A 64,276-nucleotide genomic window follows, 5' to 3' on the forward strand; every position below is an offset into this window, starting at 1 on the left:
AATTTATTTTTGGAAATAGCACAGTGTTGAGCCTGCTGTTTTTCTGGAGTAAACTAACGGTAGCTGCTAAACCTGACGAGGCCGATCAGGCTAACTCAGTCTGTCGTAACCGGGATGTGGGCCTCAACCTGGTGATTCTATGCTGTGATATAATATATATATATCAATTAGTGTAGAAAATTAATGTCTGTGCACTGATTTTGTTTGCCCACCTAATCATGCATCATAATATTGTTCAATGTAAGCTTAGCCTGTCGCCACATCAGGAGTAACGTCACGGCCTGGTACTGATACAGTCATCAGGATGTGGTGACAGATACTTGTGTGTATTACCATTTTCCAACTGCAGGAGTACTGTAACGATATGTAACCACATTGAAGTGTTTCTCCAAGTTGTACCCTGTAACACAATTAACCGATACAACTACATTTATTTTCTCATTTTGTCTTTATAGGACCGTGAAGCTAAGGAACCTGAGCAGCTCAGAAAGCTGTTTATTGGAGGTCTGAGCTTTGAAACCACGGAGGAGAGTTTACGGGCCCATTTTGAACAATGGGGAACGCTCACGGACTGTGTGGTATAAAGCTTTATAATATAATAAGAACACTTAATCATTACTAAATCATAGACATATCTACACACCTCTGAAGGTGTTGTCACTAATCCTATGTATGATGTTATTGTTTCTAGGTGATGAGGGACCCCAACAGCAAGCGATCAAGAGGGTTTGGCTTTGTAACGTACTCCTCTGTAGTGGAAGTCGATGATGCCATGAAAGCAAGGCCTCATAAAGTAGATGGCCGAGTTGTTGAACCCAAGAGAGCCGTCTCCAGAGAGGTAAAAAAAAAAAAAAACCCAGAGCAGAAGGCAGATACTAGATTAATGTTCATGTTTGGTGTGTGCTCAGTGATCCTTTGTGTTTCAGGACTCCAATAAACCAGGTGCCCATCTGACAGTGAAGAAGATCTTTGTTGGTGGTATCAAGGAGGATACTGAGGAGTACCACATCCGGGAGCATTTTGAAAAATATGGAAAGATTGAATGCATTGACATCATGGAGGAACGCTCCACTGGGAAGAAGAGAGGATTCTGCTTTGTCTCTTTCGATGACCATGACACTGTTGACAAAATTGTTGGTATGTGATTGTTTAGACTTCAGAGGTAACTTGGTTGTTAGGAAAAATCAAGCAGTGGTATGAAAGTACATTGTTTTTTCCCTTTTTTTTCTTTACAGCCCAGAAGTTCCACACAATCAACTTCCACAATTGTGAGGTCAGGAAAGCTCTCTCAAAGCAGGAAATGAGTGCCATATCCAGTAACAGAGGTAAGCATTCATCAAATGCAACATTAAGTTATGCTTACTCTTTTATTATTAGTACTCTTAATATTGTATGCAGCTGACTTTTTATTGCGGTATTAAGCATCTCTAAAATGACACCATTCGTTATATTAGGCCGGAGTGGAGGATCTGGAAACTTCATGGGCAGAGGTAGTAATTTTGGAGGTGGTGGCAATTTTGGCCGAGGTGAGTATTCGCGTGTCAGATGAAAGTGACTCTGGCCTTAAACGTACTTATGCAGATACATTTGATAATGATGTTCATGTGACAAACAGAGTTCCCTGCTCAAAGTTTCGCATCCACACTGAAACAGCACAGTAAAACACTTTTATGTCCTCTTTCGTTTTTCTCTTTTTACAATGTTGGAATGCAATCAAGTAGATGCCGCATGGTCATAACCATCTAGCAAAACTGGCTACTCAGCTTGGCCTGGTCAGGCTACAATTCTGGTCTCTTGGCTTAGAGCACTTGCTTTCAGTTTGGCTAAACTTTAATTGAGGTCTTATCAGACAATGGGAGCACAGAACAGTGTTGATTGAGGTTCATAAAAGTTACTTGATAACAGGGGCTAACCATAGTATCTCCGGGACTTGTAGGTTTATTCTCACGCAATTGTCGGACATACAGACAGATTTTGGTGACGGCCTATGTAGGGTCATCAGCCGAACTGACATGCAAAACAAGTGGTCACAGGCTGTGAGGTGAGAGAAGTTTGTCTTTTTTAACTTTGCCCCTATGCAGAATTATGTAGGTTGTGAAATGTTGACAGTCATATGTCAGCATTTTTAATCTACTCTGTTGTCCCATGCAACTTCAACACAAGACTGACATTGTCAAATGTATCTGCTCTACAGTACATCTTTTAAAGCTTGATTTTTGGACAAAAGCCCAGAACCATGGGAGAGATTGTTTTTCAGATGAACAGACATTAGTTTGGACATGGTCTCACTTGTGACGTAAAGAAAGCAATCACTGTTGTCATGAATAATATATTTTACACTCCTTGTTTTTTAGGTGGCTATGGCGGAGGAAGAGGTGGTTATGGAGATGATTTTGACAATGGTGAGCTGTTGTAAAATGTATCTTTCTGCAGTCTGTAAAATGTAAAAAAGTCGCATTTTAGGAGTCTCAAGTCACAAGGACCATTGATGTTAAATGGGTTTAGTGTCTTTGTTCACTGAAAATCAATTATTTTCTTTTAGTTAATACCATCCAGTTATATGAGTACATCTTTTCATGGTTTTTCACTATTAAAGGTCCAGGAGGAAATTATGGTGGTGGACCAGGTTATGGAGGAGGCCGAGGCGGCTACGGAGGTGGTGGTCCAGGGTATGGCAACCAGGGAGGTGGATTTGGTGGCAGCTGTGATGGCGGCTACGGTGGTAATGATGGAGGTAAAAAAAAATTTAATTGACTCCAGAATTCCATGTATTGAATTAAGTGCTAGATTTAACACCTGGAATCAAGCCTTGCCTTAAAATTAACACTCACATCTTCAGGTTACGGAGGGGGTGGAAATTACAATGACTTCGGAAATTATGGTGGACAACAGTCAAACTATGGTCCCATGAAGGGAAACAACTTCGGTGGTAGAAACTCGGGTGGTCCCTATGGCGGTGAGTTTTACCCTCCAGTTCAATGTGTCACAATCAGACCTCAAAATGCCACATTCAGTAACATAACATAATCATTTCTCCTGAAGAGTAACTTCAAATATTTTGTGGTGACCAATCCTATACCTCAGGTGGCTATGGCTCTGGTGGCGGCGGCGGAGGTGGCTACGGCTCGCGGCGGTATTAATTATTTCATGTTTTGGTAAGTTGCATTCAGTTCCACATCACCCTCGTAGCACAGTACAGAGTGAGCCCATGAAAGTGCAGAATAACTATTTGTTCTATCCTGTATCCATTCAACAGGCTTCAGTTCTTAGCAGGAGAGGCGAGGAGGTGAGCAAAGGAATTGTCAGGAAAGCTGCAGGTTACTTTGAGGCAGTCATCTGAAAGCATTAGAGGAACACACAAGTCAGACATTACTGCAGCAAGAAGGACTGTGTACACAAAACATGAGTGCAGATGATACCCTTCCCTAATTGTGATAGATGTTTCCCTACAAAGAATTTTTTCCTTTTGTGCGTCTGAAGTGTGTGTGTATTGTGCCTATGGTATCAGGGGTAAAAAGTGAATTGTTTTTTTTATCTAAAGTCAGTTCTTTATATCTTTATTTTTCTTTTTCTTTTTTTTTATATCGGTTAGTTTTCTGCTGGCCAATTAATCTTTTGTCTTTTAACCTGGTTTTTGTCAAATAGTATAGTTGTATCAGGCCCTCAGATGAGCTAGAATTACACTATTTTTTCTTTCTGAAGTTATTATGATTGCTCAATTGCAAGTGTCAAGTGTATTTTGCTTTTTTGTATGTGAAGCACAGTATGTAAATCATTCGTAGTACCAGTGTCAACCAATATAAGCAGTCTGGATTAGAATTAAGGGAATCCCTCACTCTTCCTGTTCCCAGCAAACCGAATTCTAGATTGTTCAAATATTTTGATTAGTAGAAAAAGACCGAATAAAATTGTGTAGTAAAGTAACATGAGGTTCAGTGCGTCATTGGTTCAGAAAAAGATTAAATGAGTTATTAATTTATCTGTTGCCTGCTCTTTGTGACTGTGAAGTTTAGAAAAATCAGCCTGTCCAGAACTTTCTCCTGAGTGAATGCAGTGTAAATATATACTGTATGTATTTACTTGTATCAGGGTCAATGACAAGGGAGTTTTGGGTAGTCCTAGGGGAAGGGCCCATACACCACATATGCCAGTGTTGAGCAAGTAGGATTATAACAGCCACAAGCACCTGCAGTTGGGCCCTCAGCGTCGCTAGTGTGGAAGATTGCAGATGACTGTCAGACAGGACGTCTTCAGCCCCAGCACAGTGGACCAGTCAGCATTTTGAGAGAGAAGGGAGAAGGCAGCATCGAGCACAACGCCCATGGAGGAAGCTTGCAGTGTCGTGCCTGGTAGTGAGCATCTATCTCTCTTTCAAGGCTAGCTAAACCCTCCAGCAGCTGGTGCTAGCGAAGAAAGACTAGTTCCTGGACACATTGGAGATCCTGTTGAGTCAGAGATACTTCAGTTTTACCAGCAAATGCTAGATTTCAGACATTAACAAGAAAAGGGAGTGAGTATTTCACAAAAGCTGACTTAAGAAGATGGAGCAGGTAAGAGTAACCACTTTGCTTGATTTACAGATGTGGAAAGAGGCATTCTCTTCTTGCTGAAAATCTGTAAAGACCTGATAACATGGAAGGTTCTGGATGGGTAAGACTTTTTCAAAATATTATCCAAGGCTGCTCATATTGTAATCTAACAGTGCATATGGTGATTATACAAGGTGGAACAGTCTTTTAAGGTAAACCGAGCAGATAACATCCAGCATTGTTCCACTTTGACTAGAATCGGCCTTTCACCACACTGCTTGGTATACCTTGAAGGCAAAATATGTTGTTTTAATGTTTTATTATCCTTTTACTCTTAGCCAATTCTGGTAATCTTCTTGATTAATTGCTTGGTTTATAAAATGTCAGAAATTAGTGAAAAATGCTGATCACAGTAACAAGCACAAGATGATCTCTTCAAATGTTTGATTTTGTCCGATCACCAATCCAAAAGCCAAACACGTTCAATTTATTATAATGTAAGCAGCAAATTTTCACTTTTGACAACCTGGGACAATCAAAGGGCTTTTTTGCTTAGAAAGTAAGTTAAAGGATCAATCATTTATCAGAGTAATTGATAAAAAACATTCTTTTGATCAACGATACAAGAAATTGTTGCCATTCTATCGTAGACCAATGCCAATTTATCACTGATGCCATGCAGTATTAAAACGTATAAAGGTCCTTGTCATTCCCTTCCATCACTCAGTGGGAGTAAGAACAATAATATCAACACCTCATGGAGAAGCAGTTCTTACTCTGAGGCATCATGATCACTGCTAAGATGGCTGCTTATAGTAAATACTGGATACTAGTGTTTCAGTCACAAAAGAGCTGGTAATCAGCACGTTGAGCCGGTTTTTAAGGCAACAGAAAACGGTAACGACTAACAGAGGTCATAAGAGGTCAGATCCTCTGCTCAAATCACAGGCATCCTCCGAAAAAATGAAATAGTAAAAAATTGTGTCAGGGAATCAACTGGAATAACTGGTCATAAGTTGAAACTGTTGGTAACAAACAGAAACATAGCATAATATATATTTAGTAATTGGCAGGCCTGTCTAGGAAGTGTTAACTGGGTAATTTTTACTGTAGCACATTTGGTTGACCCAATGAGAGTTCAAAATAAGTTCAGATGTTAAGGGAAATTTTGCAAGTTTTCCTATTTTTTAAAAAACAAAACAAAAACAAAACTCCAGATATGCTGTGAATATACCTTTGGCTTTTAAGTAGTAGTATTTGAGCATTAGAGGATGGAGCAATAATTTCATTAAATATCTTTAAACAATTTACATTTGGATTTTGAATCATTTTAACCTTTTACAATTTTATGCACATCAAAAATATTTTCAAACCCGACTGTGTACGTGTCTGTGTCAGAGGTAAAAACCCACAGAATAACTTGTTTTAAATTAGGTTTTCAGCATGTTGTATTTGAAAGGATTCATACATGCACTTTTAGGATTCCAGGCAGGTCATGTCTACGTGATCTGGAGGAGAAAACACAATGCCTGTTTATGTTTCCCAATCAATTGCAAGATAGTATTTCTACTGAGGAATGTAGAATGATGACTTCAATACACAGAATAAAGCTGTGCTTGGCAAAAGCACACTGGTGTCAATGAACCATGTTGGTTTAAGTGTAACATATGTAAATGTAAAATGTAACTTGTGTTCTTAAATAAAAACATTTTCCTTGACTTGAGTATTTAGTTTGTGAAAAGCCGTTGAAAGTAATGTGCTGTGCTGTAAATGTTTAATCTTTATTGTATAATACAAGTGTTATCAATGTCGGCAGGTTTTATTGTTTGACTTCCTTGATTTGCATACATCCTTGAGCTTGTTACCCTGCTTCCCAGTTTAATTTGACACGCACCCTCTGAAGTTTGTCGTGAGAGCAGAAAATAAGCTTGGTGATCAAAGGTAGTGTTTGTGTGTGAAAGTGCGTGTAGAGCACATACTGATTGCGTAGGGCTTTACCTTTGACTATGCTTAGCTCGTGGACCATTGTGAAGTTGTCATGCATGATTCACGCCGAGCATACTCTGCCGTAGCACAACAATTGTGCTTTTTGTTGTGTAACAAAATGAATGCAGTGGGTGTGATTTCTTTGGCGACAGGAGTTTCACAGTATTAAAAGATTTAGGTTACTGTACAAACAGGCTTGTGCTCATAAAATGCCAGCAGATTGGGAAAGAGGTTTAAGCCTGTGACACTTTTGTTTCAGTACAAGATTCCTTTTATTTGCTGCTTTTTAAGCTCTCTGGTAAAGCCTTCAAGTCAAGACCTCATTTGAACATGTGGTAAGTTATGTAATCGCTCCTTAGACTATATATCCATCTGGCATCAATCTGTTATAGGCTGTGTGGCTACAGCTCACCACACAATGTTCTCTTTTCAGAAAGCAGGAGGCCATATAGCTATAGGAATAGTTTATTGAAAAGCACAGAAGTTTTTAAAAAAAGAACCTGGGCAGCAAATCATAAAGGGAAAGTTATAAAATATGAGTGGCAATGATTGAAACAACCATTAGCATACAGAAATATGATATATACAATATATATATATACACGTACAGTAACATTTTTATCAATCTCAAAAGCATGTAATGTTTATATTTACAAACAATATTGGTTATAGAATCTGTGAGGGTATCAGAGTACAAAAGAAGTAAAATATCAAAAATATTACAACATTCGAGAGAAGTAAGCAAAAACTATACAATAGTTCTGCTGAGCTACTAATGCTTTAAAGCTGAGCGACTACAAAGTTATTGCATAGTATCACTATGTTAACGCAGTACCATATTACAAAGGAGATAAGTGGTTGTCTTCGCTCTTGAAAGTCTTTTTAATGCGAGGGACAAGGAAGATGCTGCCGTCGGTCGACTGCTGGAGGGAGTAGTCGGATGGAGAGTAGGTGTTCCCCTTCTCGTCTCTCAGCATGCTGAAGACCTCCAGGTACAAGCTGTTGAGCTGCTGCTTCATTTCCTTCAGGTCTGTGATGTTCTGGCTCTTCTCGCTCAGCAGGCGCTCTCTTTCTTCCTTCAGTGAGTCCAGCTCGCCCTCCAGACCCACTATGTTCTCCATCTTGCGTTTGCGGCAGTTCTGGGCAGCTACCTTGTTCTTGCCGCGGCGGCGTATGTCCCGGACCAGGGCCAGCTGGGCCTCGTTCAGTTGGTGCTTTGACATCATCTCATTGAAGTCATCAACAGGCAGATTTATAATCATGTCAACAGTGAAAGGGATTTTGAGGGCCTTAGCCCTCTGCTCGTCTCTGGGGAGACGCAAGTCGGAGCGTCTCTTCTGCTTGTCTTTGGTGAAGGGAGCGTTGTTGTGGCCACTCTCCTCTGATGGGTCCGTCCTGTGATGTTTGGGTTTCTTCCCCTGTTGCCGTTGTTGCTGCCCTATTGGTGCCGAATCAGAAACTGGATCATCAGGTTGGAAATTTAGCGAGAACATCTCTGAGTATTCAGACTCCGCACTTCCAGGGTTGTGGTCCATCTCGTCCATGTCTGAATCACTGTAACCAAAGGATCCATCTCCATACGCAGATTTTGCAGGTGAACTAGCATTCGGACTTGTGTTTGAAGAGATTCCTGAATCTGAGTCTGGCATTTCAGCCGTCAGATTGTGTTTGCCACTGTCAAATGTTCCACCGGGTGAGAGGCTGTAAAGGTCCATGGGTATGAAGGGAGGCTTGCTGGGGATGTCAGACACGGTGGTGCTTTCATTTCCTTCAAGGCCATGCTGACCACTGCTATCTTCCAGAATGGCAGTGGGGTAAAATATGTCACAGAAACCTTCTGCACCAAAGTTAGTATTTAGCTGAGGAGCTTTCGCCTCCATTTGGCTGAGATTGTCCGGTGGAGCCATACTAGGAACAGAGGCATCGAATGTACTGATAAATTCTGCAGGACAAACATTTAAAGTGTTTGTTTCCCCATCTGTGAGATTGGTCATGGGGTAAAAAGTGAAGTTTGGGCTCTGTACTTCAGGGCTGTTTGCAAGAGGATAAGTTGTAGTCTCCAGTGTGTCCTCCATTTGCATGTTCAGGCATTGCTAGAAGAAAAAAAGGATATAGATAAATAAAATAATATAAATATAGATATATATATATAGATAAAATAAATACAGTCAACATATCACAGTATAAGTTCCAAACAATTTTACAGATGAGATGTTAATATGTATGTGTACTGTATGCGTTGTTGTGGATGCATGCACAGTATGCACTTTTATTGTTTATGATATGACTCACAATGTGGCGACTTGAAATAGGCTTCTAGACGGACACACTTTAAAAGTTACATTCATCTCATGCAGAGCCTAAATATTATAATCCAGGATTCATATGTTGATATCAGTTCATCTTATTTCCATTTCAAACCAGATTAATCCGTTACCTTAAACAATAAAGCTTCGGTAAGTGATGTCATTTATCCGTGCAGATGTTCCAGCTGCAGCTGGTTTCCAGGACCAACTAGATATCTAGTTATTGAAATAGCTCAGAAATCACTAATACCAATCTCCCAGCTTGTTGTTTGCGGAGACGTTAACCAGCTACCTTATCTCTACAAAGCAGCTTCTATGAACTGAAACAAAATGGCACACAACCGCTGTTTCAACAACGTGTGTCTTATCAGCAGCTTGCCAGAACAACTACTGTAGTGCTACTTGATGGTTAAGGTGCATAGTATTGATAGTTTGAGGGCAAGGCAAAAGAAATGACACACAGCTCCATCCATCAACTAATGCAAATATGAGCTGCCTTAAATCAAAATTGATAAGGCAGCTACTGAAAGACTACTGTGCACTGATCTTTACCTTTCTGCCTTCAAGCAATGGTGTAACACTGCCACACCCTCTCTGAACATGTTTTCTGTGTTCCTGCTAGAGGAAGCTAGCGGCTAGCAATCATATACACTTATCATACCTTGAGCACCCACCTCCCCAATGCTCTAAAAAGTCTCAACAATGAAACCTAGTCACAGTGGAATAAGGTGTGTGCGCCCATCTCCACATATATGAGATCCCATTCTTGTAGGCCAAACAAAAAAGTGTTTGTCCTCTAATGCCGGGCTCCTGCCATTGATGCATTCTTTGGATATTTGTTCCACTACACACACCACCACGCCATTGAGGCAGTAGAATCCATGTATTATACCTGCAGCTCAGGGAGGGACAAAAGCTCCATCCAGGCCTGTTCCAAATCTGGGGACATCCTCTGTGAGGGTGGCAGTGGACCTGGGGAGAGGGTGGCCGGCGGCAGAGCTGGCTGTTCGGGCGACATCATGATGTTGCTGCTGCTGGGTAATGAAACAGCAGTTGTGTCCAGGCAAACTGTGGTGTTCTGTGAGACAAATATATGATGGTAGGACAGTTTTCAGTTACAACTCAAATGTGGTTTAAAAGCAATGCATGTGTGGTAATAATTTAGTCAATATTCTTACCTCAGTTTCCTCTACAGGAAATGTCTCTGCCAATAGCTGCAAACATTCATCAAATGACAGGGCATCACCGTTCTCCTCTGTGAAGCTGACATTCTGCAACAGAGGTTACGGTACATAATGTTAAATTTACCTCCTAGCATCATTTGTCTTGCACCATCTTTTAAAAACAGCACATGAAGTCATATTTATAGAGCTTAGGTCTCTGTAGAGCAGTTTCTGGAGCAGAATAAACCGATGCAAAACTACAGAGCCACCTGTGTTTCTGTAATTACACTGGATAAGGTGGTTCCCTAGTTACAACACAGCCGTAGCCTATCAAATGTGGTGGGAGTGGTCCACCTCTGACATGAGCAATGAAGACCATGTGCATGTACCTGTGTAACCTCCAAAGGTGTGACAGCAGACTGCAGTGGGGCGCTGGATGGCGGGCGGGGTATGTACTCTCCCGTCTCCTCATCGAGCTGTAGCTGTGCAAGCAGGGCCTTCTCCTGCTCCTGGAGCAGATGCAGCTTTTTCTCCTCCTCCTGCTCCCGCTGCCTCTGCAGCTCATGCTCTTTCTGACGGTGGTTGTAGTCAAACACCTCTCGCCTGGCTCCGAGATCAATGTCCTGCTTCCACAGTATGTCAATCAGGTCCATGTCCTGGAAAGAGAACCTCAGGTCAGTTAAGAGAGTTGTGAGCGGTAGCCATGCTGCCCTGCAGTGAGAATGTGAGCAGCATTGGAACAAGGAAGAGCGTCCCTGCTGTGAAGCGTGGCTGCTGCACCTGCCACACCCTGTCCCTCAGTATCTGTTCACTGACAACAGCACTGGCACTAATGTCAAGGGGGAGAAGCTGCATGAATAATAGATGTACTTCTCTGTTTCCCATGTTGCCACCACACACCCGCAGAAGACACGTATTCCCACTTGATACCCTTTGCAAGGGAAGTGGTCATTACCCGTCCGATTACACTGAGGTGTGAATTTGTTTGCTACATTCCAGCTCACACATAGGGCAGACTTCAGGTCATAATTTGCATAAAAGACTTCCCGAACATTCATATCATATTCTCTAGCAGTTATAACATCAGGAAGTTAATCAACATTTGGTTTAAAAAATATGAAGAAGAAGAATTTATTATTAAAAATTCTTATGACAAAACAGTAATATTTATAAAAAAGGTGGTATAATAAGACCAAATAAAATTAAGAATGTAAAACTGTAGATCCTTTGCTGGTTTGAATTACAAACTTTGTTCGCTTATTTTTTTTATTCTTTGCTTTTTCATCAAGTAAATAACCACAACCTTAACTTGACAACTACCATGAGCACAACACTACACAATTAACTGAGTCTGTGATTTCCTATTTACATATTAAGCTAAGCGTTGCCTATGATACAGAACGTTGGACACAGCCTACTGACAACTATGAGGATATTTTAATACCATTTCCTGTAGATTTCCCCTCTCAGGCTGAATGTTATTTTCCTTTTCAAACAAGAATGTGTTAAGATAAACTGTGGTGCTCTCTTCCTTGAGTCTTTTACTTATTTACAGAAGGAAACCATTTCACAAGGCCCTAGGATGTTGCATAAACCCAAGACACTGGTTCACAAGAAAATGTTAAGGCATGTGACTTGTTTGTTCCTCAGATTTGGGTATCAACACAACTTATGAGCTTGGCTTTATAATGCTTATAAGGCCAGATCATACATAGTCTGTAAAGAAGCCAAAAGGGAACTGAAGGGAAATAAAGAACAAAGCAGAACAATAAACAACAAAGAGGATGTGAAACAGAGGAGGCGAAAACACAATATAATTATGTTTTTCTTTTGATTTTTCTATTCAAGGTAAACAAAGTGCGGGGTAAACCTTCCCCAACTAATAATAATAATAGCAAACAAGTACCAATATATATTTTAAGACATTGTTGACACAGTTTTTTTCTGACTTCAGCTGTGGCACTGCAAAATAAGAACCCACTAACCCTATTTGCCTCTGTGTTGCATCAGAAGCATGACCACTGAAGGATTACACGTTACTAAGGCTGCCTACTATAAATCATACTGACGACTGAGAGGTGAGCACACAGCCAGACATTATGGCTTCTGCAGGAATGAGGAAATGCCCTAGAATGCCTATGTTGGACATCTGAACTGATTTCTTGAGGTCAACCGTGTTTTCAAAACTGAAAAACCACACACTTATCTATTAGTCACACCTCATGAGCTCATTAGACAAGTCGTATGAGTCCCTTAAAAAACAATCCCATGTCTAAAAAAGGTCTACACCTATAAATGGGAGGTTCAATTAGCCCCTTCCATTGTCTCTGATTAATTATACTGTTATATAATCAACTCACAGAACCAAGTAATTTAACTTCACAAAGAAACTGTATTAATGCCAGATAAACTGGTGTAAATGTGGGCGTGTAAGTAAGATCAGGTTATCAGTATTGTATCGGTATCATGGCTGTCATCAGACCTGGCCCTGGCACCAAAACAAGGAAACTAGCTCAGATAATTACTCAGATTTCCCAGACAGTACTCACCTCTACACAACAAACATGTCTTTAGTTCATGATAGAGACAAAAGATGCACAACAGACATACGACTTCAAATCACCAGAAAACACATAAAGACATATTTAGAAAGCAGGATGAGCAGTGACACAAAGTGTGTGTCCTTCAAGAATGGGTTGTTCATTTACCTTTCTCCAACTGAATAAAGGGGCCTCAAACGGGGAGGTGGGGGGGTGGTTGGCTGACCGACCACAGTGGTTTATTACGCCGTCTTTCATCACAATTCATCCACCCATGACCAAGAATGATGACACACAGCCACACATGTTCCTCAATTCTTTAATCTACCGCCTACCTCCACCGACCCTTCGCTTATGACAGATCCAACTAAACACTGACGATGTAAGGTCATATAGCACGAGAAATAATCCAAGTTCAACCAAGTTCAACATTTCATTCAATGTGTATGAACATATCCGGGGACACAAGTGTAGACTCAAGGTTATGTTGTTCTTTTCAAAATATACCGAGAAACAAACCGGCAGAGACAGAGGAAACAGTGCTGCCTTTAAAGAAATAATTCCCCATGCATTACAAGTTAGTCTGTATCAGATATGGATCACATGCTTGGAGGAAGGGGGAAGGAGGAGGGGTCGGAAAGGGGGGGCAGTTACGAGAAAAACCTCAAGAGGTTTTTCTGTTTACCAAACTTGTCAGGGGGAAAGAAATACTGTATTTTTTACACAACACAATCAACACAAACACTAAGATACCAGCCTGGATTTGAATAAGATTGGTTTTATTTCCTGCCGAGGAAAAACGTCACAAGTGGATGACTTGCAGAACTGAAAGCGGTACAGAGGGCGACCTCATAATCTCTGTCTAAAGAAAGCCTAACAATTTGTTTTAATGATCCTTTCTACGTTGAAAGTCTTATTTCCTACTGTATATTTCTATTATAATGTCTAATCTGCGCAATAACTAGGTTGTCACTGTGTATTAATGATGTAATTTGTTATAACAAACATTAGAAAGTTTACCTGAGGTATAAGTCTGTCTCCCTGTCAGATCGTATTCAGGAAAGTTAGCAGTCAGTGTAAGCCGCTTCATCCCCTCTAACGATCTCTTTTAAGAAACGGTGTATTTACCTGTTGACCGGGATGCATCACCTCCATTTCCATCATCATGGAGATTTGTGTCGCCGTGAAGAAACGCCTTATGGTTGATAAACGTGTGTGTTATTCCTCAAATGTCAAATTAAAATGGCGAACTGGCCCTGAGTCGATAGAGTCCGTCGCAGCAGCTGAGCTGAGGGAAATATTGCTTCCTCTAAATCTAATGATCATTACGGAAATGATGGCCCTGCCCACCGAGCTGCGGCGCCGGGATCGTCCCCCTCACTCCGGCCTATGAGGCTGGAGATGAGGACGGCGTGTACGTGCGTGTGGAGCCCGCTAGGCTGAGCAGACAGACCGGCTAAGAAAAATCTATTTTATTAAATAAAAACATTGCACAACATATTTCTATCATTTGAAAGTTACAATAACCCATAAAGCTGAGCGTACATGTGATTATGAATACATTAAATTGACAAATAAAAAAAAGTAGTTCTGGTTGTTGCTCTGTTTGAAAACCATTAAAGCCACTAAAATATTCGGCCTGCATCTTATATGAGCACCAATTTTACGTTCTATATGCTAAACCAGCTCATATGTTGCTAATGTTAAAACTCAAGCCTGTTTCCATTTTTAATTTAACTCTTGTCATTTGGAGAGTTTGGTTTGGTGTATAGCGCCCCCTGCTGGCAACCGCGGCCGGTGTGGCGCCGGAGGCCCAGGGGCCCTAATGTCCTATGAAAACCCACAGGCCACTCACTGCAACAGGGAGACACATGGACTTTGGTGAAGGGTGGAAGAAGTATTCAGAGCACCACTTTTGGCTATTGTGAAATCTCAATCTGTGCAGTAACTAATAGGCTAAGTGTAGCTGTAAAAATACATGTTGCAGAGTAAAAAGTACAATATTCCCAGAAAGAAGGCCTAGTGGTAGGAACTTGCATGACTTGTCTGATGATGTAGTACTTGTCTGAAAAGAGCCTAAGCTGGAAATACTTAAGTGAAATAGGTTACTCCAAGTGAACTACCTCAAAACCTTAGAACAGAAAATGTAATTACTTTCAAACACTGGCTTTGGTACATTTTTATTTGAATTCGTAAAGAACTAATGTTTATGAAAGAACAGTCTGTGATGACTATTCGTATCTACTTTTTGTTGTTTCCTCCTGTATTGCATTCAAGTAAAATTCTTAGGCACTTGTACTTGTGTATTTCCACTTTGTGCTACTTTCTACTACATTTCATTAAGAAATATTTTATTTTTACTCAATAGCCTACATTTATTTGACAGTTAACATATTATAACCGTTTAGTTACTTTGCAGATTAAGATTTTACAGGCAAAACATAGGATCAGTTTATCAAATGATTCAGTGCTATATTTAACTGAGGACATTTACTCAAGTACTGTACTTAAGTACAATTTTGAGGTGCTTACTCTGCTCAGATATTTCAATTTTCTGCTCTTTTACACTTTTACTCACTTACCACATTTTCGAGGGAACTATGGTATTCTTTACTAGTATTTATTAGTATTTTTATCTGTAAAGTACTACATACAACACTTGTGATCAGGTTACAAAATACACTGCATTGCTGTAGCTTAAACTACCCAACAGTACAGAAAGTATTGAAATGAGATTCACCTTTACCAGGAACAATATTATAATGCTGCTTATACATTAATGCATCAGTTATTCCAATAAAGTTTTATATAATAATAGATGGGGCTCTTAATGTGAGCATTAATAGGTACTCTTACTTTTACAGTACATTTTGTTGATACAAATTTTGCACTTTTACTTGAGTAAGGTTGTGAAAGCAGGACTTTTACTTCTAACTGAGTAATAATAAACTGTGGTATTCTTACCATTATTTCAGTATAGGGTTTGAATACTTTACCACTGGTGCTACAGATTTAACATCAGTATGTCACTGAACTTACAACATTAAAGCTACTACATTACTTTGCATACTACAATAAATCTGTTTAAACATTAATACATCAGAAATAATAATCCAGTTGTATAATATAAGCTAACACTATGATTACATATACTTTTACTTTTTATACTTTCAATACATATTGCTGATTACACTCCTACATTTTTACCAGAGTTAGCTTTGAGTGTAAGACCTTTACTTGCAATAGAGTATTTTGCATTGTGGTATTGTTGCTTTTAGGCTACTTGAGGAAAAGGTCTGAATGTTTCTTTCAACACTGGTGGATAGAACAGACATGCTGGTATAATGTGCCTTTAACTGCCACTTGTAAACTTTAAATCACCTCGCTATTAGTCAATCCAAGATTACTGTTATTTAAGTAAGTTGGGAAGGCTTCTAAAATCTTCAAAGTTAACAAAATTTGAACAATTCTGACACCTCTGCGTAAGTAAGTAGTCGGATCAAGACGTAATTAAGTGGCGTTTGAAATGTGTGAAGGTAATAAGGCAGACCTGGTCCTGGCTCTAGCACGTATCTGTAAAGAAGCTCACACTGAAGTGCAGCTCACTGTGCCACTGCGTGAAATTACACTAAAAAGCCTATTTTTTTTTCCCCCTTCATGCGCGCTCATGAACACGCGTTCACGTTTGGCAGCTCCACGTCGACATTCTTCCAGCTGCATATAGTGAACTGCACAGGACTCGGGGAAGAAAAGGTGAAAGCGGCGGTAGTCACCTTACGATAAGAGCGCTGCAAGTCCGCAGACGGACATCAACCACAGTGAAAACGGGCGTTTGCACAGTGGACCTGGCCATGGCCTGCGATGTCAATAGATCGCTTTCTGCTTTTGCATTTTATGATCCAGACTATTTGCCCCTCGTGTTGGATAGCAGCTGGTCCCCTTGCGCCTACCTACACCAGGTACAGTATGACTTCCAGAACTTACTTCTCCTTTCTCATATCACATAAATTATTGTAAGGATAATGACTGAGAGGTGGTATTACTTGTTTTATGTGATTATGCTGCACTTGGGAAGTTGCTGTCAGTTGAATGCTGTAGAAATGCAAGTGCCCTAAACTACCTTCAAACTGACAGAACTGAATACTCCTGGAGCTCAGCTGGCCTTCTGCACTTTCTTCATTGCTATCATATCCATCTGCATTGTTTAATGAATAGCTCATTCTCCAGGGCCTGTTCAGTTCACAAAGTTGTTCAAGCTCAACAGGTAGAATCAATGACACACTGGCACAAGAGTGAAATAATCCTGCTAAAGTAGGATCACCAAAACTGGAAACTTCAATCATGTCAGTCAATGCAGAGACTGGTTGATAAGTGAACTTTGCAACCCAACCAGATGGTCATGCTTACAGAGGTAAGTGAATGTATTTAAGGATCTTTTTCGGTGGGATGTATTTCAGGATCAATTATTGCACATGCTCAAATGATATCCAGCCATATAATCATTTCTGTAGAGAGCTGACAATGTGTAAAAAGACTCCATATGGCCTGCTTAACACACTGCAAGCCTGTCTGTAGGCCCAGTCTTATAGCATTCTTGGCTACTTAGCATTCCTCATTCTATAGGAGATAATTTGTTCTTGTATAATTGTACAGTACATTTTGTATTAAAGTCAAGAGCATGAATAAAGGGATAATCCAACATGGCTGTCCTGTTTTCCCTTGCTCTTTGTGCCTTACTACAGGTTAAAGGAGCACCCAGTCGTGAGGAGGATAAGGCTCTGCACAAGGACAAACCTATGAGGTGGCACTGTGGCTTTCCAAATAAAGTTCTGTGATACACTTAGACTCTAATTGCCTGCAGTCAGTGCATTACAGAACTTTGTTTTGGGAGTTAATACTTAAACCTGTGGGAAATAAATCCTCAAACATCTGGACATTTAAGTTTATAGCATGATGTGATATTTCTGTTGACAAATGACTGTTTTCACAAATAAAGTTTCTCTCTGTCTTAAGCATTTTTCACAGTCTTGTCTTTTTTTGATAATTTAACCATGACTAGTTTGTATTCTATAGTAGCAACACTGTTGCTTGACATTTATGCACTGTAACTTTGTGTTAAAACATGACTTTAGGAACATTGCTGTGTGCCATATGGAAACAGTAGTCACACTGGTTAGTTGACTGGGTGGAGGTGAGGAAGAAAGGTAAACAGAGAAGTCACATTGTTTCAGTTTACTCTCAGTTTTTACAACAACATCACAAAACTTACACATGTGGCATTTAACACTTTGATGATGGTGGTTTATTATGTGAAAACATTCATAGTCAGACATATCAAGATTTTCAAAAATGTGGCAATGGAATTAAAAAAATATTAGTTTCAAACAATAGATCTATCGTCACCTTCGGTTCAAGTTGCCAGTTTTACTTATATATACAATACACAGGGTAGACAATTAGTAAAACTAAAAACAAAATTTTGAATGACAATCCAAGCATCATTTGTAAACTTAATGCAGTCCACTTTAATATACACTTATTACCCATCATTAATCTGTTTTGTGCTCATGACTTCCTGTCCCTTTGAACATTTCAAGTGGTTATACTAGAAAAGCTGAATTCCTTGTTACTGTTTCACAACTATGCAAACTGACTGTAAATTCCTGACTCAATGAAGACTAGGTAAGCAGCCCTATATTACAAGGCATGCTGGGAAATACGTAAATGGTGCATTCAAGTGCTCCACGTTTGCTCCTTTTTCAGAATGAAATGAACATGTGTAACTATGTTTAATTCCCTGGTTTAAAAGTTAAATCAAGAAAAGTGAAAACATAGGCCTACAATAACAACACTTTTATAATTAACCATATCATGATTACAGGCAGAAGTGCAATTCCCTCACATTTGTTCTGACCTAAAACCAAACACACCAAACCCACACCTTAAACATAATTATATCAGGGATGTCACTACGGATTCTTTTTTTTTTTTTTTTTTTTTTAAATATTATTGATTAATGTGCTGATACTTTTCTCAAGTCACGAGGTGCCGTATTGCCAGGGTTAATTTTGTCTGAACTATAGTCTTAAACCCAAACATATGCTGTTTACAATCATGTAAGAAAAATACAGTTATCAAATGCTCACATTTGAGAAGCTACAACGGGGTTGACATTTAATTTTATGTTGATCACCTAATCGTATCATTTGAGTGCCCAATAGCCTTTTAACATACTGCAAATTAACCGTCTGTTATATTTACCAAACTGATAATTATCTTACAATGTATCTCTAACTCACAAACGTGGCAAAGAGGGGGGGTCCAGTCGCCAGGCATTTACCACTTTTTGGGTCATTCATGTGGACAGAGTGTGATATTTCCGACGGGCTGTGAACGCAGTGCACTTTCGCTGCGCTGACCTCTGACAGGCGCTCATGGATCCGCTCCCTCCTTTCACAAACACGGAAGCAGCATGGCGTCCAACAGCAGCGGCGGCAGCTCCGACAGGCAGCGGATCGCACAGCAAAGACTGAGGATAATTGCCGGGCATTTACAGAGACCGGTGGACGGTGACTCGGCCATCCTAGCCGCGGAGTGCAAAGCCCAGGGGAGTCAGCCAGATGCTTCCAGTGAGGAGAAGACGGTGCCGAGGAGGAGGTACAAGGCTGTGATGGAGCGGCGGACAAGAGTCCATCCTCTGTGGCTTTAGCTTGTTATTAAGTCAAACAGCAGTGGACTTCCCACTAAACAAGAACAGTCGGGTGACATACAATGACAGACTAGCTTCCCTCTCTCCTGTAAACATCGATAACGTAGGGAAACATAGCTGAAGCAGTTTTTAGTTAGCCTGCTAGCTAACGTTACAGAGTAGCCATTCATTTGCTACGGAGTGGGTGCGGCTAGGTTTACACAGTTTAATGTTGGTGTGGTCGACTTTCTCAAAGTTAGTCGGCTGTAGCTTTTTCTGCGGCTTAAAAAAGATCATCTTATTTGACATTTGGTGTTTTTCAGTGTCAGTGGAGGATATAGAAGCTTAGCACAAGTCTTATCGTTATGGCTAATCTTCTTACCCTTCTGATTCTTCAGATAAAGTCGTTGAATCTAATAGCCTGCTACTGTAGTCGTTACTATAACTGTTCCTGTTACGTACGGTCGTTACGGCAACTGTGACTATTACACGCAGCCGTTACGTACAGTTTAATTCATCAGCTTTATCACTCAGTATCTAGCCTACATGAGCTATGTGGGTTATTTCAACTGGTGGGCGTCCTCCCTATTTCAATAGACATATGTTAGTACGGCAGTCATTTAGATCTGGTCCTTGGAAGTTTTTTAGTTTTCTTAACTGCATTTCGAAATATGATACACATTAAAAAAAAACATGTAAACATGTCATTGTAACAACAGTTGGAGGAGACAGTGAAACTTCTGTTCTCTGTTGATCTGATTGGCCAGGACAAGTGGTGGTCTGACTTTCAACCTATTGGCAGCTCAGTTCCTTTTGAGGAAACACCACCACACTGTGCTGACATCTAGTGTCAGCCATACATAATAACTGTAGCTCAAAGTAAATTAGCTCAAGAGTCTGGGAATTTGGCCTTGTGAAATTCATCACGTCCTGTTCTGGTCTTTATGACACAGTGATGATATGAAAAAATATTATGTCTTGTGGCCCTGACTTTTATACCAGATGTAATGATGAACTCGAGTCATTTAGTGTTATCAGTGGAAGTTTGATATTTCAGGAAAACGACAATAGAATTGCTAATAGTTAAACAATCAGTGAGTTTGTCCAAAAACATCATAGTGTAGTGACAGAACAACAATGGGCATCTGTATAGAGCATAATTATAAAGCAATTTTTTTTTTTTTTTCCAACAGGGGCAATTCAACAGTGCAGTAAAGTTCAGGAACACACAAAGTGTTGGGCGCCCTTGTTTTTTTTTTTTTTTAACACAATCACATGCCATGATGAAATAACAAAATAACAGGTTGTTTGGAGAAGTACCAAGAGACTTCCTTGCTTTAGCCCTTGTAGATTTTTTCTGACATTCTTAGTGCCTTTCTCGCATGGTTCATGGTTTCAGGCAAAAACCCTGATTTTCTGGTTTAATGTGGCCTGAGCTCCGGTTTTAAAATTATGGCTCAGCCACTGCAGTCACCACTGATGCTTTGACAAAGTTATATCCACTTTTGCTTTCATTTAGATGACCTATATAAACTTACCAGTTTATTAGGTACACCTTGCTATACCTTAGTCCTCCAATAAATCCTACCTTCATGAAGGTTAAAATGTTACATTTTTGTGTCACAACTGTTTCAGCGAGGTGTCAATTCAGCATGGTCATTTTGGAGGCTAAGGTTTGAGCTGTTGTTGAATTGTATTCCATTTTACTGAAAGGTATTTCTACTATTTGTCGAGTGTGGTGGTACATAGTTACATTTAATTAAACATATGTGCAATTCAACATATATCATGACCTCATCTCAGCTCATAGTCAAAGACTGATTGACATTATTGACAACTTTTATCAAGTGTTTCTCTCCAAACAAGCATCATCTGTAGCAACATCATTCTACATCTTAGTGTTAAATACACACCATTACACAATTTGAGCATTACAATCACAAAATATGCTGGTAATACAGTTTTCATACAATTTCAGTTGAGTGTTAAAAGCTTGTTAAGCTATTCACACATTCACATTTATTATTGTTCATTTTCTGAGAGTCATTTTTATTCTCTTTCCTTTTTGTTATATTTAGTATTTGTCCAGTTAAATCGTGTCATGGCAGTTTTATTTATATAGCTCGAAATTACTAGTCACAAAATTTTCTTCAAAGGTTTTCACTATCTGTACAGTGCACTACACCCTCTGTCCTTGGACCCGCAATTCTGATATGGAAAGAGCAAGGGAGGAGAAAGAGGAGAGATCCCACTTCCAGGATGGACAAACATGCAGAGTCCGAGTCAAGATGCATGCAGGCTGGAAAAGAGCTCAGTTTAACCAAACAAATTCATCAAGCGCCACAGTTGTGCCTTTAAACAGAATCTTGCTAATGTCCTGAAATTGTCAGTTGGTAACAGTTGTCTGTACTCACTGACCTTGCCACACACTTTCTCCCTTTTATTGATTGATTATTAGTCAGTATGTTCTGCACCCATGACAGCATATCATTGGTGGACAGGATTCATTAAAATATGACTCAGTGTGTCACTCTCATTTCTGTTCTCACTCTTAATTTATAGGAAACTCCATTTTGGCAGGTATTAATCTTAATTATGGCTTTTACTCCACTGTGTTAGAATCCCATCCCAAGTGGCTCATGAGTTACGGTTGCTCTGTGAGTGGTGGTAGAGCTGTCTCTCTGCAGCGAGCCTAAGCACAGCACACAAGCTCCTCACAGTGTCACAGCATAGACAATGTGACATCATCTCTAGTTGTGCAGCTGGTGATTATAGTTGAATAACCCCTCAGCAGTAACAACATAGTAGCATTTGTTTGAGAAATTCCACATCTTCTTTGGATAGTAAGCTCAGCCATTTTGGGGGAACACCTTTATTAGCTACTGGCTGCATTCCAACGTGCTTGTTGCTTTCGCCAGCAAAGAACTGGTGCTAGTGTGCTATTTAAGTGGATGGCTCTCCTAAATGATTAGCTGAAGCTTCTTTGACAATGGCATACATTGGGACCTGAGTAATCAAAGTAGCCGTAGATAAGAATGCCTGTCAGCTGTCATAAATGTGAAATATTTACATGTGTTAAGGTGGAAACACCACAGGGAGAATATGTAGCTTCCCCTGTTGATGGATATGCTGTTTGAATGTGTTGCTTCTTCTTCTCCATTACCATGTCAACAAGCTGTTTTCCTGCGAGCCCTTTCAGCAGAGCGTTGTATAGTGGTGGGCTGGGCACCCAGGGAATATTGTAGGTGTGCCTGTCTGCAGGCTCCTATACTGTAAATTTGGCAACTGATAGCCAGCCCCACCTTAAATGAATCAAAAGTTTATGAATGACTGAATAAAATGAGGAAAGTTCGACATTTTCTCTCAGCAAAATGCTGTACGTCTGGGTGTTCAAATATCAGCAGGAAGTATCAGCTTATCAGGAAGGACTTTTCTTTTTTTTATCTTGTGGAAATTGCTTATGCAAACCCCATAACAGCCCAGAGGGACTGTGGTGCAAATTAAGAATTTACCAGGTCACCTCCACAAGGAATCAGCTTCACATATGTTTTTGTAACTACCTCTGATCATATTTCATGTCATGTCTTAACTTTAGTATAAGGCATATAACTTGTTAACTTAACCTGTGCCAATATTTATATTTCCACAGGCAGGAGATTATGAAATGGAATGGTTGGGGATACAGCGATTCAAGATTCCTCTTCAATAAGAAAGGTCAAGCAGAATTTACTGGCAAAAGGTACAGTATAATGTCACATCACTGCTCTTGGGTGTGCATTTCATGCTCAACTGTTTACGATTTAGAGAAATCAATCAGTACACAGCCTCTGATTTAGTTTTAGTATAGCCGTGGTGTTAAGCTTCAGCATACATACTTGCTGTATGACTTGAGGCTGGAGTTATGCCTTGAACACTTTCACAGCCCATGCTGTGAACCCAGCTTTTGAGATCAGTTGCTGTCTCCTTCCTACGCTCAAAGCAATGTGGTGCTACTGCCACCTAGTGGTTGGCATTTCAACTGTTCATTGTCATCTGAGAAGGTCACTGGTTTGGATTTTCGGCTTTCCCAAACTCTGTTGCTCATTAACAGAAACCTCTTCCCAATCTGTTCAGAAATGGAACGCATTATGTTTGTAATTACTGATGTGTCTCTGGGGAGTTGTGGGTAAACACAGTTATTCACTGAAGAAAGATTTTGTTTAAATGTCTGAGGGTGTGCAGACACACGGCAAATACTCTTCAAACTCACTGAATATAACAAAGACCAGCTCTTTCTGCACCTTCATCACCTGTCTCTCATGACAAGAGCAGAAGTAGAGATGGGTCTTGTTATTGTAATCATGACGTATGACTTTGGTAGAGGCACCCTTTCCTGTCAAATTGCAAATACGGAGGCCTGGCACAGGGTGCATGAGGATGTATTTTGAGTAATGAGTGGAGCTGAACAGGATGTTGCACAGCAAATGGCTTCCTCCTGTTGCAGCAGTTGCCACGAACTGCTCCGCTCCCTCTCAACTGAAAAGCTACCTAGGCGGCGTACAGTAACCAAGGCTGTGGCGCAGTTAAATGAATGTCAGAGGCAGTGCTCTCCTCCTCCGCGCTCACTGTGACAGAGGCTTTTTCATTATGGAGTGTGTTTCATGGTCTCTTGGACAAAGGCACACCACAGTCCCCTGATGGGCTGGTCCTAGCTGTGCCAGCAGCTCAATTATGCAAGGGATGGCGAGGGCATTCAAACGGACAGCACTGTCACCACTGCTCTGCTTGCCTAATAACCTCATTGGACTCAAACTTCACAATCTTTTCTTATTAGACACACATTTGGTTTTCAAAGTAAATAAGACCAGACAAGCATTAAAATATTTCCAGTTCAAGATTTTGACTTTCGCTGCTGGATATCACTAATACATGAGATTTAGTTGATTTATTTATTTTTTTCAAATTCATTCACATTATCTGTCTTAATCCAGGTATAGACTAAGTGGTATGATCATCCCTGGTCTGAAAGATTGGTTTGAAAGCACCTTTGGAGCCAGTCTGCAGCATAAAACCCCAGCAACAGTGAGTACATTTCATGTGTCTTCAGTGAATGGTAAAGAAGAACGCTCAGTCATGCTTCAAAACCTCAATGGCTTGTTTTGTTTCAGCCCATTCTGAATAGCAGTGCTGTACATCCTCCCACTCTTAACGAGACCTTCATTGAGGAACTGAAATCCACAGGTATTCCTTTCTCTCATGATGCAGAGGACCGGGTGTTTCGTGCCCATGGTAAGAAAAAAAGAAAAAGAAAAAAATTCACTCACATTATAACCTTTTGTCATTTGCAACCTGCATAACCCTTTATTTTTAATTTAGCAATAATGCATCTATTTGTGATGATCATATTAAAATTTCCATGGACTTAAGTTGTCTCATTCCTGTATTTTCCTTTAGGCCATTGCTTACACGAGATCTTTGCCCTCCGAGAAGGGAGATTTGGTCGTGTTCCAGATATGGTAGTATGGCCAAGTGAGTTCAGAAGCTGTGTGGTTTTTTTAATATTTTTTTTTTATTGGTCTGTTTTTCTCCTCTTGCGTAGCATCACTGATCCCCCTACTGGCTTAGGTGATTTAAAGGGTTAATCTCTGCAGAGGCAGGGATATTAATATGTATGAGTGGAGGCTTAATAAGAAGCGTCAGGGGGAGGACGGTTGACACCCAATACTCCACAGTCTGGCCCTGCACAGTACACCCATGAATTATGATTCTGAGATTGGTTTTCTGTTGTTATGGCTGGCACTATTTTATCATGCAAATGAGCGTTGACTGATGGTTGAAACTTGATTAGCAGTCTCCCAAATGGGCAGCAAATCACCAAGCAACTGTAGGCATCGTTTCCTCCACACTGGCACCAAATTTTAATTTTTCTGACCTCGCAAATACGCTCTCATTTACTGTGTGTCTAATTGATGTTTTGACCTGTAATTTGCATACCTCAATAGTCCCTCGAAGTCAAGATGTGTATTTTAAGTGGAGGTTTAGTTTGATGAACTGTAATCCGCAGGCCAAAGCTGTGTGTTTAATTGGATGGCAAAATGTACTCGCACACAAGGCATTTCTCACTGCCTCTAAAAGCACTTGAGGCCAGTCAAGCACATCCATGTAGGTGGGTATTGCTACTCTTCCCACTCGCTCACCACTCCACTGTGAATGGATGTGGGCTCCGTGATTGGCTAAACCAGGTTTGTATTGATCCAGCACATCCCACCCCAGAGAGCATAGCTTCATGCAGTCTGACTCCGCCTGAGGAAAGCCCCAGGCAAATCACAACCATCAGGCAAATCAAAATGCACCCTGCCTCTCTGCTGGTCACCCTGCTCTAATGGCTCAGACCATATAAAGTTATTTATTGTCTTCTGTATACATGTTGTGTTTTGTGCCATCCTTTATTTCCTTTGCAATGTGTCTACTCTTGTTATTATGAGAACACTTAATTTATGAATGCAATATAGCACAATAAATAGAAGCATTTCTCTTATGATGGCCTCTAATTTTTAAAGTGATATTCTGTGTCATTGCAGACTGCCACAATGATGTAGTGAAAATTGTGGAACTCGCATCCAAACATAATGTCTGTTTGATACCATATGGAGGTGAGTCATGACAGTAAAGGTTCTAATCAGCATAATAGCCTGTCATTTACTGTACATACAGGACACTAGGTGTGTATTTAAAATTGATGTACTTTATACATTAATACATTATTTATTCCCATCCCATGCTGGTGATTTTTATTTTTATTTTTTTGTTAATGAAACCAGACAATCTATGAATGAACCTGGTAAATAATGCACTGCTGCTCCCCCACCCTGTCTCCTATCATTCACTACTATTGACTATATCAGGATGGCACAGTAGCAAAAATGAATCTTATACGGTATTGCATGAATTTGTGAACTAGTTCATAAGATGATATAATTAATGAAAGTCCAGTCATACTTATGCAATTAAGACTTGAAGCCTCTTGTCATTTTAGAAAAAATGAAGCTGTGTCCTTAGGTTGAGCTCTTAGCACCGTGCAAACTGCTTTTTCAATACTCAATGCTACAGGCACATTCAGTCTGTACGCAGTAGGTGTTGAGGTTTGGTACCCAGTCCTAGATTCATCAATATCCTGCTGCCAGAGCTTATGCTAGTGCAGGATATAGAGGGTAGCAGTGTGCATGTTGTGTGTATATGGGTTTGTTAATGTTAAAAACTTGAAACCAGGAAATTATCCAGTATATTCACATAGTCCGTTTGAAGGCTTCTCCACTGTAACTCCTCTTGATATTGTTGCCTTCCTTCTCTCAGGAGGGACTAGTGTCTCCAGTGCTCTCGAGTGCCCCAAAGAGGAAACTCGCTCCATTGTCTCCCTGGATACCTCACAGATGGTATGTAAACACCTGTGTCGGTACATGTCACCGATGACAAGAAAAACTGAAAAAAAATCAAATTCAGTCTGGCAAATATAGTTTAATAAATACTACCACTGTGTTTCTGAGTCTGTGTCTGAGATACTGTTGTACTGGCTTGCATTAAGTGTTAATGCATTTTTGATCCCTCATGGTTATAAATGGAGGCTGACAAAATATGAAATCATGTGCCATTAATATTATGTAATGTAACATAACACCATGACAAGCTGTAGCCTCAAAATATAGCGCAACATTCAACACGCCCTGACACCATCTCAGCTTTTATTTAATGGTTTTTCCAAGCTGGTAATTGCAGGGCTTCTGAATTAACTTGCATTAAACTGTTTTGGTGTAACTGTCTATCTGGTCATTGAGGTCGGAAAAACAGTCTGAAGAGAGAGACTCATTGGGTGTCAGTATTCTTATTCAGAGACACCAGGGCATAAAGTGCGAGAGATAACTGAAAAAAAACAGTGAATTTAAACATGTAAACTGTTTCTGAATATCTATCTTCTTATTAGTAATATTCCTGCATTATTAATTTTAAAACCAAAAAATGTCTTGAGTGTGTATTTAGTGTGCAGTTGGAACACAATTATGATTCCTTGACATCAGCCATTAATCTTAAGGGAATACCTCTGCCCTCATCATGAACATGATAAAGTTTCATTGGTTGTAATATAAAATGGTGAATATTGTCACCAGTACAGTCTAACCCTTTGATCCTGGCGCACATAGAGGTGATATATAAGCTGTCTGGATGCTGCTAGCCTACCAGTCATTGAGTTTGGTGCCACAGACACCAGTGACCAGTGTCCTGTGTCAGGGGTCAGAGGTGAGGTGGCTCCAATGGAAGCACATGAAAGGAGCAGTGTGGTAGGAACATAAAGTTTATTACCTCTGGAGAATAATTGATGGCAGGTGTGAAATGACCTCCTGCAGGTAGGGGTAGGCCAAGTGCCCAGCGGCCCAAATAAGAGGCTAAATAAGAGTTTAACCTTGAGGAAACTGACTCTTTTCTTTGTCCCTTAGCCCCTCTGCACACATTTACCCACAGTCATGTGACCATTAGCCTGTAAGGACATACTAGTGCAAAACTTTCAGTATTGTAAGCAAACTGGCAAAGGAACTGTTTCCATGGACTGCGCTTGAAGGCAGTGTTTATGTCAAAGTCAACATAACAGATGTAGGCAGGTTTAGAGTTCAGATGACAGACATGGTGACATGCATTTCTAACATTTTCACAACTACTTTTGAACCTACATTAAATGAATGATGTGATTTCCATTCAAACAAAGGAAACAAACAACATAACAGTATTTTTTATACTGTCTGGCAGAAATCATTTATACAAAATGTTTATGACCTCCTCAGTCATAATGTTGTTTGTTGTTTGTTTTTTTAACTGCAGAACCGCATTCTGTGGATTGACGAGAAAAATTTAACTGCCCATGTGGAAGCTGGCATCGTTGGTCAGGACCTGGAGAGATTGGTGAGTACCGCTCATCCATATTCATGTTCATTACTGGAAGAGCTTACATTACTGTAAAAATGTGCCAACAGTCAAGCTGTGTGACCATTCACATGCAGGTTGTCCATGCTCAGTCACCTTGGTACTTTTCGCTCAGAAGATCGAACAGGGTTTAGGAAGGCGTTTGAGACAGGAGCAGAGTGCTGAAGGGGAGAGATTAGAGAATGAGGCGGTGGTCATGAGCAGATGGCACCATCAAGCTAATTCAGAAAAATGGAAAAGGAGTGGGTGTTTGATGTAGAGGAATGCGTGAGCTGCATCTAAAGCAGACTCCACCTCTGCATTTAGACGGGGCCATTTTGATGGAGCAGATGGGTCTGCATTATAAACTGCCTTCCAGGGGAGTGATGTGATAAAACAAGGCCTGATTTTTACTCCTGTATTGCTTCTGGTGGGGGTTGTTGATGTTCTTTAAGGTCCTTATTATTATTACTATTAAATGTTCTGACTATAAATGCAATCTTTTTCGGGGGTTGGACTGCCTTGTTGAGAATGTGTGGGTTCCTGATGACCCCGAGGAATGGTGCGTCTGATGAGGGCTACTGGGTCGCTCAAAGGATCTTTTTGCGGCTGTGGAAGCTGAATGCTCAGCAATCTCGTATCACGCTTGTATAAGACATAGATTTACATAGACATGCCGAGGTGAAGATTCTATAATTGTCATTTGAATAAAAAAAGGTTTAAATAAGTCCCCTGAAAATGTGCAGCTGTCATTTTTCACATGACATCAGTGCTCCAGTCAAGCAGTGGAATTCGACACTGTCCAAATAATGCATTGATCTCCCGTCTTAGTCTTTTCATGCTCTTTCCACTTGGTTTATTTTAGGCTGTTGTAAAAATCTATGATGCCATAAACCCTGGGTTTTAGCATTGCAGCATAATGAGAGCAGTGAAATTCAGTGGCAGAGCTGCAATTATTTTTTTCCCTTTGCTTGCTCATTCTTTTTGGATGTTATTAAAAGATTCTTGTGGGTTTACAACATCAATGTTTTCCAAACACTTTTGGCTCAGTTTTAATTGCAACAACAAATGTATGTTTGTTTGTGTTTTCCTTTTTTTTTTCGCAGCTTAATGAGAGTGGCTACTGTACAGGGCACGAGCCTGACTCCATGGAGTTCAGCTCCCTGGGGGGCTGGGTAGCAACCAGAGCATCAGGCATGAAGAAGAACATCTACGGCAACATTGAGGACTTGGTAAGCCGCCCACTCTCACCTTTATCTTCCTGCTCATGTTTGTTCCAAACAAGGGATGACAGTCAGGACATAGCAGTTACTGTGCAGTCATTAGAAAGGAAAATTATTAGCAAAAGTTTTTTGGACTTTACCCTCAACTCTGAAATGCATGGGTCACAGTATCAGTTTGGAAATGCACTGAAATACATGGCACACAATATCCAAATTATATTTTTTGTCAACATTTGTTGAACTGTGAAAGAAAAGTATACTAATGTTTGCATATTTTTATTTCTTAAAAAGTGTTTGTTGTGTTGCTGTTTTTTTTTGACTGAATAGATCATCCACGTAAAGATGGTGACCCCTCGAGGTGTCATTGAAAAGAGTTGTCAGGGCCCACGCATGTCCACGGGCCCAGATATTCACCACTTCATCATGGGCTCAGAAGGTTTGCTTCCTTTCTTATGTGATTTAAGTGCACGTGGGTAAATAGGCACGTGTGTGTTAACATGAGTTTGTGGGTCTGTAAAAACCTTTGTGATAAAACAGTAACATCAGGACGGTTCTCATGCTGTCGGGTTCTTACACATTAACCAGCTTTGGTGAAGATGTGATCTGGAGGGGTGTTAGTTAGGAACCAGCGAGTGTCCTCCCTACCCCATCTGCGGTGCCCTGTCCTTGTGAATGCCCACAGAGAATACTGCCATATGCCAGGTTTCCCCTACATAATGAGGAGGTTCAGAGACTCTTGGCATCGTTATGTTAAACAGCTGTGGATACAAACTTTATATTCGCCCTACAAAGCTCAGCAATCTGCTCCCTGACTGGGCTGGGATCATGGAAGAAGTCTCCATTTGTACTCTTTAGAACTGATTTCAGTTCCATGAGCACACCAGGATAAGATCAAAATCAAAATTTGCTATTTATTGCTGAATTACCAGTAATACATCTGCATAAATGAAAGATTTTAAAAAGTTGCATCATGACTGTTCTGGTTATACAGTATAAGCCACTCTGTGATACTAAATCTAGACCTGTGTAAACTGATCACAATCAGACCTCCTGCTTTGGCTGACACTTGTCATGTTGGCAATATTTTATATGAAGTCAGCCAGATTTATTTTTACTCTGCATGACTCAGTCAGCATACAGTTAATGATCTTATGAATTCTTTATGCCTGAATAATCTTTGCCATAAATTGTAAACACATGCAAGTACATGGGGTTATATAGAGTTCATGTAGTTTCCCTTAATCTTACTTCTCCAAAAGGAAAATTTGTAGGGCAGTGACAGCACTGAACACAGTACTGTAAATCAGGGTTCCTGTCAACACTTCCCCTCTGATGTTTAAATTACGGCCCCCTCGAGTTTTCCGATCTGATATGTATGAACTAAAAATGAAAGGGAACTTTCACATGAACATTTCTATGTGTAAAAGCATGTGAAATAATTCAAACATTATCACAGTCATCAGAACATTAAGACTTTAGATAATGTTAAGACTTTAAGAGGGTAGACATACTGTACGTTTATCAGAGTGAGGGTGAGGAAGAGTGTTAACATTCAGCTGTAAAAGCCACATTTCCAAAATAACTGCAGTATTTTTTAGGTTCTTCATCCTTAAAACAAATTCTGTCATTAAAGTAAAAACTGAAGACTTGCCTCTTTGTCAAAAGAAAAAACCTTTTCAAAGTTAAATATTTGTAAAAACAGAAATTTTATAGCTTGTACCATGGCTCCAAAAACTCCAAAACTCCAAAATGTGCAATTCAACAGACAGTCTGGTCCAAGAGTCTGAGACCACTTTTATGTGGCATGCAGAGTAAACCATCTGAAGGGGAGTTTGCCGTATGGGATTGGTGCACAAATAGAGATGGGACAGGACCACACGTCTCTGGGAGTACATGTTCTTCTGGGAGGCCTAACACCAGAGCTAAGAGGTCACACCACTGCTCGGTTTCATTAAAATTATCTATCTCCTCACCCCAGAAATCCCATCCTGCAGTCTGACAGTAGGCCACAAGAACCACAACAACAACAAAGCACCACTCTAAAACCCTCAGCTATGCTCTGCATGCTAAGTGGAATGCATCCATTTTATGAGAAATTACTGTGAAACCTTGAATTTCTCATTCACTGCACAACAACCGGGTCTCTTTATCTCTGTGACCTTGAAATAGCCTGAATGCAAAGTATTTTCTTTACCCCTGCTACAACCAGTGTAAAGGATGATTGGAATAATCAATGATAATTCCTTTGTCCTTTAAACCCCTCACAACTGTGGATGTAATGTCGCTATGTGAAGCCAACCAGTGCTAAACTAATGGACAGAGGCGGTTTTTTCATTATTAAGTGGTGGCTTCACAGTGGTCAGTGTTGTCCCCAAAGTGTTTTTTTTTGTTCAAAAGCATTTGATGTTAAAAGCAGAGAGATGTATAATTTATAAAATTTATAGGGAATGGTTCCTCTCGCCAAATACTAATCCTGTAAGAGGAGGTTGGTTTAATAGCTTCAGTCATGGCAAAAATGGCTTAAGCTGCACTCCAGCATTTCTTAGCATTGCATTCGTCCCCAGGAGAAGAGTGTTTTTCTGACCTTGCTGTTCTTATTACCTCCCTTTATTTCTCACTTGCTCACCCTCCTTTACCCTTTTGCACTAGCTCCTCCCTAGCTCTCGCTTCTCTCTCTCTCACACACACACGCTCTCACTCTCTCTCTCTCTCTCCTCTCTCTCTTACACACACACACACGCTCTCTCTCGCTCGCTCTCTCGCTCTCTCTCTCTCTCTCTCTCTCTCTCTCTCTCTCTCTCTCTCTCTCTCTCTCTCTCTCTCTGTGACTCTCTCTCTCTGCTTCTCTGACTCCTCCTCGTTTGCTCCCTCAGTGACTCCTCCTGCCTACTATCAGTAGGGAGGGGCCTGTCTAAAGCCTAATGGAGTCACATGTTTTCCACTGGACCACTAGGGAGCAGCGTGTGGCTTGTAGTGTCACATTAGAGGGCTCATTAACAGCCATAACAGGCTGAGGAAGCCTCCTAATGGACCAGCTATGTTCAGGGGAGATGCATCTCTAAATGGGCATTGTATGTAGTGATACAAAGCATTCAAGCTGGGCAAAGTCAAAAGCTTTGGTTTACACTGATAAAATTCACAAACATGAAAGTAGAGCTGTTACTAACAATTATGCTTTCTGATTCATTTTACAATTAATTGATTAATCATTGAGCCAATTGAATCTCCTAAATGACCATTACAAGTTGTTTTGTTTGACCAACAGTACAAAATCCAAATATACTTAATTTATAATGATAGAAAGCAGAAAAAAGCAGCAAATCCTCACATTTAAGAAGCTGGCATTATGTTCAATAAACCACTTAAACAATTGAAGATAATCAAAATTGCCGAACATTACTTTTCTGTCAGTTGACGTGTTGTTCCAGCACTACCTTAAATGACTCTAACACGGTGTTAGCACATCATACAGTTTGCAAATATGCAGTTTGAGAACAAAGGTATTGTGAAATTAATTGGTCCAGTAACATGAAAACTGGATTCACAAAATAATTGACTGGCTAGCAAGTAAGTTGTTGGGAATTAGGATGGGAAAGTGGTCTCAGACTTCTGGACCCAACCGTAAACTCTTCCTCATGCTGAGATGAAACAAAGTTTCACCAGTGAAAGAAAAACATTCAGCTAGGTTCCCATAGGACTTACCATTTCTTTATAATGCTCTATTTGCTCTATATGCTCTTATTAGTGATGTTGTATTGTTGTCTGTTGTTGTAAATGATGATGATTCACACAATGTCTTCCCAGACATTTGTCATTTTTAATGGAAGTGGTTATTATACTTAGGTTAGATGTTATGACACATTGCACACACATTCGTATTATCTCATTAAGATGAATGTCTGACTAGGATTCCTGCTGCTGATATTTATTGTGGCAGAAACTAGAGAATACTTTTGTTTTTTACCATGCACTTTGTGTGTGTGTCAAACATTTCCTAAATTAAAAAAGCCATAGAAAGCCAAAGCCAACATCTGGTCCATGTTGCTCTCATGTCGTCTTTTGCAGAGATTGCATCAGATTTCCTGTTTTTCTTGTCACTCAATGTAATTTCATACACTGGCTGTAGTTAAGAGAGGGAAATCTGAAGCCCTGTATCTTTCTCTTGAAAGTCAGAAAAAAAAGGTCTACATAGTGTCACAACATATAAACACAGACTTTTTTGGTTTATAATAAATAATATTAATGTTACAGATTGGAGGGAAGGCAAACGGCACTCCCTAGTTACAGCTCACTGTCAGCTTGGATACTTGTATGAGAACAGCTTTTTTTTTTTTTTTTATATCCCAAGTATTAATCACAGACACATTTGCTGTGGGAGGGAGAGTAGACACTCTGGTTTTCAGACATGCAATGTGACTCCTTCAGCGGCAGCAGCTTACGACTGACAGTTTTCAGGGTCATAAGGTCAGCCCGAGGTTTCCTTGTACCTGTATATGTGGTGCTGCTGTTGGCCTCACTGCCTTTGATAGAGCCCTGCTTTATTTCCTTGTGCTCTTAAGCTGATAAATCTTAGTTGTCCCCCAGTGTGTGGTAGAAAACCAGATCTACCAGGTGAAATGTGATACAAAGGTCAACCCAAAAACCCTTGGGACATGTACCAGAACCCTGTAAAACGGTCTTAAGTTCCGCTCTAAGAGGGGGTTAGGTCATATAAATTGTGGGAACTGATTTACTTCTTTTTGTGCAACTCAAAATCTCTCACTATGATTTTCCACAGGAACCCTGGGTGTGGTTACTGAGGTAACGATGAAGATTCGTCCCATGCCGGAGTATCAGAAATATGGCTCGGTTGTTTTCCCTAATTTTGAGCAGGGAGTTGCTTGTCTTCGAGAAGTTGCCAGACAGGTAACGTGTTAATATTTCCTTTAAAATGTTGCACTTTGTTAGTCACTGCTTTCTTCCCCTGTCTCAGCATGAGACTAAGTGCTTTTAGTGTTTGTGCCCAAACTAAGTAGTAAGTAAGTAGTAAGTACTAAGTACTAAGTAAGCACTTTCCAATCTTCACTTGATCTCTTCACTTAAAACTGTCCTGCCAACAGAAATCAGAAAAAAACAAATCAAATTGTATTTTTAAACCAACTTATTCTTTATGTTTAAACATAACTAGTCCAAACTAGACTAACTAAATTCAACACTATTGAAGCTATTATAAAAAAAATACTGTAACCAGATGTTGAGACTCTTTATTGCCCAGACCCTGCAGAACATGTTGTCTTTATATTAACAGCATCTTACAAGTGCAAAGGCATATTTTTAGTGTTTGTGTCCACCAGTAGAACATGGTGGGTTCGGTATTTTCCACTGTTGCTTAAAGACACCCAGCCCAGTTTTTGTGTGATGTCCAACATCAATATTTCTCTTCAGTTGATCAGTAAATTCACACAAGTGCAGTTCATCCTTTTTCCCCTCGCTGTTTTTTCCGTTCTCCTCCTACAACCAAAGCACCACAGGGTGATGATCCCAAAACAAAATAAAGCAAATCAAAACTTGACTGTGCCAGTTGGAACTTTTTATCAAATGCATCAACTACAGACTGTACATACAAGAAACCAAAGGCTTTAAAGCCAAAGCTCCAACAGTTGCACTGAATTTTGACACTGATAAATATTGATTAAATTTAGTCTGATATGATCTGGAAGTTTTTTCTTTTTCGTTTAACATAATTCTGCCAATTTGCAGGACCTGTGATTCAAACAAAATAATATAGACCAACTTTTTTTTTCCAGAGGTGTGCTCCAGCATCTATACGACTCATGGATAATGAGCAGTTTAAATTTGGTAAGTTTTGTTACATCATTCACATTTTAGCCCAGCCTCGGAATATCACTGCAACTAAGCTTTATAATTGACCTGGCTTTCATTTTCAGGAAGTGTTCTTTCCTTTTAGGCTCTGATGTAACCTTTGGCTTTGATCAGAGAGCTTTGCGACATGTGGCACATGGCAGGCTTTTAACCAGCAGTATAATAGTAATCATATTTATTTAGAGTTGAATATTGTTCCTCACAGTGTATATCTTTTTTTCAATATTGGGTTGATGCTTCATTGATGTACTATATACCTCTGAGAGAAGAACAATGAATGGCAATGGCACAGAATCCAATGATTTTACCTTCTGCAGCACTTAATTGGTAAATTGATTATTATTTCTGTAGCAGAATAGCTACACACACACACACACACACACACACACACACACACACACACAGATAAAAAAAGATAAAAAATGACCCTGGCCAAAATGAAGTAGTTGTTACATTGAAGTTTTATGATGTTGTTTCTTAAGGTCTAGTGGAATACATCTGCCGTTGCCAGAGATCTCTGTAAAGTTCCCCAGTCTCCAGGGATCTCATTATCTCCACTATATTTCCACTTTTCACAGAGTAGGCACTTCTTAGCATTAAGTAGGGAAGATGAAGCGACCAGGTTTTTCACTAATAACTAAAACTCATGGCTCTGTGATACCTTCTTGGGCTTATTAGTGGCTTGTCCTCACTTTTAATCATGTTGGCTGTTGAGTAAGGAGAGTTGATGTATTCACAGGTCTTTTTCAGATTGGGACTACAAGTACAATTTAGCACTGCCTGTCTTGATACACAAGATGAAAAATGAGAATGTTGTAGTAAGTAGCAGGGTGTGTTGATATGCAAAAAAAACAAGCAAACCACGGAGGGGAGAGTTAAAAGTGAAATTATGCACAGTGTAGGTGTAATTTTCTCTCTCTGGATGTTCAGTATTTAATTAACGAGTATGATAGCTGTGAGAGACCTAAAGACCTGCAATCAAATTTTGGAATGGAAACAATTAGGACACTAAGTGATGAAGAGACTTGAGCATGAAGGGAAATAAATGAACTGTTAAGTCTCGGCGACATCACCCGTGACTTCCCCGCTGTGATTGATAACCATCCCATTGGCCCCAGCCCCTCATTTTCGCTTGTCCACGGGCGCTTTTGTGCGTCCGATCAGGAATAAATCAAAAAGTGTGGGTGAGGAAGACGGATATCGCTGTGTCAACCCCACTTCCCTTCGGAAACCCTCTGATTTATAGTCGCTGTCGCTGGCAGCCACTGGCCAGTTGTAAAGTTATTCAAATGTTACCATTTGTTTTTCCTCCTTTTGTTTGAAACCCCCAAATAAATCTGACTCGCTTGCCCTCTCAGAACACTGAAGCATGCGAGCAGAAGCGGGGTGTGACTAACGTGTGAAAAATATTATCAGTTTTTCAGGCTCCCGTCTTTGTGAATAAATGGAGCTGATTTTTATCTGATATTTTCACAGGTCATGCCCTGAAGCCTCAAGTGTCTTCAATTTTCACATCTTTTTTAGACGGGTTGAAGAAATTTTACATCACCAAGGTAAAAAAAAAAATAATAATTAGAGGCAAACATCACCATTTGCTTGGTGCGAGTGTTTGTTCATGGAAAATGAATCCAACTCTTTAATCACCAGTTCAAAGGGTTCGACCCCAACCGCTTGTGTGTGGCCACCCTGCTGTTCGAGGGAGACCGTGAGAAGGTTCTGCAGCATGAGAAACAAGTTTATGACATTGCTGCAAAATTTGGGTAAGTATTTATTGCCTCAACTTCTTCCTGTATCAGAACACCCCACTTCGCAAAGATCACTTAAAGATCCTGGCCACACAAATGACAAAGCACCATTTAGCAGGATTTTGAACATGATAGGAAGCTGCCTGAGGCGTTGATGGCACCTTTTTTTAACCAGCCATTGTGTTGTAGCAGTGGAAAGGATGTAGAAGCACAGTTACACTCTTCAGATTTGGTCTTCCACTCAGTAGTTTGTCTCGGATTGATGAATCACCTGTAGATGTCCGCCTGTCAGGCCAGCTTTTATGTTAAAGTAGGTGTGGTGTGGGTGGTGATAGTGGGGCACAGCTCCCCTCAGGCAGCACAGGGCGAGGGGACACAGCCTGGAAGTGCTTTGCTGTTGTGATTGATCATGAAATGGATCAATGAAGACTTTTGGTGGAAATCAGTTACCTGTCAGCCAGAGAGGGACACTCTCTCCCTCTCAATCCTGAGCCTGTTTTCAAACCCCTCACCCCTAAAAAGCATCACAGATGGGTTCATCCTAGAATAAGTTAACCTTTGTGCCATTCAACTGGTTATAATGATCAAAAATGATTTTTATTTTTGAAGGCCGTGAAGTCATAATTTTGAACATGTTGTTTCAGTCCAGAGTTCACTGTTTCAAAAATGCTTTGTGTCGTTAACAGATATAAGCCATTTAGCCACAGCTATCTAACAAGAGGACTGATATGTGTGAATGTTATTTTTATTTTCTAAAAGCTCCGGTATCATTTCTTTTGGTTATATTTTTAGAAACTGGGAAGTTTCCTGTGTTTATTATTCATGATGCATGAATGCAACTTTTCTGTCATTGAACCATTTCTTATTTTCTTTTTCCAACTTTACTAATTAGCACTTTTCCTGTATTTCTTCTTTTGCTTTCTTATTACCAGAAGATTTTCTCATCCTAGCTTAATAAATCTTGGGTACATGGCGACATAATAATAATTTAAACCAATCTGCTTCCAGAACAGGTTTTATTGTTAATATACCTTGCATATAAATATAAATGAAATTTGACTCGCTTAAAAAGAAGCACTGATGCAAATGTTACCAGTTTACTCTTGTTGTAACCATCACCTTGTTGAATGTAACCTAAACCAGTCCAACAGGGACACACCATGGATCTCCAGTGCTCCTCACTGGGCAACATCACCCATTTCTTCCTGACTATGTATAACTGTTTGTCTTACCGTTTGGCAAAGTGCCTAGATTTGCAGGTCGCTCGAGCACTGTCCTGGTAGTAGCCAGCGATTAAATCTTAAGAAACTTGTCAGTTACATGCAACACCCTCTGCTTTATTGCATTATTTCAAATAAATCATGATCACCCATCAGATCAAGTGCCAGTGATGGATTAGTGTGGTTCTGTAAGGAATATTTTCTTGTGGTGTCTAGAAACAGGAAGAAGGGTGAAAATCAATATAGCGATTTTCTAATGAGCTTGGCCTGATTAGTTTGGGTGGTAGATGAAAATCTGATTACCCACTGCAGGTGATGGATGTGTGGCTGACCTGTGGCGATGCACAGAGCATAGCTTCATTGATCTGTACGTTGTTGGATTGACAGGCTCCCAGGCAGCTGTTGTGAGGGGGAGCGGTCAGACCAACAAAGCTAGAAGAAAAGAGCTGTTAAATATTAACCCTGTTATCTGCTTCCAGGGGCCTGGCAGCTGGAGAGGACAATGGGCAAAGGGGCTACATGTTGACCTTCGTCATCGCTTACCTCCGGGTGGGTCACTCCTTTGGCTTTTTTTCAGCCTGAGCTGATGGGCAGGTGGGGCGGCGGGGTGACGCAGTCTGACAACAGATAGGATAGTGAGCAACACAGAAAGGCTGCAAAATGTGACCTCAGGAGGTCTTTGATTTGATCTGGTCACAGTTGTTGTCAGGGTGTCTAACACTGAGGTATCTATGTCATGAGGACAGCACAGTGGCTGCAGTCAGAATGACAATAGAGAGTTGTCTTAGGTCAATTTTGTCAGAGGCTTCTTTAAGTCTTAAGAAACTGACACAAAGTGGCTTCTTGAATTAAGGTTCCAGAGCTGAACAGATACACAGTCTTCAACCTTTTCTTACTTCTACAACTGGCGGGCTTTCTGCACAGATGATGACTTGAAAGTTTGGCTTGAAAAGAGTAATTAGTTCTCTCTCACAAAATGTAACCATCTAAGCAACACGCCGCACACATTTGAGCTATGAAATTAGCTATAAACTGATATGTCACGAAGAAGTTGCCTGTTCCTCAAATGCTTCAAGAAACATAAAAACCCTCAAACCAAAAGAGCTAAAGAAACACAACTTTATATCACAACACTAGGTTGCTACAGCGCAAGTAAACCTGTTGTCTGATTACCTATATAACCTGGTTTCTTATGTGCAGGGAAACATAACTGATAGACCATTCACCTATCAGCCTTCTAACGCTAATGTTGTCTCCTGCACAGGACTTGGGGATGGACTACTATGTGATCGGGGAGTCCTTTGAAACCTCTGTGCCCTGGGACAGGTAAATACACTTATATGAGCTGTGGGCTTTCCCCTGTTAAATTTAAATAGCGGTTAACATTTTTCTTTACTCACCTCCCACACATTCAGTCCTGAGAGAGTCCTCTGTCTTCCTCCTGCTCCTGTTTCCCCTCCTCTCTTTTATTTTGTCTTTGCCTCTGTCTTTGATGTTCATCTTCATGCCTGCCTTCTCTCCCCTATTACCCAGCTCTGCGTTGGCGGAAGCTTTGCCTCCTCAGCTTACAAACCCACCGTTATTGATATATATGCGCACACACACACACACACACACACACACACACACACACACACACACACACACACACACACACACACAGACAGAGGAGAGATCCATGTGTGTGTTCGGTGTGGGGGAAATGTAATGTGAGGCACAGATTCATCTCACATCCACATGTGGTGTGTTCTGCATTTTCTACATGTTTTCATCATCTTTTTTTTTTTTTTTTTTTTACACACACACAACAAACAGGAACACACTCAGCTCCATGTCGTGTAACATGCCTGACGGGAGAGACCAAGAGATCAGGCACTGAGGCGAGCATATGTGCCTGGCTCATTACCCATCCTCCTCCCCATCCTCCACACTCCACACACGGCTGCACATGCTTAGGGCTGGCAGCCATTTCCACACCACAATGGCCATCATGTTAGTCTGTCTCGCCTCCTCCTTTTTCAAGGCCTTGTGATCTTTTTCCAAATTTTTATAATTTTGCACCTGATCCCTCCCACCCCCCACAGGTGACAATCATGTTTTAAAAGCACAAACATCAGTTTGGACTGCACGTTTAAAACCTTTCATGAGCAATGCGTGACATTACGAAGTCTAATTTTGTTTCTGTTTTGTCTGGTCCAGACTTGAGTTTTTCAATCTCACATTTACTTTATTTCCAGGGTGTTGGACATTTGCCGGAATGTAAAGGCGCGCATCGTTCGAGAGTGTAAAGAGAAAGGAGTGCAGTTTCCACCGTTATCCACATGCAGGTATTGTTTGAAAACATGAGTTTGAGCCTGAAGGTAGAGCACACACTCATAATATTCATTGGATCTCACAATGGATACCAGTGCAGATACAATCTCTTATTTTCCATACCAACACCAAAATAACTATTTTATATCAACTGTCTTTAAATAATACAAACTAGTACTGCAACTTATAATTATTTCCCTTGTATCAATTATTTTTTCCAATTGATCAATTAATCATTCAGTGTCATAAAATAGTTAGAAAATCTCTACTCTTCAGATTGCACATTTTGTCTGACCAACAGTTCAAAACCCCAAATTTTCAATTTGCTTTGATATAAAAATTGAGGAAAGCAGCAAATTATCACATTTAAGAAGCAAAAATGAAAGAAATGTTCAGCCTTTTTGCATTATTGTTTTTCTTGATTCTTTTTTTTTTTGGTAAATGGATCGATTGTTTCAGCTCTCATAAAAATATGTTTTTCTTCAAAACCCTTTTTTCTCATTCAGCAAAAGAAGCTAATGTTCTTAGATATTGTAAAGGGACATGGCCGGTGTTAATCCTTTATTTTTCTTAATGTCAACAAATCCCATGAAAAGACCAAAACCCACAATGTGTTTGTCTGTCTTTTGATACTCACAGACTTCTCTTACCTGTCTGTGGCACTCAGCCTGTTCGCTCATACTGAAGACGTAAATCAGTGTGGCTCACTGATGTGTTTTTGGAAAACCATGGATGTCTATGGCACAGAGGAATAAGATATATAAGTCTTTGGATCCACAGGAAATACTTTTTTTTTTTTTTTGCAAAGTATTGAGATTGCATACTCAGTCCTGCCCCCGACCCCCAGTGAGTTAGCAAGAGCCACACAGACAGACGGACGGACAATCTGACAGACGGCGAGCTGGTTGAGGACCGATTAGTCCTCAGCCTGATTATGCTACAGCCATTCATTTCCCGGCTGCAGTCTGTCACATGATTGATTTGTCCATTTAACCTCTTGAACAGTCAGTGTGCCAGGTGATGGGCCATGTCAAATGAACAAGGGCTCTGCACCCTGCTCCTCCACAGGGAACAAGGCCAGAGAGAGAACATTTTATTCTCAACAAAAAGATTATTACACATGTTCTTCAAGAGAAAACGCCTGAATTCAACCTGTATTTTATTTAGAAGCAGCTACATGAACAGTGGGGAGAGTTTGTTTTTTGTAAAACAACAAAACTGATCAATTTTCTGCTCCACATCAAAGTGACAGTTGAGTCATTCTCTTACCTGCAGAACAAATGTGGCTTAGATGATTCAGTAAAAGTGTTTGATGGCCATTTAATGTGCGATAATGTTATGTTATTAAAGGTGACAGTGCTTCCACTCTGCCTCCGCTTTCTGGAAACAATGAATGGAATTGAGGTCAGGGGTTCACTGTGGAAAGCCAAACCTCCCACTTCACTTTGTTTTCCAATTATGAGGGAAAAAATGCACTTATTGTATGAAAATGGAACCCCTTTACAAAACACTGCGCTTTGGGTTCATGTAAATTAGATTTTTCCAGAGAAGCATCAAGGAATCTTTTCTGTTTCCTTAAACATGACTTATGTGTGTTTTTTACAGGGTGACTCAGACGTACGACGCTGGTGCCTGTGTCTACTTTTACTTTGCCTTCAACTACAGGGGACTCAGTGATCCAGTACATGTGTATGAACAAGTGGAGGTAAGTCCACTTTCCAGCATTATGCCATGCTCCTGTCCTGTTATTACATGTGATGTAATGATATGTTGACTTTCCAGCACCCCGCAGAATGAATGTCAGAATATAGTATTATATGATATTTATATGATATATGGTTTCATTTTTTGTTTCCCAGCATGCAGCTAGAGAAGAAATCCTTGCCAATGGAGGAAGCTTGTCACATCACCATGGAGGTATTGAACTCAAAGAATTTCATACTAAAAAGTCTGTTTTTGTAAACATGTTGTGAGTACTGCTGAAAGCAGGTGCACATTATTCACAGCCAGCAGCCTGAGTTGGATGACTGTTTCATAGCATGAGCATTTATATTTGCACCTTCCCCTAAATTGTAATTTATGAAAAGAGGTTGTTGTGAGTGGCAGCGGCAGCATGGCGAGCTTTCCCGGTGTGCTCTTCCGTGCTAGCGAGCAGGCAGCCAGTCGTGCTGTAAATGTGCATTTGGTCAGAAATCTTTCATTGGTTCCTTCACGTGTCCAAAATATGTTCCTGCAGCTCAGATGAATGACTCTGACTCGGCTATTTGTTCATTTCACAAGTGACCAAATGAAACGTGAGCAGGGGAGGGGGGCGAAACAACTCTCTGGGCCCCATCAGGGCTAACCGAAATGGCTGCCTTATCTATATTGCCATCCGCCTCGCTGTTTTCATACATCACTTCAGGCTATTCATCACACCTGTCAAAAACAGTATGCAGTGAATCAGCTGCGATATTAAATCACAATTTTTCCTGAAGGCGGGGACGGGTTCAAAATTAAAAGATTGCTAATAAAAAGGAGGCGGCAGGCCGGGGTAAATGATGCAGCCGTTATCGCCGGCTGTATACTGACCTCCAAACGGTGGCCCGGCCACCCCGAGCAGCACAGGGAGGTGACAGGGGGGAGAGGAGGGGATATTGATGCAGCTCCCGTGTGCGAGGCCCACTCTGTAATTGTGATTAATAACAGTGGGGCTTGCTATCTGGGCGCAGACAGGCCGGTTTGTCTGCCCACAATCAGCGCTTGACAAATGGAGCTAGTTTCACTGGTTTTTGTGTATCAAACAAAACAGATGTAGTCAAGGATGGTGAGGTGGGAGGCCACCGGAGGAAATATACATTTTTGTGGCCCTGTGTTTACAGCAGGTCAGCACGGTGCAGCGTGGGCGTAGGTAAGGGAATCTGGGTGTGCAGAGCGCTCTACCTCTTTCTCTGCAGGACATAATACTCAGCTGGCACTCAGCTCATGTGTTGACTGCTTTCCATCTTAACAATGCTGTTGAGTTTAACTTAAGAAGGAGTCGGTTTCATCGCCTCTCCTCACTGGCCAAACCTCTGTCTGTTTGATTATTCTTTGGTTCTGGAAGCCAGAGTACCGGGAGAAATGTCCTCTTTAACTAGGTCACCTGTGTCGCAGCGGTGAAGAGTTGTTGAACATCCATCACCAGGAGAGTCATCCATCTATCAGCCCTGCACCGCGGCTGCCCAGCCCATACCTCCACCTCGGCCATATCACAGGAATGCAGGGCCACTACCTTACCCCGTCTTTCATGTCCTGACCCCCATTTGTCAGAGAAACCCGGCAAGGGTGAGAACAGCGCGTCGAAGGGGTGAAGCTCAGCTCGGCCTCCACAGTCTCCTCTCTATGAGGGCCACCCCAGGGTGCGCAGCATCTTCACCTCACCTTGTGGCTCCACAGAGTTCCAATCTCTCTAAGTCTGCCAACTGCACCTCCACACAGGTCACTGCACTCAGGAGATAGAAAAATGACCTGATTTAGTGATGTTCCCCTCGTGCCATTCGCCCTGCACTTCCCCAGGCTTTTCCACACCAGAGAAATATGCCACCTTAAGAAAAAAAAAAAGAAAGAAATCTGTCATTTAAAATAACTACCTGCACTTCTTTGCATGTCTCAGCTGCACAGACCAAGCATGGTGAGATTGATTGCAATAGCAAGCAAAAAAGAGAGAATATGACAAGATAGATGTGTAAATTATCACAGTGATGGAGGCAATGATGCAGTCCCAGCACCTTCTGTTTTCTCTCCATAGAGGAGGGAGGGATGGAGGTGGAAGACGGGGGGGAAGGACTGAGGAGGAGGAGGTGGTAGAGAGCAGGGTACTTTCTTAGTTATTGGGTAGCAGCTGATTGGGCCCTCTGTCACCATCTGGAGGTTTGTGTGGTATCAGACTCTCTGGTGACCCCGCTGTCTGCCCTGTTTTGTCAGGAGACGGGCCTCACTAGCCTCATGGCTGATCCCCATCTGGGTTTCCTGGCTGGGCTCTGATAACACGGCGCTCTAATGTGTCAGGGCGGCCCCCTCCCTCAACATGCCCTATTAACATGTTGAGGGAGGGGGGCATCTGGTACCGATGCAGAGGAAGGCGTGTGAACACTCATCACACACCTTTGTATTTTCAGACCTCTGTATCTAATCTCAAGTGATTACATTGCCAGTTGGAGGTGTTTACCCAGCGAGCAGCAGCTGTTCCAGGCTGATCTATTCTCAAATTTATCTTATAGAGTTTTGGAGTAAAGATATTGAATGTTTGCCTTAAGTTGACATGACCTCCAAAAGTTCATATTTACCCAGCTTTGATCTGACATACGGTGACTTTTACATCAGTCTTTGTATTTTCTTTATTCAGTTTAGTTTAATTTCTTAATGTAGCCTTTCATTAAGTCCCTTTGTTTTATTTAACCACCGTAAATCTTCTAATGACTAGTTATTGTTTTTATTTTTTTTCTCTGTGAGACTTTTCAACCTACAGATGCTGCAGGGGTGTTCTTGGTGACTTGGTATACAAAGGTGCATTATTGTGTAACTGCAACATCATAGTTTGATTCAGCCTGGCAACTAAAGCTGCAACTGACAGTTATTTATAAATGATGAATTAATCTATAATTGTTTAATAATCCGTTTTTTGGTCTTTTTTTAGTCTAAAAAAAATATCTAAAAATCATGAAAGACGCCCATCACAATTAAACAAGCCCATGCTAAACTTAAAGCTGATAAAAGGAGCAAATCCTCACGTTTGAAAAACTGGACCCAGGGAATCTTGGTTTAAATTGACAAAAAAGTAATTATTATCTTCTGTTGATTGACTAGTCAATTCCACTCTGCTAGGCATGGAAGGTTTAAGCTTTTAGGGAGGCCTGGGGCAAATATTGGCTGTTGGACCCCTGTTGTGGTTATTGTATCTAACAGCACTCTCTTTATGAATATACACCATGTGAGCACAGGGCCACAAAGTAAGCTAATACGGGCGGGTCTGCCTTAGTTGATATTGTACTTCAGTAGTTCGGATTGCTTAACAAATGTGCAATTAATTAAATTACCAAAAAAAACAAAACATGATATATAATAATATGCTTTGAGTCTGGGTCTTTTGGGGCCTTCCTCTTCTTCTTCTTCTTCTTCTTCTTCTTCTTCTTGAAGTCTTCATTATCAAATTAAAGAAAAATGCCAATAGAATAAATGCAATTTTCTTTGAAAGAATGATGAATTTATAACCTCAACATCTACACATCACAGCTGTGGCTCAGTTTCCTCTGCTGCGTTATTCATTCAAAAGTAAAAAAAAATGTAAAAAAGCTCACAGATTGTGCCATAACATTGTGCAGCTTTATTCGCTCTTAGAGAATCAAAGTTGCTATTTTATTTGAAGTTTTCCAACAAGAGTTTGGCTCCAGCGAGGTTTCCCAGTCCTCCGTAGTAACAAGACCTCTCGCTGGCTCCAGACTCTGCGCTAGGAACCTGTCGGGTACAGACGCTGTGGAGTATGTCGGACTGGACAGCTGGTGAAGCAATGGGCACCCTCACTAGGCTTCATGCCACAGCCACACTCGCTCCTCAGGTTGGAGGAGGGGGCTGGGGGGATTTGGAGGAGGGAGGATGAACAGCAGCTGAGAGCCAAAGTCCTGCTGAGGACAGAGGACCATTGTGTGGTGCTCCACGGTTGGCTTCGGCACCCTGTTGGCGATCAGGCCGGTGTCAGAGGGCGCAGAGCAGCGTTCAGGACAAGCAAGCACAACACCCTCGCAGGTCAGCAGGAGGAGCGCGCTCGTGTGCACAATGAGACAGAAACACACACAGAAAACGCCCCGGTGACTCTGGAGGGAGGGAATTGGAGGGGAGTGGTGGCTCAAAGAGTGAGGGAGCCGGGGACGGCCCGCTACAACCGCCAGCCGGCCTCCTCCTCTGGGAACACACAGAGCCTAATGAGTTTGATAGTCTGCTGAGCTCCATAAATCATGCCATGCAAAACATTTCTCCTCTCTGAATAAAAGCATTTATCACCCTCTGTTTATTCACTCACTCTCACAAGATTGATTGGCTCCCAGCAGCCTGCTGAGCAATCAGCCGTGCCGATTCCTCTATTTCTCCCCCTTCGGTCTTCTTCCGTGAGTTTATTTATTTATTTATTTTCCCTTCTCTGTCATTCAGTGGGGAAACTTCGGAAGGAGTGGATGAGAGAGACCGTCTCCAATGTCGGCATGGGGATGCTCAAGTCTGTCAAAGACTTTGTGGACCCCAATAACATCTTCGGCAACAGGAACCTCCTCTAATATCCCGCTCCTCTCCATCTGTATCTCACCTTTTTCTAAAAGCATCTTGTGCGTTTTGGATTAATAGATACTAAAAGTGAATTTAAAATGGACAGAGATCTTGTCTTTTTCATCATTAGTGTAATTCAGTGCCATTTACTGATTCACCCAAACCTTTTTCTTTTACATTATATTGCACTTAATATGCTGTAACAATCTTTGTCGTTCATGTTGAAGCTCATTTCTGCTGTTGTGTCGTGGCCTCAGCTTGTTGGAGCGGCAGCCACGATGCATCCTGACATGATGCAACAAAACCTTGATTTTTTTTTTTGTCATATTTGCTTTTGTTTAACCTCTTCCTAAAAATCCTTGCCAACATAGTTTACCCTTAAATTTGTTTTTATTTTTCTCATGTGTGTGTGTGGTTGTGTGTGTGTGTGTGTGTGTGTGTGTGTGTGTGTGTGTGTGTGTGTGTGTGTGTGTGTGTGTGTGTGTGTGTGGGTGTGTGGGGCACTTCTTTAGTGGTAAGTTCTAGATGAATGCGCTCTCTAAAGCCCTGTGCCTTTCTAAAGCTTTTGTCTGCCTTCCTCTTCTCCTACTGCACACTCTGGTGTACAGTGAGTCCCTTTGTGAAGCTAAACAGACTTGGACATTATGGTGTCAGTGTCTCCTGTTTGTCTTTTTCATGCCCTCATGCCTTTTGTTGTATTGACCTATTGCCATAAGAGACTTTCTCATCTACGTGTGCGTGTTCCTCTACTGACCAACTTGTTCCAATAAAAACTCCACAGCCCCACCAAAAAGTAATAACCCTTAGAATTACAGTATGATTACAAAGAGAGATAATCCTTGTGTGTTTAGTTTTTGTACTGAAATGGTTTTCCTTGCGTGGTTTGTTACTGAGAAAGTGACGTGGGAAAAAAAAGCCATCGCGTTTTTTCGATCATGCCTGCTTCAGTCTGACCGTTTTTGCAATTTAAGGCCTCTGGATCCTGGTGCTCACGTTGTACCAAAGACTCAACACATCAGACCATATAAACATTACTATAAACATCTGTCTGATTATGTAACCGCCACCTTCACATACATTCAAATCATGCACAGCTAAAGTAGATTTTTTTTTTTTAATCCACATATGCAAAGACGACCCTTCTGAGAGATATGAAATGTCGATATTTGTGACTGTTACATGTGCTAAAACTTTCTATTAAACTCTACTACATCATGTTTCCTACGTTAAAGACACTGTATTGAATTGTTTCTGCTCCATATAATTGGTTGTTCTTTGTTGTTAATTGTTATTGTATCTATATTATGTAAGAGGCTTCTGGAATGGATACTGTAATGTACTACAATTTGATACCAGACTTGTATCATTTAACTACTCGTTTTGAAGCCAAGTTTAGCTTTAAGAGAGCTGTCTGCTTTTTTTTCCTTCTGATCTGTGCTTTGCATTTTTCACATTTTCCTGGACCACCATGTCCTTTTAATTCTTAATATTCCCCCAAAGAAACAGATTCGTTTGGGATCCACTCACCATCTGATATTTAACCTTCCGTGTCAAAAATGTGTGAGAGCTTTTGAATGTTATGGACGTACCTGTTTTTTTTTTTTGTTGTTGTTATTTTCCACTTCTCTTAACAATGTAGTAACATCTAAGTACATTTTGTCAACGCTGTTTGTGCAATAAATTGAACTAAAACATCCCAGTTGATTTATCTCTGAGCTAATATGCAACACTGTTAAGAGAGCAGAAATCCCCCACCGCCCATCTCCCCGTCATATACTTTAATCCCTATTTAGGGTCAACAAGAGCCTGAGAGCTGTTTTTTTTTTTTTTTGCTCTTTCGCTACCTACACTGCACTGAGCTCAAGGTAAACCACCACAGAGGAGTTTAACAGAGCCTGTCTTTTCACTTCCTGACAGGCTTTTATTTTTCTTTTTTTTTTTTCTACACACAAGCTCATTTGGGAGTCATCTTCACCCACACAGCCACCCACACACTGGCTTGCTGACGTCACCGCCGCCTATCAACAACAGTAGAGCTCAGCCTTGGACGATGAAATTCACTGCAGCTATTACATCCCTCTGTAGCTTAATACCCAGGATTGTCTGGATGAATATATTGGGTATAAATAAGACATGAAGGATTTAGACTTGAACATATATTTATTTCTGATTAAACACTGTAACAGCCAGAGTTGTGCAATATTGATTACAGACTCGTATATTTGCAGCCAATTCCTATTCTCTTGTTAAAACGCTCCCTCTAATCTGACTACATCGTGCAGTTTTTCTCCATGACTTTAAATGTGTCTCAATGAAATGTGCTTATGCCTGTACTATTTCATTGAGAGATACAGTTTGTGTGTAGTGATTCATTTGTCCACAGGAGGTCAGCACTGCACTGGGAGAAATACTGTGTGAACTGGGAGGTAGAATCAATGGTGGAAGAGGAGTTAAGGCCCCTAAGTTAAAGTAGAACTACTGGGTAATAAAAATACTCCATTATTAGTGTTTTACTTTTATACATTGTTTCATTGGATTGTTGTTACTGATGCATTTAAGTATAAGTAGACTATTACTGTTGCAGTTGGTTCATTTTAATTGTATATAGCCTTCTGTTGGGATGTTTATCCCAGTTAATCATCTTATAAAATCATCATGTTTTGTATGTAGCATCTTAATCTGTGTAGTGGAGCCGTCAGATAGATGCAGGGGAGTGAAAAGTACAATATTTAATGTAGTGGATTACTATAAAGATTTTGATGTCAGAATAAACCACAGCACATATAGCAGCATATTTTTTATTTAAACTCTGAACAGAAACATTGCACATTTGCCTTTTCATGCCTTAGGTTTCTTTCAGTTTAGCCCGCCATAAATAAATCCAGAGTCCAAACTGGGAGAGGAAAGAAGAAATACAAGAAGCACATTACATTGCAAAAAAGACAAGTAGAAGTTGGCCACATTTGGAGACCTAATAGAAAAATAGAACAGCGATATTCATAATTCACGTAACATGATGCAATAGAATTTAAGTCATGCATTTCCGATGAGATAACGTGTTTACTGATGAAGTTCAAAATACGAGGTATTTGTTGGCTCACACGTTTGCTACATCCTTAGCAAGTGGTTGAATCTAATACTGCATAAAACATGCAATTCAAAATTCTTCTGGTTGACCTCAATTCAGCTCTTCAACTAAATACAGTAGAGAATACAGATCCATGCCACACAATGTGCACAGTCACATTTTAAACTCCAGTTAACAAAGGTACAACACAACTCATAAGGCATACCCCTACCCCCAAAAAATACTTAGAATAATAATAAAATGAAATTAATAGCTTGTGACTAAATGGGCACTTCAGTCCTACAAGTCTCCGTGTCTCAGTCTTCTAGAGATTATAAAAGCTGTTTATGTAGCATTTGTGAGCGTTCAGAAAAGGCCAAAAATTAAATTAAAGCAAAAGTTTGACATTTTAGGAAATACACTTATTCGCTTTATGGGGGAAAGTAAGATGAGAAAATATCGATCTTTTACCTGTCCCTTAAATAAAGCTACAGATAGTTAGGTGTTGTTAGCTAGTTAGCTTGTAGAACAGTTGGAGAAACCAGCCTGGCTCTGTCCAACAGACACAAAATGCGCCCACCAGCACTTCTAAAACTCACCAATTAACACACTGAATCTCGTTTGTTTAAAATGTTCAAAAACTGATGTGTAAAAATGACTATTCAGTGTTTTATGAAGGCTTGTGTCTTAAACCCTGTCTTATGTCTTATGCCAGACTGTTTCCTGGATAAAGGCAACCAGTGGAGACTGCAAGAAATTACTGGCCATGGACAAGAAATAGTCCAACACATAACCCTTTGTAAAACAGAGAGTAGTCTTTTGTTCACTTTGGTTTTGTATGGATGAAAACAAAACGAGATAAAGTGTTAAATAATGAGTTTTAGAGTTGCTAGTAGGCAGATTTAATTTCTGTTTCCCCGTTTCCAGTCTTTATGCTAAGCTAAGCTAACCGGCTCCTGGCTGTAACATGTAACAGAGAGACATTAGAGTGGGATTGATCTGATCTGACTCTTCAACAGAAAGCAAGTAAGCATATTTCCAAAACTTATGATCTGTTCCTTTAGATGTAGTTTAGTGAGGATTTATATCACTTTGCTTTATGTTTCAGCTGTCAGTGTGAAATCAGTAGATAAATGTTTTTTCTGCAGAATTTAATGTGATACCAGAACAACTTCATCAAGGCACATTGTGTGTGTGTTTGTGTGTGTGACACGTGAGACCCTGCGTTTATAAAATTGGGCAAAATAGATTTCCATATGTATATAATGTGAGTGTTTTGTGTCTAACATGGGGTCGAGACAAAACTGCAGTCATTGGTTTTACAAATTATGGCAAAAATACGTCATGGTTCAACATGGATTTCCATACTATCTAAGAATCTTGGTGAGGAGGCCATGCATTTTTCATTAGGATCTTAAAACAAGGCACAGGAAGGGAGGGAGCGGAGCACTCAATTTGCATTGCAAGCACTGTCACAGGTCCTGCTGTTCCTGCACCCCTTTTTCCTTCAGAAACTCTACAGCCACATTACAATCCAGAGCTTACAGTTTTTTTTAAACAGCACTTGTAAATAACTCAATAGCCTATGTACAAATTTACAAAAAATATCTCTGTTACCCCAGACAAAATGCGAGCAACGAGGAGGTACCGAGAGCAAAACCAACCACAGTAGAGGCAAACATTCCTCTCCAATATTCTTCATGCCTTGTTGTGCCGAAAATCTGTGCAATGCCCGAAATAGTTAGTGTTAGCTCACTGGTTGACATGTTGACACAGTGGTTTGAGTTTCCTTTCTGACATGGTGTCATCAGCTGATTTGTAGCTGCTCCGACAAGCTTGCCAAACACAGCTCTGTCAGCCTTCAGCATGGGAAGACTGAGGGGAGCAGAAAAACCTCTATGATAGCGCCGCACTCAAGTCTAAAGCTCATCTCTAGTAGCAAAAAGCGAAGAGGAGCAGAGCCCAAGAACCTCTGCATGCACTGCACTGCCTCTGTTGCAGGCTGCATTTAAGAGGGTATAAGCCTAAGAGATCAGCTCGGAGGTGGCAACAGAAGCTAACTAACAGGTTTAGATGTTGTGCCATCAGCATCGCTGCTGCAGCAGGGTGTGCTGCCGGTTTTGGCCACAGTGCAGCTACTGGTTTCTGTGCTGTCGCCACTGCATGGGCTCGCGGGCGCAGAGACACTCTGCCCACGCTGTCTCTTCTTGTTCAGTTCCTCCCATTTGGCCCTGTTAGCTTTGATCATGTCAAGCATCGGCTGGAGTTTGGGATTTAACTTGACCAGAGTCTAGAGAGAGAAAGAGGGAGAAAGTTGAGAATAAACATTTATATTTGCAAACGTCTGAAATACAGTGTTATAAACCATAATTTGATGTTTATACTGGGTTTAAATACTAAATGTGTGGGTTTAGAGTGAAGTGTTACTGGAAAAAATGAAATATAAAGGAAAAAACATCATCAGCATGAAAAGCAGCAGTCCCAGTTCATGACTCTAGTATATTACAATCACATTATGGTCACAGAGCCAAACATTTGTTTTTCTTAAAAAAAAAATAGCCTGTGATCTTTTCCCAAATAAGAGTCTCCAGTTGCAACGCTGGGAGGCTGTATTAACCACAGTGGTGCTTACAATAACAGCGCTAACTTGATTAATTAGCACTAAACACAAGCTACAACTGAGGCTATTGGGAGTGTCATTAGTTTTGCAAGTACTTAGTCATTAACCAAACTACTGAACACATTAAAAACTTGACATGATGATAGTGCTAAAGGAAATCCAAATCCAAATGATTATGGTTCCATTCAACAGCTTAGGAGATATTTCACTAAAAGCCACAAATGTCAACCTCACGGTGGCGCTAGAGGAAAGGTCAGGAGATCGCCATAAGGTCAGTAACTTTGCAATTTGAGAAGCGTTGTGTTCTTTCATCCAGATGGTTAGAGGAGACCTTGAGGATTCGGGCAATACTAGAACAGCGATAAGTGTTGGATTTTTCAAAGATTTGTGTTTTTGTTTTTTTGTTTTCTCTTTTTTTTTTTCTTTTTGAAAAAGTGATGCTCAGCTTTGTGACAAGAGGCATAAACTGGTAGGCTATATATACAGTAAACTGGGGCTAGAAAAGCAGCACATTATTCATCAAACACACTATATCGGCAAAACAAATGAAACAAAACAAAGAACACCGGACTACAATAACAGCAACATACAGCCAGTTGATAGCAGCAGTCCATTAAATGGCTGCTCATTAAAGATTAGAGGCACATGTGTGACTGAGATTAGTTGCCTTTGTCATTTTCCTGTGTTAAACTGTAACTGTGTAACTGTTGCAGTGTAGTAAAAGCTGTCATCCAACATTTTAATAAATTACCTGGGAGACAGGGGGATTTTGTTCCCTCTGTTCTGCTAACAGCGTCTTCTGTGTCTATTGGATTTCCAGGGAAGTCTGTGTAATTAGTTACTGTTTCATTAACCCTGTTTCATATGGAAATATAACATGTGGGCATGGGTCCCACATTCGAAACAATAAAATCTTTCATTTATTCACACGCATATGTAGGAGTCGAATGGCCAGCCATTGCAAAAATGATTCAAGTACTTACTGTACACCTACTCTGGGGATTGTGTATTGTATGCATGAAAGGGAAATCATATCTGTTGTAACACAACTAATCACAGCTGTGAATTAACTCAGCTTTAAATGCAGGCTGGCAATTTGCAAATGCATTAATATTCAGCGGTTGTATTCACTCATTCATATGAACAATCAAAACACTTGCTCAGATATCAAGACAACTTTCCTGTCTTTATCGAAACGCCGCTGTCTGCTCACTTTAGCTCATGGGAGGTTCATTATTTGTACTAATATCTGACTTAATAATGCATAATATTGTAATTGCTGGAATGGTCGCGCTGCTAATTATGAAGCTCTTCACCTGTGATGCCGAAGAACATTAGAGCACCACATGGATTTCCATTTCTGTGATTTGAGATGAAGTCGATGCACATTTCTGGAGTCAGACTGCTTCAGCTCTGCTTGTTTGTTGAGTGTCTGCACACATCTGGTTCATATGTGTGAGCACTGTGCAGAGATGTAGAATTGCAATGATTTGTTTTGACAATTGAATAATTGCTATGGTTAGTTTTTAGCAAAAACGTCAAACATTGTGTTGTTTAATGAGATTTTAAATCAGTGATTTGGGGGTTTTGAACTCTTGATCAAACAAAACCAACTATTTAAAAAATCAACATGGGCTTCAGGAAATTAGCATTTTTGACTATTCTCTGACATATGTTACAGTAGATTAATTAATGTATTACTATTACTTTTATTTATTGCTGTTATTACTGATATTATATTTTCAACATTTTTTCAATCATAGAACAGACAATCATACACAAAGGATGTAAGTTGGCTGTCCAGTAAGACTAAGTTATGAACAGCAACATTTACAATGTATGTAATGTAACAATGTGTTTTATGTTTATCAATCTCTGTGTTTTATGTGGTGCAGCTGTCTGTCTTGAGAGAGATTTTCACAATTAATCAGGAAAATCACATGCAGATGAAATGGTATTAATACAAGATTAATTGATAATTATTGTAAAACTTTACTTTAATCTCCCCTATTTCATGTAATAAATGCTTTATAACACATCATAATGTAGTTGGATGCAGATTTAAGGACATTTCAAGTGTTCATTAATGTACAATATTTGTCAACAATTATAACTTCTCCTGTGAAGACAAATGTATACTATTACTACTATACTATTAAAGCAGTTATTACCGCTATTATTGGGCCTGTAGCCGTATTATCATTTATCATCTGTTTATACACCAGCATGTACTTATGGATGCCCACAGGAGGAGCTACAGTTGTTAACAAACACACGCAAATTAAGATTCATGTATACATGTTACAACTACATTATAGGGTGTTATAAACCACTTTTCCTCATTAATGAAATTTTGTATACTGCTAAAGTGAAGCATTTCAAGCCCTGGTGTAAATGAGTGTGTGTTGATTGTGAAAATGTTCAATATTTGAAGCCATCATCACACTGCGATTGCATGTGTCCTACAGGCATGTAATTTTAAAGAACTACAAAAACCGAGTGCACTGATCATCTAATCTTTATGGATTTGTCTCGTCTGCAGGTTAAAAGGAGAGGATTTTTTTTTTTTTTTACAAGAGAACAATTTCCCCCGTTCTCTGCGGTATGTACCCTCTGTGGGACACTGTCATTGGTGTGTGTGCAGCATCATTATTCCACTGAGGTAGAGTCAGAGGAAGGAGAGAGAGAGATAGAGAGAGAGACTTTCATATGGTGGGGTATGAAGATGGAAGGTTATATAATGGGGGATTAAGATTCCACAAAGTAGCGAGCCACCACCAGGAGAAGGAGATCAGCGAGATCAAGAACGAGATCTCTTCCGCCCACGGACAAAAACCCTGCCGCCTCCGAACTTCCCTCTGTTCTCCCCCTCGCAAGTTTAATTGGCAGCAGCATGATCATGAGCTCCATATCTGCATTCTCCAAACATCAGCCTTTACATAAAGCAGTGTGGAGACAAACCCCCCACGCAGACAACACACACACACATACACACACACACACACACACACGCCACTTTGATGCTTTTTATCTACACTACAGAGACGGTAAAAATGGTGAAACCAGAGCCCTGCACAGATTAGTCTGCTCAAACTTTTGACACTGATCCTAGGATAATTCAATAGACGTGAAGATGATCTATTGTTTGTTTTCTACTCATGGTGACTAAGAGTAATGTGTTTAATATGACAGCAGAAAAAAGGAAGGAGGTCTAACAGTACAAAAGCAAAGAAATCACCCAGTGCTGTAAGAATGAATGAACTATTTTATCCTTGACTCCTTTCACGGCTCCTCTTCTGTTTGACTTTCATGAATGTGCCTTCATCACGCCTCATCTCTTTACAGACCTGATCTCTTCAGTAAGTCAGCCTTCTTCTTCTTCTTCTTCTTCTTCTTCTTCTTCTTCCTCCTCCCACACAGCCACCACTGCTGGCAGTGGGAGGGGCAGGTGAGTCTCCCTTGACGTCATTCAGAAGCACGCACACACGAACACACATTGCTATACCAGCGAGGACACTGTATAGATTTCCATTAATTCCCTCAAAGATAGTCACTGGATCTACTCTAACTCTGACCCTAATATTTGCTCTGCCGGGATCCTACAGTAAAATCAGCCTGTTTGTCTGTGTGTGCGTCTCAGAAGAAACGCATGCAGTCAGGAGTCAGTCCTTATTTCATTACTGTGCAGTGAAGCCCAAAGTACACTGTCTTACTAAGGGGATTTCACCCAACTAACATCACAGCTCTATTCACACACTCCACTACCTCTGAGCTTTCTTGCAGTCAGAAAGTGCACACTCATTCTACTCTGCTCAAAAGAACAGGATGAAACCTTGAAGTTCAGAGCTTTCAATAAAGCATTTCTTTTTTTCCAGTGAGAAATCTGTGGCTGCAAAGAAAGTTGAATAGTTGGTGACAGCTTCATTGCTGGCGTCAGTCGGGGGACAATAGCTGAGGAAGGACAGCGACTGCTGATGTCAGAGGCGGATGTGTGACAAGCGTGACACAATGAAGGCCAGAGAGCGGTGAAGCCTTGAGCGTTACCTCGTACAGCGGCGCACAAATTCCATCAATCCACTCCAGCTGAAGCCCTGGCAACTCATCCTTCCTGTTTCGATCAAAGATGGCCTGAAACACAAAAGACAGAGAGAATTTGTTTATGCCTGCATTTTCGCTCACACTGGAGAAACAAAGGAGAGATATGACTCTGCTTACTGTAAGGCTACAAGTCAGGTTTTTACAGTCCCTAAAGTGCTGCTGTTACTGCTTTGGAGAAAATTCTCCCTTTCTCTCACGACAAATGAGTTTATTTCATGTACATTCTCTATTCTCCTTCATTCTTCTGCAGCCTGAACTTGAGAGGCTCCACTGAGGCTGTGCTTCAGAGATAGTTACTGGGCTACGACTTAGAAGTTAATATTTAATTTCCAACACCCACACATGGAGCGGTAAAGGTTTGACACAAGCGGCAGACCAGAGGCTACTGCATTAGTTATTTCAGAGGGGAGGCAATGTGGCCTGGCTCGATTAGTCAACAGCCATTAATTGCAAACAGAAGCTGTTGGGTTTTTTTTCCCCCTTTAAGAACTTGCAAAACAGTTCAGCCTTCAAAGCTCCTCACTCAAACAGACAGGACTTTTCTGTTGAGGTGCTGTGGCTCAGAGCACGGTATGAATACATCAGGAATTAAGACAAATATTTTCATAAGGACCAAAGTCTGTCCCTGCTAATTATTATTCTTATTATTAGGCTATTTTTACACTCTCATTTTTATCATCTCTGCTGTCAGCAAGTCAAAGCTCATAGAGCTCCACTAAACCAGAAAGGTCAGTATTTTTTTGAACCCTGTACAGGAGGAGTTTTTTTTTTTTTTTTTAAGAATGATTGTTACACGGTCCACAGTTTTGCTCTTGGCACAGCAGCAAGGCAGCGGAGCGGTCAAGCTGACAGTACACTTTTCTCACACTACAAGACACGAGCTCTCATGTTTCCTACGCACTCAGTATGTTTGGAACTGCAGAGAAAACATATCTTCAGCATCATCAGCTTGTGGAGGTCATGGAGGTGAAACGAACAGCAAAAAGCACTAAACGAGAGATGGTTCGGCAGCTACTCACAGAGGGCGTGAGCTTCAGCTCTGATCTCTCTCTGTCGCCCTGCTCGAAGAACTCGCTGGTCACCAACTCTGCCACCTGAAAAGACAGAAATCATTAGTGCGGGAGAGCAACTAACTCTTATTTTCACCATCAATTAATCTGCCAGTTATGTTCTCAATGAATCAATTAATAGTATAGTCTATAGAATGTTAGGAAATTGTGGAAGACAAATTGCTTGTTTTCTCCAACTAACAGTTCAAACCCACAAATGTTCTGTTCTCTTAATCACATAAGACAAAGAAAAGCAGTAAATATCCACAATTCTGAAGTTGGAACTAGGGAATCTTAAAAAATCTTTTTCAGAAATTATCAAAATAGTTTTCTGTCAATCGTCTTCCAGTCAAAGAACAAATCATTTCAGCTCTAGGTGGCTTAGATGCTAAAACAGATCCAGGTTTCCTTTGTATTTTATACATATGGAGAGAGTTTACCCCACATTTCTCACCTTGCGTGATATTTCCCAAGGTTTAGTGACGGCACCAAGATCACATGCTGTCATCATCATGGATCTGAGAGGAGATCAAACCAACAGATTTATTTATTACTTGGTATTTATAACAGACTTAGCACAAAAAAAGTCTTAAGGAGACGAAGCTGTTGTTGCTGTGTGCTGTGTACCTGCACATGTCTCTATGAGCCTTCACGTTCCAGTTGTACTCTCCTTTGCTGACCAGCTCAAAGAAGGTGTTTCTGTTCCTACAGGGGAAACAAGAATATATATATGCAGGTGTAAATTACATAAAATCCACAAGGGGGCGGTGTTACCTAAAAGAAGCCTACAAACCTACAGTAAACCTTGTCAAGAGGCAGAATAGCAGTCAGTGTGCTTCAGTGCAAAACAGTCACACTGAACTCTGTGGACGTCTGGCTAACAGAAGATTTAACAGTTTAATAAGCAGAGTGTGTTTAGCAGAACATACTCAAAGTAAAGTGTGAGGTCTGTGGCCAGGATGGACTGTTTCAACAGCTGCATGAGGTCGCTGTACTCTGTGGACGAGAGGTTGGAGAAGATATTGTGACCCTGTGGAGACAAATACAGACATAACATGATGAAGAATTGTCAGTTTTCTAACTGCACACAAAGAGTCTGAAATAACGCATTACAGTCCAATTACAGATGAATTAATGTTTGCATTTAGCATGGGTAACATGTATTTAACACAGCTTTATTCAAGGTAATCTTTTTTCATAATAACTCAATATTCAATAACAGCTTGACTGTCTTATATTGTGTCATTGATCTGTCACAACAGATCAGTTATTTGATTTGATTTTTACTCTCGATTATTAGCCTCAAATAATCCAGTTATCATCCAGGTTTGCTCACTATCTGCTAACTAACAGGTGAATGACTTAGGAAGTTAAGTTATAAGTTACAGATGAGAAGATTCCCACAATGGAAGGAGAAAAGTCATGTCTATGGCATAGGCACTACTTTCTGCTAATAATCCCACAATGCAATGCAAAAAAAAAAGATGTGAAAACTCATGTGCAACACTTCAGCTGTCAGAGATGATGTATAAATAGTAAACTACTGGTTGATGGAATAGTGAATGAGTGAATAAGGGGGTTGTTTTGCTTCTCCTACCGCGACGTGTCAAAAAGGGTTTCATGATGAAGGCCTGTTTGCACAATTAATCCTTAATGGTAAAAAAAAAAATGCAATAATCAAACTGAATGGATCTGTGCTTTGTGAGAAGGAAGCCAGCAGCTCTTAATAAGTAAGCAGCATCTTGCACTTGAGGCTCTCTGTCATTAAAACAGGCCTCTTCCCATCATGTATTATACATTCATTCACCACTTAGACACCTTCCTCTAGAGGATGGAGAGTCTGTCTGTGGAGGAAATGGACGATGAAGAGGTGATAACAGAAAAGGACCAGGATGAGAGGATGATAATTAAGCGCAACAATTAAAGAAGATCTTGAAAACTGGATGACCACCATTTTCCTTTTCAACACTGACAATTCAAGTCTGAAGACTGTCTCAGCACGCCAATGATTCCCTCCATCAGCTCGTGTGCTCCCATGAAATATTGAACTACGTAACAGCAGAGGCACAAAAGACTTCTCTCATTCTGTCACAACTGGAGCGCAAGAAGGAGGGAGGCGAGGAAAAATAGGAAGTGAGAAAGACGAGAGGAAACTGAGAGACACAAAGGGAGTGAGTGACGTTTAAAAGTTTACATTTTAATTCATGGTTCGTGCGGGCTGGTGGATTGAATCGTGAGCTTTCTCTTCTACTTGAATTAGCCACACTATTAATTTATATGCTAATAGGAAAGCAGTAGTCCAACCCCATTATCAACAGAAACCATTTTGATATTCCGAGCAAACATTTGTCAGCTTACGGTGTTGTCAGCACCGTGATAATGAAGCTACTGGAACCTACCCCACTAAGCCTCTTCTCAGCTGCTCCCTCAAAATGTCTTTAATTACGACTTCACGCAAACCCAGTCACCTGGTAAAATGTCTCTCTCAACCAATTACCACCAAATCTATCGCCTCTGTAATTACTTTGATTTGAGGGCGGTATGAGCTATTTGTTTACTCGCTCACATACAGCAGACATTGAGGTTTAAACCTTTTGTAATGGTAAGATGGAGGCATGAGTTACATTATATTTCAGCATTCAGGGAAATATGCTTATTTGCTGCTGTGCTGACGGTTAAACAACTAATCTGTCTCTGTCTTGGAGTCTGCAAACCTTGTGGTGACAATGAGTCAGGGAAGTCGTTGCTCCCAGCACATAATATCCACGAAAACCATCATAGTATACAGAGGAAAAAAAGGATGTGGTATAGTAAGGCATAAAAAAGTGAAAAAACGTCATCGTAAATTAAGGTATAAAAATGTCAAAAACATCACAGTATAGTAAGGCATACAATATCATAAAAATGTCATGTTATAATAAGGCATAACAATGTCATAGTATACCAATGCATAAAAACATCTAGGAGAGTCATAGTATATTGAGGCATAAAATGTCATAATGTCCATATCACAGGGGGAACATGCAACTCCACACAGACTGGCCCCAGGCCAGGATTCGAACCAGGAACATTGACAGTGAAAGGCAATAATTCTAACCATTGTGCTACATTGCCATAGGACTGTTATTGTGCTACCCCATCACAAAATCATAATATAGCAAAGGCATAAGAAAATCACTGTATGACAAGGCTAAAGAAGTCATAGTACAGTAAGGCATAAAAATGTGGAATAAACATCATAGTGTATTAAGGCATAAAAAATTGAAAAAATGTCATAGTATAGTAAGGAATAAAATTTCATGTTATATTAAGGCATAAAAATGTCAAAAAACGTCATACTATAATAAGGCATAGAAATGTCAAAAAACATGATAGTATAGTAAGACATAAAAAAGTGAAAAAATGTCATAGTTTATTACGGCCTTAAATTGTCAAAAAACATCAAAGTACAGTAAAGCATAAAAATGTAAAAAAAAAAGTCATGGTATATTAAGGCATAAAATGGTTAAAAAATGTCATAGTATTATGAGGCATAAAAAAGAGAACAAATGTCATAGAATAGTAAGTCATAAAAATGTGAAAAAAACGTCATAGTATATTAAGGCATAAAAACGTCAAAAAACTTCATAGTATAATAAGGCATAAAGTGTTATATTATAATAAGGCATATAAATGTGAAAAAAACGTCATAATATAGTAAGGCATAAAAATGTCCAAAAACGTCATAGTATAGTAAGTCATAAAGTGTCATATTATAGTAAGGCATAAAAATGTCAAACAAAACGTCAAAGTATTGTAAGGAATGAAAATGTCAAAATAAAGTCATAGTATAGTAAGGCAAAAAAAAAGTGAAAAAAAACGTCATAGTATAGTAAGGTATAAAAATGTCAAGAAACGACATAGTATAGTAAGGCATAAAGTGTCATATTATAGTAAGGCATAAAAACGTGAAAAAAACGTCATAGTATAGTAAGGCAAAAAAAAGTGAAAAAACGTCATAGTATATTAAGGCATAAAAATGTCAAAAAACCTCATAGTATTGTAAGGCATAAAGTGTCATATTATATTAAGGCATATAAACGTGAAAAAACGTCATAATATAGTAAGGCATAAAAATGTCCAAAAACGTCATATTATAGTAAGTCATAAAGTGTCATATTATAGTAAGGCATCAAAATGTCAAACAAAACGTCAAAGTATTGTAAGGCATGAAAATGTAAAAAAAAAGTCATAGTATAGTAAGGCAAAAAAATGTCAAAAAAATGTCATAGTATAGTAAGGTATAAAAATGTCAAGAAACGAAATAGTATAGTAAGGCATAAAGTGTCATGTTATAATAAGGCATAAAAACATCCAAAAACGTCATAGTATAGTAAGTCATAAAGTGTCATATTATAGTAAGGCATAAAAATGTCAAAAAAACGTCAAAGTATTGTAAGGCATAAAGTGTCATATTATATTAAGACATATAAATGTCAAAAAAACATCATAGTATAGTAAGGCAAAAAAAAGTGAAAAAAATGTCATAGTATATTAAGACATAAACGTGTAAAAAAACGTCATAGTATTGTAAGGCATTAAGTGTCATATTATAGTAAGGCATAAAAATGTCAAACAAAACGTCAAAGTATTGTAAGGCATAAATTTGACAAAAAAAGTCATAGTATAGTAAGGAATAAAAAGTGATAAAAATTTCATAGTATAGTAAGGTATGAAAATGTCAAGAAACGACAGAGTATATTAAGGCATAAAGTGTCATATTATAGTAAGGCATAAAAACGTGAAAAAAACGTCATAGTATAGTAAGGCAAAAAAAAGTGAAAAAACGTCATAGTATAGTAAGGCAAAAAAAAGTGAAAAAACGTCATAGTATATTAAGGCATATAAACGTGAAAAAAACGTCATAATATAGTAAGGCATAAAAATGTCCAAAAACGTCATAGTATAGTAAGTCATAAAGTGTCATATTATAGTAAGGCATAAAAATGTCAAACAAAACGTCAAAGTATTGTAAGGCATGAAAATGTCAAAAAAAAGTCATAGTATAGTAAGGCAAAAAAAAGTGAAAAAAACATCATTGTATATTAAGGCATAAAAATGTCAAAAAAACGTCATAGTATAGTAAGGCATAAAGTGTCATATTATAGTAAGGCATAAAAGCAGGAAAAAAACGTCATAGTATAGTAAGGCAAAAAAAAAAGGGAAAATAACGTCATAGTATATTAAGGCATAAAAATATCCAAAAACGTCATAGTATATTAAGTCATAAAGAGTCATATTATAGTAAGGCATAAAAATGTGAAAAAAAACGTCATAGTATAGTAAGGCAAAAAAAAGGGAAAAAACGTCATAGTATATTAAGGCATAAAAATGTCAAAAATCGTCATAATATAGTAAGTCATAAAGTGTCATGTTATAATAAGGCATAAAAACATCCAAAAACGTCATAGTATAGTAAGTCATAAATGTCATATTATAGTAAGGTATAAAAATGTCAAGGAACGACATAGTATAGTAAGGCATAAAGTGTCATGTTATAATAAGGCATAAAAATGTCAAAAAACGTCATAGTATAGTAAGGCAAAAAAAAAAAGGGAAAATAACGTCATAGTATATTAAGGCATAAAAATGTCCAAAAACGTCATAGTATAGTAAGGCATAAAGTGTCATATTATAGTAAGGCATAAAAACGTGAAAAAAACGTCATAGTATAGTAAGGCAAAATAAAGTGAAAAAACATCATAGTATATTAAGGCATAAAAATGTCCAAAAACGTCATAGTATAGTAAGTCATAAAGTGTCATATTATAGAAAGGCATAAAAATGTCAAACAAAACGTCAAAGTATAGTAAGGCAAAAAAAAAGGGAAAATAACGTCATAGTATATTAAGGCATAAAAAGTGATAAAAATTTCATAGTATAGTAAGGTATGAAAATGTCAAGAAACGACATAGTATAGTAAGGCATAAAGTGTCATATTATAGTCTCTTAAAATAATGGCCTAAGTCATTTTTTCAGGTTTTTCAGGAAACACAAAAAACTCAACAAAAGAGTCACACTTTTGACATAGGCCATTATACAACCGGGGGTAGAATTGCATGTTCCCCTCAACTGAGGATTCAGGCGATTTTACCAGAGGTGGCCAGCATCATGAGGGGGTGATTTAGGCAAAAAAAACATTTTTGTCAAAACATGACTTAGGCCATTATTTTAGGAAGGTGACGATATTATAGTAAGGGATAAAAACGTGAAAAAAACGTCATAGTATAGTAAGGCAAAAAAAGTGAAAAAACGTCATAGTATATTAAGGCATAAAAATGTCAAAAAACGTCATAGTATAGTAAGGCATAAGATGTCATATTATATTAAGGCATATAAACGTGAAAAAAACGTCATAACATAGTAAGGCATAAAAATGTCAAACAAAACGTCAAAGTATTGTAAGGCAAAAAAAAGTGAAAAAAACGTCATAGTATATTAAGGCATAAAGGTGTAAAAAAACGTCATAGTATAGTAAGCCATAAAGTGTCATATTATAGTAAGGCATAAAAGCGGGAAAAAAACGTCATAGTATAGTAAGGCAAAAAAAAAAGGGAAAATAACGTCATAGTATATTAAGGCATAAAAATATCCAAAAACGTCATAGTATAGTAAGTCATAAAG

At 39.8% G+C, this 64,276-nt stretch overlaps 4 protein-coding genes across 6 annotated transcripts; 2 read left to right on the plus strand and 2 right to left on the minus strand.

Annotated features, from left to right (window-relative positions):
• The first annotated feature begins 434 nt into the window (after window positions 1-434).
• hnrnpa3 (heterogeneous nuclear ribonucleoprotein A3) lies at window positions 435-6,247 on the plus strand. 3 transcript variants are annotated; one of them, XM_087173835.1, is made up of 10 exons: window positions 435-578; window positions 692-838; window positions 927-1,137; window positions 1,236-1,325; window positions 1,455-1,526; window positions 2,355-2,402; window positions 2,597-2,734; window positions 2,840-2,956; window positions 3,085-3,155; window positions 4,581-6,247. In XM_087173835.1, exons 2-9 carry the CDS (start codon window positions 695-697, stop codon window positions 3,138-3,140), a joined length of 876 nt encoding a protein of 291 aa, XP_087029961.1. In that variant the 5' UTR covers window positions 435-578; window positions 692-694; the 3' UTR covers window positions 3,141-3,155; window positions 4,581-6,247. The 3 variants fall into 3 exon arrangements, with proteins under 3 accessions (XP_087029961.1, XP_023261459.2, XP_087029962.1); XM_023405691.2 differs by lacking the exon at window positions 4,581-6,247 and adding an exon at window positions 3,257-3,924; XM_087173836.1 differs by lacking the exons at window positions 1,455-1,526; window positions 4,581-6,247 and adding an exon at window positions 3,257-3,924.
• A 717-nt stretch (window positions 6,248-6,964) lies between these two features.
• nfe2l2a (nfe2 like bZIP transcription factor 2a) lies at window positions 6,965-13,833 on the minus strand. Its single transcript, XM_023405703.2, has 5 exons — window positions 13,653-13,833; window positions 10,374-10,640; window positions 10,000-10,092; window positions 9,714-9,899; window positions 6,965-8,608 (listed from the first exon to the last, which is right to left on the minus strand). Exons 1-5 carry the CDS (start codon window positions 13,689-13,691, stop codon window positions 7,355-7,357), a joined length of 1,839 nt encoding a protein of 612 aa, XP_023261471.1. The 5' UTR covers window positions 13,692-13,833; the 3' UTR covers window positions 6,965-7,354.
• A 5,128-nt stretch (window positions 13,834-18,961) lies between these two features.
• agps (alkylglycerone phosphate synthase) lies at window positions 18,962-48,475 on the plus strand. The gene is made up of 20 exons (XM_023405698.2): window positions 18,962-19,181; window positions 22,862-22,951; window positions 24,183-24,273; window positions 24,360-24,480; window positions 24,646-24,720; window positions 25,773-25,844; window positions 26,545-26,624; window positions 28,060-28,140; window positions 29,247-29,372; window positions 29,691-29,799; window positions 34,141-34,268; window positions 35,150-35,201; window positions 36,702-36,778; window positions 36,873-36,985; window positions 38,670-38,739; window positions 39,455-39,516; window positions 40,428-40,517; window positions 42,109-42,208; window positions 42,363-42,420; window positions 46,669-48,475. Exons 1-20 carry the CDS (start codon window positions 18,997-18,999, stop codon window positions 46,788-46,790), a joined length of 1,902 nt encoding a protein of 633 aa, XP_023261466.1. The 5' UTR covers window positions 18,962-18,996; the 3' UTR covers window positions 46,791-48,475.
• A 1,088-nt stretch (window positions 48,476-49,563) lies between these two features.
• Window positions 49,564-58,643, minus strand: LOC111654611 (dual 3',5'-cyclic-AMP and -GMP phosphodiesterase 11A-like; the record flags this gene model as incomplete). The annotated part of the gene is made up of 6 exons (XM_023405692.2): window positions 49,564-52,136; window positions 56,511-56,594; window positions 57,584-57,658; window positions 58,068-58,131; window positions 58,241-58,318; window positions 58,543-58,643. Coding segments are annotated over 6 exons (636 nt in total), but the record flags the coding sequence as incomplete, so codon positions are not given.
• Between the last annotated feature and the right edge of the window lie 5,633 nt (window positions 58,644-64,276).

Source organism: Seriola lalandi, unplaced genomic scaffold (assembly GCF_002814215.2).
Source record: "Seriola lalandi dorsalis isolate HSWRI2012SDOR001 ecotype SW California unplaced genomic scaffold, Sedor1 jcf7180002054284, whole genome shotgun sequence".
NCBI classification, from domain to species: domain Eukaryota; kingdom Metazoa; phylum Chordata; class Actinopteri; order Carangiformes; family Carangidae; genus Seriola; species Seriola lalandi.

Excerpts from the sequence above, each read along its gene's own strand:
- hnrnpa3 (XM_087173835.1), top strand. The coding sequence starts at position 695 with ATGAGGGACCCCAACAGCAAGCGATCAAGAGGGTTTGGCTTTGTAACG. Across the intron at positions 1,527-2,354 it reads TGGTGGCAATTTTGGCCGAG|GTGGCTATGGCGGAGGAAGA; the intron begins GTGAGTATTCGC and ends CTTGTTTTTTAG. Across the intron at positions 2,403-2,596 it reads TGGAGATGATTTTGACAATG|GTCCAGGAGGAAATTATGGT; the intron begins GTGAGCTGTTGT and ends TCACTATTAAAG.
- nfe2l2a (XM_023405703.2), bottom strand. The coding sequence starts at position 13,691 with ATGATGATGGAAATGGAGGTGATGCATCCCGGTCAACAG. Across the intron at positions 10,093-10,373 it reads CACCTTTGGAGGTTACACAG|AATGTCAGCTTCACAGAGGA; the intron begins GTACATGCACAT and ends CCTCTGTTGCAG. Across the intron at positions 8,609-9,713 it reads TGTCCCTCCCTGAGCTGCAG|CAATGCCTGAACATGCAAAT; the intron begins GTATAATACATG and ends TTTTTCTTCTAG.
- agps (XM_023405698.2), top strand. The coding sequence starts at position 18,997 with ATGGCGTCCAACAGCAGCGGCGGCAGCTCCGACAGGCAGCGGATCGCA. Across the intron at positions 24,481-24,645 it reads CCGGGTGTTTCGTGCCCATG|GCCATTGCTTACACGAGATC; the intron begins GTAAGAAAAAAA and ends ATTTTCCTTTAG. Across the intron at positions 39,517-40,427 it reads ACCTCTGTGCCCTGGGACAG|GGTGTTGGACATTTGCCGGA; the intron begins GTAAATACACTT and ends CTTTATTTCCAG.